This window comes from Canis lupus, chromosome 12 (assembly GCF_003254725.2).
Source record: "Canis lupus dingo isolate Sandy chromosome 12, ASM325472v2, whole genome shotgun sequence".
Lineage (NCBI taxonomy): Eukaryota > Metazoa > Chordata > Mammalia > Carnivora > Canidae > Canis > Canis lupus.
Genome location: NC_064254.1, coordinates 39,583,926 through 39,656,014, shown reverse-complemented (window position 1 = coordinate 39,656,014; position 72,089 = coordinate 39,583,926). Strand labels below are relative to the sequence as shown.

At 35.0% G+C, this 72,089-nt stretch overlaps 1 long non-coding RNA gene and 1 pseudogene across 1 annotated transcript; one reads left to right on the top strand and one right to left on the bottom strand.

Moving 5' to 3' along the window:
* Nucleotides 1-20,625: 20,625 nt before the first annotated feature.
* LOC112658576 (40S ribosomal protein S20-like) lies at nucleotides 20,626-21,012 on the bottom strand (annotated as a pseudogene).
* Nucleotides 21,013-26,393: 5,381 nt separating this feature from the next.
* On the top strand, nucleotides 26,394-50,451 carry LOC125752236 (uncharacterized). Its single transcript, XR_007401232.1, has 3 exons — nucleotides 26,394-26,484; nucleotides 27,803-27,844; nucleotides 49,973-50,451. It is a non-coding gene; the product is annotated as an uncharacterized LOC125752236 (long non-coding RNA).
* Nucleotides 50,452-72,089: the final 21,638 nt, after the last annotated feature.

Below are 72,089 nucleotides of genomic sequence, written 5' to 3'. Positions count from 1 at the left end.
GAGGAAAATTTTGAAGGAGTCCCCATGCAGAGGTAATAATAAGCATCATCATGACAAATAGAATGAACTAGAAATTACTTTGAAAATAAAATTTTGACCATGAGAGACTGAATAGCTTTCATTATAAGTAAAACAATAAATAGAGCACAGACCTTGATTAACTGGAAGCTTGGGGGAATAGATTTGTTTGGCCAATTATTAAAAATATTTAAAAAATAAACTCATCTTTTAAAAAGAGATCATTTTATGCTTGGCTTTTTTCTGAATATAAGAATATGTGCTAGTGTTAGAAACTTGGAAAATAATTTTTTTAAGTTTTATAGAAGACAGTATCCAATGATTAATTTAAAGTAATTCAGCAACCAGGTACCAATTACATTTTAATATATTTCTTTCAAGTCCTTTAAGAATTTGAGCACATAATTAAATATATGAAAAAATTGACACAGTACTGTGTAAAAAATTTCAGATTTTTGTCAGTTATATTATGAAGATTCTCACATAACACTAAATATTTCTGAATTTTAAAATTTTTATTTCTGTATCTATTTTAACATAGATGTGCTGCACATTGTTTAACTATTGTTCTTATGCTAGATATCTTGGATATACCTTTTATTTTGCATTTATAAAAATGTTTAAGTAAATAGCCTTGCTCAAGGTTATGATTTTTTTCTTTTTGCATAGATTCTGTAACAGAAAGTTTAAAACGTATATTAATACTTATAAAGAGTATGAATGTTTAAAACGCATTTATATGTTTTACAAAAGTACAGGCTCACTATGTATCATTTGTGTTTTTTGTAACAATTTGTACAAAATGTACATTCATTTTTTTCATGACTAATAATACTGTGAAAGTGCACATCTCACTACATCTTATAAACCTTGAAAATTACTCATTAAATTATTGTATAGTGATAATGGTAGACTGAGCTGATATGTGTGCATCCCTCCTCACCTAAAATCCTTAAACTTGCAGAAAATTTATTTAAAAAATAACCTATAGCACTATGATGTAAAGGAGAGAAAGCTGTTAGCAGATAAGATCTTTGTAGGAATTGCTGAAAATAAGAAAGCAGATGGCATTGGGATCTCAGAGAAACAAGAGAAGAGAAAAACATAAACCAAAACAAATGGGAAAACTATTGCAAGAGAAGCAATTCCAGGGATGTTTCATGTTTAAAGTCAACACACGCAAAGACAAGTGTTGTCTGTGGTTGAGTTTTCAATTTGAAAGTTTGCTTGTGTGTTTGCACTCCCATCCCTTGGGAGTTCTCCCTAAATGAATTAGTGTCTGAAGAGAGCATGTAGGGTGAATGTTTTGGTTGAGAGAGAGATAGAAATGAGAACTTCTGTAGTGAGAATTTATGGAACATTATAGAGAAAAATTAAAGAAGATTTAAATAAATGAAGAGATGCACCATGTTCATGGATTAGAAGACTTAATATATGTTAATTCTTCCCAAATAGATTTATAAATCTGATGCATTCCCAATAAAATATTCCAGCAGGTGTTTTGTAGAAAGAAACAAGGTGATTTTTAGAATTTGTATGGAAACGCAAAATTCCTAGCCAATGAATGTTTTAAAAGAAGGATAAAATTGGAGCACTTACACTACATGATTTCAAGTCACAGATTTCAAGAGCATTTGGTATTAGTGAGTAAGTGGACATAAAGATCAATGGAACACAATAGAGTTGAAAAATAAGGTCAAATACTTTTAAACAAAGGTGACAAGGCAATTCAATGGTAAAGGAAAATGCTATTTTCCTCAAATATCTGCTAATCCTTGGTTGGTGGTGCATCCTTAATGAGTGAAGGGCCATGTTGATTGGCATCCATTTAAATGAACAAACAGCTGGGTTTGTTTCTGAGTATTTCATGATTTAGATGCTATTGCAAATGAAGCTGATTGCCATTTTTTTTAAGATTGTATTTATTTATCCATGAGAGACACAGAGAGAGAGGCAGAGACACAGGCAGAGGGAGAAGCAGGCTCCTCACAGGGAGCCCAGCGCAGGACTTAATCCCAGAACCGAGGGATCACACCCTGATCCAAAGATAGACGCTCAACAACTGAGCCACCCAGGCATCCCAAGGGTGAGGTTTTTGATGACAGTGTTTCTCAGCTTTTCCTATGAATTTCGATGGAGGTATTTTCTGAGTCATATGATGGATAGGAGTCACTCAGCTAGTTCCTGAATTTCTCTCAGAGAGAATTGTTCCATGTGTAGCATTATATCCAGTGCATCTATGTGAGGAGGGAAATTTAGGAGCTTTCTGTGTTGCCATTCTGGTCCAGAGTAGTACTTTTCTTGTAGGGCAGATCTCCTGGAAGCAATTTGTTTTTCTGAAAATGTCTTTATTTTGTATCCCTAATGGACAAATATGTCACTATTTCTTCCCCTTATTTAATTGCCTGCACTGTCCCTTCACCTTCAGGGAAAAGCCACAATGACAAGGAGGGAGGAGATTCAGGTTATTTCTTCAATTTGACTACCTTCCATAGTATATTTGATTTTGTTTATTCTTTGGAATTCTTAAGTAGTTGTTTTTTGTATTTTGCCCAGAGTTTACAATTGTTAGTGTGAACCAGAGGGTTGGTCTGGACAGAAGTCACATTATCATACCAGACATCAAATTCTATTCTTTAGTTTTTATATCTAGGCATAATAGCATAATAACTGTTGTATGCTTGCTATTTTTTAATATTTTAAAATGAAATTTATTATAAAAGGTGATTAATTGAATTGTATATTATGCAAAAGGGTGAAATAATTTTATGTTGAAATGTAATTGTCTCTAAGATTAAATATTGAACAACATATACAAGTATAATTTGTTTCAAAACAGAAACAAAAATAGAGAATGTACATTTGAGTGTTATCCATTTTTAAATTTTAGAAAAATTTTAATGCCATATAAGACAAATATCTTTTCATTGTCCTCTAATTTTTTTCTTGAATATGCTAGCATATTGTCACTATCTGGCTTAAGACTCTTAGATAATGTCCTTTAAAGTTCAATGAAATGATATTATTAGACCTTTTTAGAACTAGTTTTAAGTAGTAAACTACATGTCAGCGTTTTATTTCTTCTATTCATCTAAACCTAAGTCACAGAAATGTTAAATACATATTTTGAGGAAATTAAAGTCAGTATCTGAACTTTTAAGCTACTATACAGTAGAGTCTTGTCATTGCACATAGTGCAAAAATGTTAGAGACTCAGTCAATGCAGTGGTCAGACAAGCAACTACAAGTTCTTTTTTCATAAAATTCAATGTATATTTGGAGATTATTATATAAGTTTTCATCATTAAATAGTTGGGAGCTTTTGTGAGAGGAATATGATGACACTGAACACTTAGGAAGTGGTTAGAGAGATACCTGAAGGAGGGCATTGGGGGAAATACAACTTGCCTGCTAAGTTTTTAAAATCATTTCATTTTATTATTTTTATTTCATTTTATTTATTTTATTTTATTTTATTTTATTTTATTTTATTTTATTTTACTGGGAATGGCTCTGTGTGAATATGAAAGCAAGGACATTTTCTTTCTTTCTAACTGCCCTCAAGTTCTAGCATCTGGGACTCTCCCAAGTATATAAGTATTATAACCCTGATATTTTATGGGTAACTGCCTTTTTCAATCTGCTTTTTGACCCTAAGCAGTATTTCTCCTTCTTTTTCCTGAGCAATATTTCTAATAGGATTTTCACATTCTAAGATTTTACTTTAAACAAATTGGAAAGTTATACATTTGAGAGTTGAAGAAAGTCTCCACAGAACTAGTATCCAGCTGACTCATGGCATTTTTCTTTCTAGTGTATATAATTTGTTGAAGCTCTTTTTTCTTCATGAGTCCAATGTAAATTATTCTACATTCTAAATATTCTGGTGCAGTGGCATGACTCAGTTCTCCATAGTCTATAAAACTCTGCATACTTCCTCATATGTATAAATGAGGGAAAACAATTATTTTACTAACAACTACTTAGTATCTTTTCAACTATTAAAAGCATACTTATATGACTTTAAAATGCATTTGAAACTCAAACCATTAAATTCTACAGAGAATAATGTGATGCTTTCTATTAAATGGAAGATGTTACAACACATAAAGAAATTTGAAAGAATACTGTTTCACTGTTCAGGTAACAGAGCATGAATAAGTTTCTGTCTCCAAAGTCCTACAATGTTATGGTTCTTTGAACTCTGGTTATTAAAATGATATTATTGTTAGCATGCAACAATAATAGCCCAATGCCAGTCATAAACTTCATGATAAGCATTCATAGAATCTACAACTCTGACTAAAACATATATGCCCTCATATTGAAGAGGACAGTTAATGCCAAAGAAAAGTGACAGATGTCCCTCAAAACTCGTGTTCAAATAATGGTAGATTCAAAGCCAGCTCAGCATTTCCCAGAGCCTGATATTTCATCACAGTTCTGTCAACACAGCTTGATCAATGTCTCCAAAGGAAAAGTAGAGGTAAACACATGATTAACTTTAAGCATTTGTCTTTGAGACCAAGCTGGGAACAGTTCTAGGCAGCGTGATGGATGTCATGGAGAAACCTCTTTGTATCTGCCAGTCAAATGGAGTAACCGTGAAAGTATTTAATGAGGTAGGAGAATCCTCATTTCTCACCTTCGACTTCCTTGAGCTTTCCTGGGCAGTGTTAATATTCTGCAGTGCCAAAATGATATAGCCAGAAAAGGGGAGTTAGGGACACAGAATGAGAAAGGAAAGACCTCTATGTTTGGATTTTCCGAAGACCATTTTCTCTTCCTTTTTCATTTTACAAAATAAAATACCTACATGTATATGATTGGATAACATATATGGTGGAAAAACAGGATTTGATTTGGAAGACATGGGTTTTGTGCCCTATTTGGCCACTTATTAGATGTGCGAACTTCAGCAAGTTATCTACATGTTCCAAGTTTCATCATAAAATAGAAATAATAAAGCCTAATGCGAAGGATTTCATGAGGATTAGTGTACATGCAAGTACCTGGTTCATAGTAGGAAAGTCAGACCTTAAAAAGATTTAAAATAAAAAACACATGTATGTATATTTGTATATTTTAGATTTACATGAAAGGAAAGACAGGAGATTCTTGTATATCTTTTTTTTTTTTAATGTAAGTGAAGCTGAAAAGAGGCTATTCTCAGTACTGTTTTTATTAACAAAATTCAAATAGTTAACCATAACAATTTTACATCTAAAAAATATATATAATATATGCATACATACATACATATATGTATTTTTTTGGTAGTGTTTCTTCACTGTTACACAAATGCTGCATTAATTAGTACTCTAGCCGAAAGATTGTCAAAACTAATGGTCTTTGTTTCATTTAAAAAAACATATTGCTAAAAAAAGAAAGAAAGCAAGAAAGCATGTTGCTGTACTGCCTAGACTTTGTCATCCTTTTGGAGTAATTAGTTGACTTTTAAAAATACTACAGTATAATAATGACATTCATAAACCATAATTCTTTTAATAAATAATCTTCAATTCCATTAGTGACTAAAAGTATTGCTTGATATATACTTGGCAAGATGACTAGTTTCTTTTTTGATAATTTAATGGATGTTTGAGAATAATTTTACTTCTAGGATTCTAATTTGCTTCTAAATGATTAAATAAATACTTTTCCATAAGACTGCCTCAGGTGGAGAGGATGATTCCTTTTAGCCTAGATGCTGGGATATGTAAGAGTCATTTGATTTGGGAACACTGGGTTTCCTATCTCATTCCTAGGAAGTGGTGTGCTACTAGATGACAGGAAGCACAGTCTTTGCCTGTGGGTATGGAACATTAATCCTTAACCTCAGAATTATCTGATTACAATGCTTAGTGGGTCATGGTAGAAGAGAAAGGGAAAAGAAGAATGAAAATAGGGAAAGAACAGGAATGTTCATATAGGCATACAGCCGTGCACCCACTGTGAAAGGCAGAAAGAAGATGAACACAATGGTACAAATACTGGGTATAAGAACAAGCACTGATGTTTGAAATATACTGTTAGAATATCAAGTTTTCTTAGCATACCACCTACTCTTCTCACAGCTCTTCTTTTCTTTTGAGAAACACATTGTATTTAAAGGAAAATTATGCCTTGGAAATGTTCAAGATCCCACTTCTCAGATGGGACTTGAGCACTGGGCATCCTAGGGAAGTTAGTTGGATGTATAGTGTATCACTTCCTTAAAGGCTTCAGTGTGGGGAATCATGGAAGTGATGAGGCCATGCAGAGTCTCCATCAGATACTTCTTGTGATGTAGCTATGCAGATGAGATGATTCCATATGTGAGGGCACAGGACAGAAAGAGGAGAAATTCTATGAAAGTAGAAATGCAAAGCTAAGTATGGAGTGTAGAGCCTGAAGGAATGCCCTATTCCTAAAGAACGTAGTCTAAGTGGCTGTTCTGGTTGGGACAATGGCCAAAAGGGGCCACAAATGTGCCTGTACAAACTTGAAAGTTGTCCTTTCTGTTCCTGTGTTACTCGGTCTTTCCTGGGAATAAAACAGGGAGGAACTGACTTTTCTTTTCAGGCTTATTGTGCAGGATTGATAATTTCATTTAGCTCTCTTTCCCCATGGCTTGTAGGCTGTGCCTCTGCTGGAGGGAGTTTTATCCTGGGGCACACATTTGACCTAAAGCTGAGTGAATAACAAAGATCAGTGTTACTTGACTGTATTTGTGGATAAGAGAATTCCTTGTATTTTAAATAACCATATTTTGTAGCTCAAAATCCCATTTGTTGATTTATTCTTGAAGTCAATTATCTTAAATAGTTTAGTCCATTTTAGGGTTTAGTATAAAACTGCAATATGTTTTCTAAAAATTCTCTTTCTTCATTTCATACATATGCTTAGATTTCTGATTTTCTGGCAAAGCTAGCTTGAATATTTTGTGACATGTAGAGTTAAGAAAGCTCACATCTGAAATTAGTAGTTTGAAGAGTCAGCTTTCAGCTCTTGACTCAATTTCACACAAAATTTCTAAGAGACAGTGTTGGGGGCATCACCGAAACCTGCTGCATTCAATGACACTTTGTTGTACTTTATAACCTTCCTAGAATAGTTTGAATATATGAAAACTTATAACTAAAATGCTTGAAAAATTTTTATTATAAAGGTTAGGTTACATTGCTCCAAACCATATATATTTTTATAGAAAAAAATATGTGTTTAATAAACTACTCAAGCCTGTAATTTTTTCCTTTATAACACTATTCCCACTTTAAAAGCAATTAGAAACCACTTTGAATGTATTATAGTATATAAATACATATGTATGTATGTATGTATGTATAAAGTTATCTCTTACTTAATGTGTGTGTTTGTGTGTGTAAAAGATATTAAAACAGGGCTTTTCTTTTCCCATGAGCTGAAGCCTCAATGCAAAATACTGATATTCAAGCACAAACTTTGTATGGACAACTGTCAGTTGCCTCAGCAGATTTGTACTGGCAGAAAGATAAGCACACTTGTTGGGTCAATAAAATAAGATTTCCTTTTCTAAATTATATAAAGGGAAGTTGTTGCAGTCAGCAACAGTCCTCAGGACATTTATGGAGGTGTTAGCTTCCAGACAATAGCAGGGTAGATGTTTGTGGATGTCAATGTCTGAGTCAGCAAGAGCCCATCAGAACCTCAGAAAGCACAACTGCCAAAAAGCACCCACTCCCCAAGTTAGCATTATACAGAGAGGTATGAGTCTGGGGCATGTCTACAGACTATACCTAAAGTAGTCTGAATGTGTGTTGAGAGGACCATTTCTTCTGAGCTAGATGTATTTATCTCATGTATTTATCTCAGGATTATACAAGGTGACTGCTGACTAAACCAGAGCAGAACATTCATGCATGAACACATCTCTCATTTATCAGCCTTGTCCTCCTCAAGTTGACTAATCCTTGTCCAGGTAAGCTCCTAAACCTAACGCTGCAGAATAGGCATTGATGAACAGGATTGATGAATAGGATTCAAAGTTGGTTATCCAGAGTTCTCTGAGAGTTGTGTTAAGAGTCTTAGACCAGTCACAGAGCTTATTCTTCAACTATACTGAGTTCTTTTATTCTTTTATTCTTTCTCTTACATGATGCTCAAATTTCACTATTTTCTTCAAGTGTCTGGACATTTTTGTGGGAACAATTCAGAGTCCTGTGCCCTGGTAGGACTGAACAATATCTAACACCTTCCTATTGTTTCTCCATCCCTTCACTACTCAAGGAAATTTAGCCAGCTAAGACAGGCCAGTGTGGGCTGGCAGTGAGCTGACTGACCCAGTCCTGTCAGTCCTCCCAGAATTAAAGTGAAACGAAGAAGTGCACTGCAGACTATTTTTTAAAATAAAATAGGTGACAACCATCTCAGTAGTCATCAAATTTTTATCTAAATTCATCGTTTGGTTGGTGTTGGCTGTTAAGTCATCAATTACTTAAATACTGAATGTAGAAATACCTTGGTATCATAGATGTATAACTTATTGAGCAAATATTTGGGAATTAAAAGGACTTTTAGATAAATTTCAGACCTAAACTTTTAACAAAAATTCATAATGGTATAGAATCAAAACTGTGAAAGTGGTCTTACTATTATAGTCTAGATATTTTAATGGTTTTAGCTGAAACTGTGGTCTGTGTTTTTTAGTGCAGCATCTCACAGGACAATAATAGCATTTATTTCCAGGTCAGTTTTCAGGCACGAGTTTTGGCTTGCATTCTCCATATTACTCCTATCTCTATGCAGTCTCACAGTTTGCTGATGTGGCCCTTGGACTCATCTCCCTTCCAAAGTAATTTCCTTGTACTTTTCAACCTCTGAATATCTCACATGGGTTTATTGTTAATTATCCATACCAAACAGTTTGATTAATTATTTGTACTATTCCACTGAAGTGAATCAAGCTACAAGACAAGTAGAGAAAGGAAAGGGGAAGGGAAATGAGACAAGTTGGCATGCACAGCTCTTCCTTTGTATGAATTTCATTTTAGATACTCAACATAAATATCAAATGGGTCAAAAGCTATTAATATTTGAAAAAATTTCCAGCTCTTTCAATATCTTCTGATATTTTTATATTAAACGAACATCAGAAGGGCAATTATTCACATGATTTTTTTTTCTTCCCTTTAACAATGATGGTTTTGCAGAGCTGGCCAAAGGCAAAATTGAAAAGGGAGGAAACTTCCTTTTTTAGGCTTCTGGGGGTTGCCAGTGCATAATGTGTGGTTTTGAGCAGTTGCATAAATTACCAGAGTCTTAGGTTTTCTCAAATATAAAGTGAATGTGACATTGCCTATTCCTCAAGACAGTTAGTGACCTTCTTATCTATGCTGTATTCTGGAGATGGAGCAATGAATAAGAGGTAAAGATCCTGGCCTCCAGATGCTTACATTCCAGTGAGAAGAAATAAAATATAAATAAAGAAGCTAAATGTGTAGTTCATCAGATGGTGATAAGCCCTTGAGAGAAAAATTAAGAAGGGGTTAGTGAGGGCAGCCCCGGTGGCTCAGCGGTTTAGCACCTCCTTCAGCCCGGGGCGTGATCCTGGAGACCCAGGATCGAGTCCCACGTTGGGCTCCCTGCATGGAGCCTGCTTCTCCCTCTGCCTGTCTCTGCCTCTCTCTCTCTCTCTCTTCTCATGAATAAATAAATAAAATCTTAAAAAAAAGAAGGGGTTAGTGAGGTGGGGCACCGTTGTGCAATGTCAAATGCCATTATTAGAGATGCCTTCTCTGATAATGTGATCAAGAGATATTTGAGCAGACATTGAGGATGTAAGGAAGCAAGCCATGGAGGAGGTCCTTAGAAGAGTCTTCTTCCTGGATCCTTCAGTATAAGGTGCTGGATACCACAGCTCTGATAAAGACACTTTTGACCATGGATGAATGCCAAATTGTTGTTGAGTGGGATTTAAGTTTGGGATGTGTGTTTTAGCCACCTTGCTGTCTCTCCTTTGCACCCTATCTCTAAAATTCAGTCATTTTGTGGTGTCATCATAGAGACTGAGAAATCCTACAATCCTGTGCCTATAAGCTGGAGACCTAGAAAAGCCCGTGGTATAATTCAATTCAAGTCTGAAGTCCTGAGAACCACAGGGACTAATGGTATATATGTCAGTCTACAGGCAAGAGAAGTTGAGATGAGTTGTCTCTAATCAAAAGCAGGAAAAAAGAGCTTATCCATTTTAGTATCAGAGAAGGCAGAGTATGAATATGGATACAAGTGTGGATAAGTGATTGGATTTGGTGATGGAGATGTGAAGTAATAGTTTTTTGATTTTCTTTTATTTTTGAATTTACTTACACTAAAATTCACTCTTGTGGTATGCAGTTCTAAGGTTTTAACAAATGAGTGAGTTTTGTATCTGTTATTACCACCCTGATACACTAAAAAATACTGTCGTATTGCCCCCTTTTTAGTTACCTCTTCACCCCCCCCCCCCGTAATCCCTGGAAACCACTGATTAGTTCTCCATTCCTATGGTATTATCTTTCCAAGATGTCATAAAAATGAAATCATATGGTTTGTAGCCTTTTGGTTCCAATTCTTTTTTTTTTTAAGATTTCTTTCTTTCTTTCTTTCTTTCTTTCTTTCTTCTTTCTTTCTTTCTTTCTTTCTTTCTTTCTTACACATACACACAGAGAGAGAGAGAGAGGCAGAGACACAGGAGGTAGAAGCAGGCTCCATGCCGGGAGCCCGACGTGGGACTCGATCCCGGGACTCCAGGATCACGCCCTGGGCCAAAGGCAGGCCCTAAACCGCTGAGCCGCCCAGGGATCCCCCAATTCTTTTTTTTTTTTTAAGATTTTATTTACTTATTCATGAGAGACACAGAGAGGCAGAGACATAGGCAAAGGGAGAAGCAGGCTCCCTACAGGGAGCCTGATGTGGGACTGATTACAGGACCCCGGGATCACAATCTGAGCTACCCAGGTGTCCCTGGTCCAATTCTTTACACTTAAAAAAATGCATGGGAAATTTATTCATGTTGTAGCATATATTGACATATTTTTCCTTTTGATTGTTGAGTAGTAGTTTATTATGAGTGTACCACAATTTGTTTATCCTTCCACTGGCCAAAGGACATCTAGGTTGTTCCACTTTTTATCAAGTACAAACATTTATTTAATTTTTTATTTATTTAAATTAAATAGAAAAAATAAACATTAATTACAAATAAAGTTGTTATAAATAGCTGTATGCAGATTTTTCTGTGTTTACAAGTTTTCATTTCTTTTGGATAAATACCTAGGCGTGGGATTGCTGGGCCTTCTGGTAGGTGTATATTTAACTTATTAGGAAACTGCCAGATTGTTTGCAAAGTAAAACCAAAATGTAAGAGCAATTCAGCTACTCCATATCCTCACAGCAGTTGATATTATCGATTTCTTCGTCATTATAATAGGTATGTAGGTATTTCTCATCCTGTTTTGATTTGTATTTCACTAATGTTTAATGATGGTAAGCATCTTTTAAAATGCTTATTTGCCATCTGTGTATCTTCTCTGGTTAAGTGTCTGTTTAGGTTTCTTGCTCACTTAAAAAATGTGTTCTTATTGTTGAGTTTTTAAAATGTTGTTTATATGTTTTAATACAAATCCTTTGTTAGAAAATGATTTGAAAATATTTTCTCTAGTCTGTGGCTTCTCTTTTCATTCTTCTAACAGAATCTTCACAAAACGAAAGTTTTTAATTTTGATAAAGTCCAATTTATTAATTCATTTTTCTTTTTTTTTCCTTTTTTCTTTTTATTTTTTTGTATATTTTTTTTATTGGAGTTCGGTTTGCCAACATATAACATAACACCCAGTGCTCATCCCGTCAAGTTTTCCCCTCAATGCCCATCACCCAGCCACCCCAACCCTGCCCAATTCCCCCTCCATTACCCCTTGTTCATTTCCCAGAGTTAGGGGTCTCTCATGTTCTGTCACCCTCACTGATATTTCCCACTCATTTTCTCTCCTTTCCCCTTTATTCCCTTTCACTATTTTTTATATTCCCCAAATGAATGAGACCATATAATGTTTGTCCTTTTCTGATTGACTTATTTCACTCAGCATAATACCCTCCAGTTCCATCCACATCAAAAAATGGTGGGTATTCGTCGTTTCTAATGGCTGAGTAATATTCCATTGTATACATAGACCACATCTTCTTTATCCATTCATCTTTCAATGGACACTGAGGATCCTTCCACAGTTTGGCTATTGTGGACATTGCTGCTATAAACATTGGGAGGGGTAGGTGTCTGGGTCTTTCACTGCATCTGTATCTTTGGTGTAAATCTCCAGCAGTGCAATTGCTGGGTCATAGCGTAGCTCTATTTTTAACTCTGAGAAACCTCCACACTATTTTTCAGAGTGGCTGTACCAGTTCACATTCCCACCAACAGTGCAAGGGGGTTCCCCTTTCTCCACAACCTCTCCAACACTTGTTGTTTCCTGTCTTGTTAATTTTCACCATTCTCACTCGTGTGAGGTGGTATCTCATTGCGGTTTTGATTTGTATTTTCCTGATGGCAAGTGACGCGGAGCATTTTTTCGTGTGCTTGTTGGCCGTGTGTATGTCTTCTTTGGTGAAATTTCTGTTCATGTCTTTTTCCCATTTCATGATTGGATTGTTTGTTTCTTTGATGTTGAGTTTCATAAGTTCTTTATAGATCTTGGATACTAACCCTTTATCTGATAGGTCATTTGCAAATACCTTCTCCCATTCTGTAGATTGTCTTTTAGTTTTGTTGACTGTTTCTTTTGCTGTGCAGAAGCTTTTGATCTTGATTAAGTCCCAATAGTTCATTTTTGCTTTTGTTTCTCTTGCCTTCATGGATGTATCTTTCAAGGAGTTGCTGTGGCCAAGTTCAAAAAGGGTGTTGCCTGTGTTCTCCTCTAGGATTTTGATGGATTCTTGTCTCACATTTACATCTCTCATCCATTTTGAGTTTATCTTTGTGTATGGTGTAAGAGAATGGTCTAGTTTCATTCTTCTGCACGTGGCTGTCCAATTTTCCCAGCACCATTTATTGAAGAGACTGTCCTTTTTCCAGTGGATAGTCTTTCCTGCTTTTCAAATATTAGTTGACCATAGATTTGAGGGCCCATTTCTGGGTTCTCTATTCTGTTCCATTGATCTATGTGTCTGTTTTTGTGCCAGTACCACACTGTCTTGATGATCACAGCTTTGTAGTACAACCTGAAATCTGGCATTGGGATGTCCCTGGCTCTGGTTTTCTTTTTCAATATTTCCCTGGTTATTTGGGGTCTTTTTTGATTCCACACAAATCTTAAGATTCTTTGTTCCAACTCTGTGAGAAAGTCCATGGAATTTTGATAGAGGTTGCATTAAATGTGTAAATTGCCCTGGTATCATTGACATTTTCACACTATTGATTCTTCCAATCCATGAGCATGGAATATTTTTCCATCTCTTTTTGTCTGCCTCAATTTCTTTCAGAAGTGTTCTGTAGTTTTTAGGGTATAGATCCTTTACCTCTTTGGTTAGGTTTATTCCTAGGTATCTTATGTTTTTGGGCAATTGTAAATGGGATTGACTCCTTAATTTCTTTTTCTTCAGTTTCATTGTTAGTGTATATAAAAGCCATTGATTTCTGGGCATTGATTTTGTATCCTGCCACATTGCCGAATTGCTGTATGAGTTCTAGCAATCTTGGGGTGGATTCTTTTGGGTTTTCTATTTACAGTATCATGCCATCTGCAAAGAGGGAGAGTTTGACTTCTTTGCCAATTTGAATGCCTTTTATTTCTTTTTGTTATCTGATTGTATTAATTCATTTTTCTATATGATTTTGGTTTTGGTGCTACACCTAAGAAATCTTTGCTGAACCTAATATCAAAATACTTTTCTCCTATATCTGCTTCTAGAATTTTTTTTGTTTTCATTAGATCTATTATTTATTTTGTATTATTTTCTTTACATGTGAGGTCCTTCTTTCTTTCCTTCTTGCCTTCCTTCCTTCTTGCCTTCCTTCCTTTCTTCCTTCCTCTCTCTCTTTCTTTCCATATACATGTCCAATTTTTCTAGCACCATATGTTTAAAAGACTCTCCAGGGCACAGTCAGTTAAGCATCTTGACTCCTGGTTTCCCCTTGAGTTGTGATCTCAGGGTGATGGGATTGAGCCCTGAGTCAGCTTCACATTCAGTATGGAGGCTGCTTGGGATTCTCTCTCTGTCTCCCTCTGCTTCTCCCACTCTTACACACACACACTCTCTCTCTCTCTCTCTCTAAAATAAATAAAGGACTTCATTTTTCCCATTAAATTGTCTGTGCACCTTTGTAAAAAATAATATAATTATATTTGTGTGGGCCTTCTTTTCTGACTGCTTTTATTTTCTTGGTAAAATAAGCAAAATCACCACCTAAAAATTAAAATGGTAGAACTGTTGGAGTCTGAGAGTATAGAAAAAAGATATAAAATCAATTTATTAATTCTATAAGTGTTCCTACTATGTACCATGCACTATTTTATTTCTGTGCTTACATCAGTAAACAAAACACAAATTTCTGCCTTCATAGGATTCTCATTTTAGTGTGTTGAAATATACACGTAGGAAAATGAGTGATTAAAGTAAAAGAAAATGTAAGTAGAATTGCAGCCAACTCTAAAGGCTCAGTTGGGGATAGTAGGTATAAATTTAATTGAGAGCAATCAGCAAAATATCTATTCTCCTCATTTATTCATCTGCTCATCTGCCAGTACAGACTGGTCAGATATTAATTTAACTGGGTTAAGAATTTTACCAACAGGATATAATAGGGAATGTGTATGGGAGACTAATTATGATGAATGATCTTGAAATCTCAGCCAGATAAGGAGGAGTGAAGAACACGAGACAAGTAAAAGCAGTGAAAAAAAGATAAAATTAATGGGTTAGAATTTATGGCAGATCAAAGGATTGTTAAGGAGGGAGCAAGAAATGGGTTGGAACAACAGAATGTGGTGGTCCGTGATTAAGATCCTAGAAATTGAGATTATAGATAAGAGGTCCAGTTACTGGACTGACGGGAATGATGACTTATTTGCTGAGATAGTGTAGGAGGCAAGAGTAGGAGGTTAAGCTAGGTACTATAATCTTCTAGGAATGAAGTGAGATTGAATGACCTGAACATTTGTAGCTGGCTATGGGGTATATTAGTTTCATATTGCATTTGTAAAGAATTACTACTCACAGTTCTGGAAGTCAGAATTCCAAAATCACTTTTACTACACTAATGTTAAGGTGTCAACAAAGTTGGTTCCTTTTGGAGGCTTTGAACAAAAAGATCTATTTCCTGGTCTTTTAAAGCTTTTGGTGGTTTCCTTCATTCCTTGGCTTGTATCCCCTTCTGTCTTTAAAGCACATCACTCAACTCTCTGCTTATGCTGTCCTACCACCGTCTCCTCATCTTTTGTAACAATTCTCTCTGCCTTCCTCTTATAAGGACATTTATTATATTTAGGGTGTACTTGACCTAGATAATCCAGGATACTCTCCCCATATCAAGATCCTTGACTTAATCACATCTTTGCCCTATAAGGTAACATTCACAGGCTCTGGAAATTAAGACTGGGACATTTTGGGGGGCCAGTATTGAGCCCACTCCATGATGGAATAGGATGATGGGAATGACCTTCAAAGGAGCCTGGAGGTTTAGTAGGAAAGAAATTTAATTGTCTGTAAGCAGCGATGAGGAGTATGGAGGATAACCATTTCTTTCTCATTAAGGGCAAGGAGAGAAAAGAGGCTCCACTTATGAGGGATTGATGAGAAGCAGCTGTATAAGGGAATAATCAAATTTTCACTGTAGAAATTTTTACTTTCCACTGAAAGTAGAGGGAATTTCAGAAAGTTAGATTCAAGATAGAGAAGATTTTGCTGATAACCTGCCTTGATTTCTGGACATGAGGAGAGGGAAAGTGTAAGATTGAGTCCGATTTGAGATATGCTCCACTTTCTGAGGTTATAAAACATTGAAAAATCTGAGACCAGGGCAGCCCTGATGGCTCAATGGTTTAGCACCGCCTTCAGCCCAGGGCGTGATCCTGGAGATCCAGGATGGAGTCCCACATCAGGTTCCCTGCATGGAGCCTGCTTCTCCCTCTGCTTGTGTCTCTGCCTCTCTCTCTCTCTCTCTGTCCTGAATAAATAAATAAATAAATAAATCTTTAAAAAAAATCTGAAACCAAACTAACATATTTTTCCCTCATTAGTCATTTAGTGTTTTTGTCTGAATGGGTTTTTTTCTCTGTATCCTTAAAGTACAATAGTAACTTTACTACATATGAGTTGATGTTGACTCTGCTGGGTTATACTTCACAAGTGCTCAGTGTGCTATGCATTGTTGTATTTTTTCCAGAAGAAAAAATTTTTTACCTTGCACTTTAAATTTTTAATTTTTTCAATTGTTATGTTTTCCTTCTTTAAGTATTTCAATTATACCTAACCTTTCTTTGTATGTCTTCTGTATCTTTCATTTTAAAAACCTTTGTATCTTTATTTCTATTTCATTACAGTCACTTTTTTCTTCTTTCCTCTATTTCTCCTATTTTTCTTTATATATCCTTATATTTCTTTATATATTCTTGTATTTCTTAAAATTTAGTCATTTCTATTTTTTTTCATTTTATTTTTGTTTATTCATGAATTCTGTTAGCCTTTTTAAAAAATGTATACCCTCCTTGGGGTACATGAGTGGCTCAGTCAGTTAAGCGTAGGCCTTCAGCTCAGGTCATGATCTCAGGGTCCTGGTATCAAGCCCCCTGTGGGACTTCCTGCTCAGCAGGGAGTCTACTTCTTCCTCTGCCTCTCTCCTTCCTCCTGCTTGTGAGTGCACTTGCTCTCTCTCTCCCTCTCAAATAAATAAATACAATCTTTAAAAAAAAATGTATAACCTACTGTTGTCTGGTCATTTTATCTGAGATGTTCTAATTTTGACAATGCTGTTCTTCCAGAGCTTTGATCATTTTCTTAATTTCTTGTATCCCTTTCTTAAATAATATGCTAATTTCATTTTCTTTGTAGTCATATTTTTCTTAGTATTTTTCAATTGTCTGCTGCTGGAACATCATTTGGATTATTTTCATCTTGAGTTTTACAATCTTTATATATTATATCTCTCATTTGATTGTGATTTTGTTTCACATGCTTATTTTATTTTTATTTTTTATTTTTTTGTTTCACATGTTTAAATGAGATAGCACTTCCTGGATTATTAGGAGGTTGTTTCTATATGGGAGGTATGACTTGGCCATGGTAGATAATGTCCCTTGTGGTTCAAGAGCTTTCCTGTCTATCCAATCTATATTTATCTCTATCTCTCTCTCTCCATTTCTCTATCTCTCTATCAGTATCAATCATCTATCTACATGTTTTAGTCACTTATACACCTTGTGAGGCTTAGCCTGATATGATTCATGTAGGTTTCTTGTCTCTATTACTGTACTGTCTAGAGCTTTACCAGCCTTGCTTTTCATGGTAATCTCACTGTTAAACATTCTTGTTTGCTATTCCAGTACAGTATGCTCTGTTGATCTCTTCTGCCACACAGTATCTGAGCTTTATCTCTCCCTAGTATCCCCAGTGTTTCTTCCCTTTCCTAATGTGATTTCTGTTTCTGTAGTTTCACTTAAGAGTAGATCATCCTTCTACAAGGATGGATATTCTACAAAATTGGATATTTTTGCATTCCACTAGCGGTTTGGTCTCTTCTGCATTGTTTGAATTTCTTGTTTTTCCATTAGTGGTGTCCCAGAAGCCTTTGCACACTAACTTCTTATTTGAAGGGCTTCTTCAAAGTTTATTAGCTGTTCTCAAATTTATTCACATGAAGTTTCATTCAGTCTGTGGTCCTCTCATTATAGGGTTAGGTATTTATTGGTGGTTACTGTGTCCTGTGGCTTTATAACATCCTTTCACTTTTTATCTCTTTCCCAATAACATTGTATAGCTGTTGAAGCTAGAAGACCTGTGTTGTTTTTGGTATTTTGGCTTCATCTGAATACTCAGGAGAATTCCTTATTACCTGGTTTTATTGAAGATATCATTTCTTCAAGTGCTTTAATTGTTCTTTTACTGCTTTTTTTTGTATGAGGGGGTTTGAGAAGATTATAAAACATTTACTACACTCTTCACTGCCTCAATATTGCCTCTAGAAAGCCTGTCTTTCCTTTCTTATTTTTTTTTTTAAATCTTGAAGAATACCTTTGTTTCCAGTGTTATGAAATTTCATGATGGCAAGCCTCTGAACCTCCGAATGAGTCTATTTTTTATATTTTTACTGGGTGCTTTCTGGACTCTCTCAAACTGGGCACTCATATCTTTCTGTGCTTTGAAAATCTCTTGAGTAATTTAACTGACTTCTCTATTTTTCTCAGTTCTTTCTTTCTGGAACATCTATTAATTGGATATTGAGTCTAATGAAGACCTTCTACTATTTTTTACTTTATTCTCCTGTTTTTCATCTTCTTGCCTTTATGGCATACTTTCTAGGAAATTTTTTCAATTCCTTCTTCCAAATTTCCTACTGATTTTTTCATGTCTACTCTTCTTTTTGTAAACCTAAGAGCGTTTACTTTTTGTTTTCTGAGTGTTTTTTAAATATAGCATATTTTACGGCTCTTGGATGCAGTAACATTTCTCTCAGGGTATTAATAGTAGTGAAGATTTATTATCATTTTTTTTAAGCTTTCTTCTCCTTGCATTGTTATTTTTTTCTTTTAATCCAAATTGCTTCTTTCCTGTTTTGCTTGGTTTGTCTTTGACTTTATAGGTTTTCTTAAAATGTCTGGTAATACTTGGTTGAAAGCACATATTTAAAATTAGAGCAAGTTAAAAGTTGATGGGAAGTTCTGACTGTATGATTGGGGCTTATCAATTTTTAACTTTATTGTGGGATATTTATTTTGGAAATGTTTGGTGTCTGTGTCTTATATTCTTTATCCAAAGCTATTCAGACACCTGAAGATTTTGCCCATTTACCAGCTTGGTGATATATATATATATATATGTATGTATATATATGTATATATATATATATATATATATATATATATATATATACAGCTGCCAGAGTTTTAGAGACAGAGTAAAAAAATAGAATAGAGCTTTCGATGTTAGTATATACATTTTCACTTAATTCTGCTGTATGTGTGAAACTTCCTGGGACAAGAGACTTTGGTACTATCTCAAAAAATACACACCCTCTAAAATGCACATAAAAACACAATGGCATCATTTTATACCCACGAGGATGGCTAAATGAAAAAGATAATAAGTTTTTGTAAGGATATGAAGTTGGAAATCTTATGCATTGCTGGTGGAGATATAAGTAGTGCAGCTACTTTTGAAAACAGTCTGTCAGTTCCTTAAAAGAGTAAACATACAATTACCATATGTCACAGAAATTCCACTCCTAGGTATATACTCAAGGGAAATAAAAACATGTCTGCACAAAAACTTATACACAAATGATAGTAGTTTTGTTCATAATATATAAAAAAGTGAAAACAACTCAAATGTCCATCAGTGATAAAACAAGTAAATAAGATGTGATATATATGTACAATGGAGTACTATTTGACAATACAAAGGACAATACTGCCACATGCTCCAACATAGATGACCTTAAAACATACCAAGTGAAAGAAGTTTATAAAAGGACACAGTGAATTAATCAATTTATACTAAATGTCCATATTAGATAAATCCAGAGATAAATTTTTGATTAATCTTAATTAATTAATTAGATGTTAATTACCTTAAAATTTAATGTATTCTAATTAATTTGATTAGTGATTTCTTAGAGCTGGAAGGAAGGGGGATTGGAGGGTGATGGCTAATGGGTATTGAGTTTCTTTTTGGGGTAATAAGAGTGATCTAAAGTTATGATGACAGTTGCACAACTATGAATATATTATGAATATATTATAAACCACTGAATTATACTTTAAATGGGTACATTTTATGATATATGAATTTATCTCAGTAAAGCTGTCAAAAATATATTTGTAGTTTTCTGCTAGTTTAAGAGAGAAATGGTAACCTATAGACTTTGGAATGGAGAAGGAGAGCTAAGTCTTAATGCTGTTTAAGTTTTCAACAAATCTTATGCTTTTAGTGCTCATTTAATCCATTTCTAAAAAATATTACTCTACCAATTCCTTAGGTATTTAGGTCTCTATGTTTAAATGAGATTGCTTCTTGACTTTTTATACTATGGGTTTAAGATTCACCTTTCTCAATGTGCTAAGTTAACTGTCCATTCGCCTTCCAGCTTTTAAATTAGTTGCTGTTTTCCTCTCTCAATATGTTTTAGTGGGTTTATTTATTTTTTAATTTTTATTTATTTATGATAGTCACAGAGAGAGAGAGAGAGAGAGGCAGAGACACAGGCAGAGGGAGAAGCAGGCTCCATGCACCGGGAGCCTGATGTGGGACTCGATCCCAGGTCTCCAGGATCGCGCCCTGGGCCAAAGGCAGGCGCCAAACTGCTGCACCACCCAGGGATCCCTTAGTGGGTTTATATCTTAAGAGACTTTCATTGAAATACTTTTCTTTTTTAACAAGTGATAACTAATTTAAAAGGTTGATTTAAGCATCTGCAATGGTGACTTCAACCTCGACTCCTGGCTCAAATACTGATGGACGTAATCTGTTTAACAATCTCAGAAGGACTGTGCAAATCAGTGAGTCGATTATGGATACTTATCTGAAAACAATCCTAAGTCTTAGAACCTTCACCACAAGGATCTTTTTCTTGCAATGATTCTCAGAATCTTAGTAGGCATCCAAACTGGTCCTTTCACTTTGAAATTCTTCTCCTTTGCTCCTCTGATCAAGTCAGCATGTAACTTCAAAGATTTTAGGCTGCGACTGGCTAGAGTAATTCTGATTTGGTGAAACACCACCTCTGGTTCCACGAGTGTTTTCCCGATGTCTTTGAAAGCCATGGCTGCTGCACAGTTTCCTGACCCATTTGTTCCTAAGGGAGAGTGAACAGTGGTGAGTTAGGAGTAGGAGGCTGGTGCCCAGAGCTCCCCTGGACCTGCAACTGCATCTTCCTCAAAGAGCTCCAAAGACTTCCACTGAAGTTTTAATCAAGTTTTAGGAGGAAGTAAAAATAATGCATGTTTTTATTCAGGAACCTTTATCTGGAAGTCAGAGGCTAGTTTGATTACTTTGTAAAATTCATCTTAGAAGGTGATTTAAATTCTTAAGATTCATCTGCTTTCAAATCTGGAGATATTCTGATATATGTGCAGTTTTCATGAGTGGCACTGGTAGTTTACAAGTAATTGTTTAGGCATTATTGCTTAGGGATTTTTTAAGTCACTTTTTCCTTTCTAATCAGTAATGACAACAATTATACCAGAACTAAGTTACAATTGGATATATTCCAACAACATGTTGTTTGCGGGTTAACATGAAAATAGATAAATTATTAGCTAATTTTCTGAATTGTTTAATTCATTAAAATTATTAGCTAATTTAAGCGAAAACACTTAAACGTGTTTTTTAAATTAACTTGAAAAATCCTAGCAAGCTATATTCCTGCTCATAAACTTAGATACTGAGTAATTAGCTTTTGATTTTAAGATGTTTTCTTTGCCTCTGGTTATCACTTTTTACTGTCTGTGTCATAATTTCTATTTTGAAATGCACTGTGTCTGCGCAACTTCTTCCACTTTTATTTTAAAAGATTGTGAATGCAACTTTTAGGACTTTCTTTTTACATTCTCAGGTTTAGGAGCTTTCCTGCCCTAAACTTGTGAGATATACGGGAATGAAGAACTAAGATAAGTATCCAAATCATGTTTCTATTTTTCTATGTCTCTGTTTTGTGGCTATTTCACGTCAGAATATTTTTTCCTCAGCTCACGTATAGTCTTCTCCATTTTTCTCTGTATTACTCTCTGTGCATTTTCTATCAGTTTATAATTCATATGTTTCATTTAAGGAATTGCCTCATTTTAGAATCAGATACAAAAAAAACAAACAAACAAAAAAAAAAGAATCAGATACAAGAGTTTTGTAATAGCTAAAATTCTAAATGTACTACACAATGAAAAAAATTCAAATAGTTAAAAACTGAATTTGAGACAAACATGTTGAGTGGAAACACTCATGCAAGCTTTTGTAGTTATTTTTTAGAAAGGATCACAGAGTAGTTTTATTAAGTTTAGAGAAAATTATTATTGACATATCTAAGATTAATGGTAAAGTTAAGGATAAGGATTATTTGTATGTAAGAGACAGAGATGAAATTTTTTCTTATTTTATTATAATACAGAATACAAAATATAGGAACAAAGCTCTCTGTAGAATGGCTTTTATGTACTAAGAAGAAATAATGAAAGTCACTTTGACATATTAAAAAATTGATATTTAAGATTCACTGCCATTTGGCTGTTATTGAGACAGATTTTTCATTTGCATTTTTAAAAAGCTGAATAATGATTTTTCAAAAATCATCTTTTGCAGTTATTTATTCTTTTTCTTTAGGGCTGTATATGTACATGATCTGTATATCCATACATGTCTGTATCATGGAGAAATAATTATCCTGAACAAATGAAGCCCATGCCCAGAATAGCCTAAAGTTTAGTTTTTATGCATATTAGGATTTAAAAAAATGAAATTTCTTGGTTCAGTATATAACCTAATCTCTGAATAGTCTAGAATGAAAACTGCTTTTATAAGAGCAATATCAAGTATTTAATCAGGTTCTTTGTGGAAGAAATTTTCCTGAACAATATAGACAAGGGTGCCAGGTGGAGTTGTTTTCTCATCCTTGTAATAAACTTACTTTCATAAACCAGATTTTTTTAGTCCTAAATTTTTAAAAAAATATTTATGGTAGTTATAGTTATAGCTACTATGTGAAAATATGGATATTAACAGCAGCATTATCTAAAATGCCTCTTTATTTAACTCTTTAATTAAAATCAAAACTCTAAAAAACATTTATTATTCTCATTATTTTTATTATTTATAGCCATATACATATGATCTTACCTTATTATTATGGACATTTGGCTAAATTCACCACAACAATGTAATGATCTGGAATTTTATAATTTTCTGTATTTCTCCAATTAACCTCATGAGCAACTTGAATCTATCAATGAATGACGCAATATTTGCTAAGTGTCCCTCTTATGTGTACAACATTCTACTTGTTTCTATAGAAAGAAACATACAACTGAGATATATATAATTATATGAATATATATAATCACATCTGGTAAGAAATGTTAAACTATGTGCTTATGATTCCAGAAATTTAGAGAAGGGAGAAATTAGACCAGCATATGAGGGAAAGGGTAGAGAGGGATTCAATGAAGCTTTGGGAATTTAGATGGCTAGCACAGGAATAGGTAGAAGATTGAAAAGAAAGATATTTTAGGTGGAGAGAAGAAATGCAGGAAGGACAGTGTGAGAAATTGGCCATTGTGGGACACCAGGACAAAGAAAAATGAAGTGAAAATAAAGTTGTTAATCCTGTGTTTACCAGGACAGCCAGATCATACAGAATGATCACGATATGGATGGATAGACACATTGCTAATGCCGCTGCCACTGCCACTGTCTCCTCCTTCCCCTTTAGTGCCTAATGATGCCCTACTATGCCAACATTATTTGGAAAAGTGCCTCCTTGTCTGTGCTGTTACTGCCATCGACACTGAAGATATTTCCTGATGGTTAGCATGGTGTGCTTGGCGCCAGTTAGCTTGGGGTAGGCTGAATAGTTGCCCCTAAAAATATCCACATCTTAATCCTTACCTTAAGGGTTGTGATGTGAATGTTACCTTATATGGCAAGGTAACTTTGTAGATGTGATTATGTTAAGCACTCTGAGAAAGGGAGATTATATTGAATTATCTGGGTGGGCCATACCTGTAATCACAGGGTCTTTATAAATTGGAGGCAAATGTAGATTTGATTATAGAAGAGGAGAAGGCAATGTGATGACAATGTTGTACAGCCCTAGCTAAGTAGTGATAGCTTCCACAAGAAGCCAGAAGAGGCAAGGAACAGATTCTTTCCGTAGCTTCTAGAAAAAATCAAGATACCTTGATTTTAGACCCAGGAAGCCATTTTACACTTATGGCCTTCAGAACTGCAGAGAATATGTGTCAGTTGTTTAAGCTATCAAGTTTGTGGTCATTTGGCACAGTAGCAACAGAAAACAAATGTACAGCTGAAGCTTCCTAATTTGCCCAAAATATATTAAAATATGGGAATAGCACAGGAACTGCCTACTTAAGTAGGTGTCTGTCATATCTAGGAGATATCTGATGTCTGAAGACAGTTAAAGAGTCTGGGGAATTATTGATATGGCCACTGAAATCACTGTGATGATGACAAAGTACTCTGAAGAGATGCCCATCAGCTGAGAAGCTGGAAATGGACCTGCAGGGCAGTAGATATATAAAATGATGACCAGGAGTTTAGAAGAGTAGCAGACAATGGATTGATTAAATGATCTAAAGTGGTTATTAGCCTACTGAATGGAGGACAATGGAAGAAAGTAATCATCAGAGAAGAGGACAGTGAGGTGATACATCATTAGATTTTAGTTCAAGTGCACTTAAATAAAGGTAAGTAAAAACTTTAGAAAAAAGAGGCATTTATTAAAAGAGGTGAAGGAGACACAGACTCTGAGGATGAAGGCTACTAGTAAGGACAAAAGGAGGAAAATGGTGGAGAAAACCAGGCAAGAGTGTAATGAGTGAGAAAATTTGGACTGAGTTATGAGTGGCAAGATATTGGTATTCATAGGAGAAAAATGAAAGGATAGGAGCAGGGCAAGGAAAAGTGATGATAAGATTATGAGATGATTATTTATGGACTGAGAGCAAAAACATCAATGTCCTGAGACAGAATATGCAGTCTAGGTGTAGGTGAGTAAGACTTCCGTGGATACATGGCCACATACTTACAGATTCAAACAGGGTCCTGGCTTTGGCAGCTATGTGGAGGTGTGGGTCTGTGTTCAGACAGCTGTGGAATTTCATGATGTGCAAAGGGTAATTGTGCTATTGAAATGGAAATATCTTCTAATAAACTTCTTTAAGAAAACTTTCTTTTCACTTATATTTATGAAATTATACTTAAGAATTCAATTTGCAACATCATTTGTTGTTTTCTCTATGCATAAGCCTTCTTATAATGATTTTATTTATTATTGAAAAATATGGTGTAAACTGTCTTTTGATAATATATGCCTTATTGATTCATTCATAATAGTAATTTGTTGCTGAAACTCAAATGTCCTAGTCAGTAGAAAAATTTTAGCTCTAGCTTTCCCTCTACAGAAACTGTGACTCTGGACCCCAATTGTAAGTTGGGCCCTCAGGATGAAAACACTTAACTACTTTTTATTTTTATTATTTTATTTTATTTTATTTTTTATAATAAGGATTTCCTATGTGTGCTCATAACAGCAGCAGTTCTGCTGTGATGCAGTTCCATACTCATGTTAAACCCAGGTATCCCCTAAAGTATTATAAGGCTTTCCTAGTCATCCATGTCAAAAGAGTAAGCACATATATTTATGGTGCAATTAACATCCCATCAAAGTGTAGGTGTAAATACCTATACCTCCTCTGCCTTGCATTGGTTACCTCTGTTTGGATCCATAATTTTAATAGCCCATAATCATTAGCAAATTGTATGTAATCTCCAAATTGTATGTAATCTCCAAAAATATAAAACCACATAATAAAATAAACCAATACTTTCAAATTTATTTCCATTCCTCCTCTGAGGTAACCAAGTCTATAGATCTAAAGGCAAGAAGAGGAAAATATTATATGATTAATATAACAAATATAGCATCAATATAAGTATGTTAATACAATTCAATGTTTAATAAATGTCTTTAGTAAAGACAAAAGTCTTTACTAAGTGGGAAAAACGTCCAGAAGAGCATGTTTTATGAGTTAATTAGAAAATATGGTAGTGGCTTACCTAATGAATCTATGAGAAATTATTCAATCGCTAAGGTGAATAGTTCCATATATATGTTCATTTTTTCCACATTTTTTGGCAATTCTTCTAGAAAGTGGTACTCATTTTATTTGTTTTATGAGATGTTTCTACTATAAATTACTGTGTCATCTTTATGTTTGTTAAAATAACCAAGTGTCTGTTTTAAGCCCACAGATTTATTGCTAAATTATAACTCTATCCCTGTGTTTCTTATACTTAAAGTACATTAAGTTTCTACATAATATTTCTCTGTCAATCCACATTAGAAGGCTCACTATTGTGTGAAACTTTAGGATGATTATCATACCTGATAAAGTAATCCACAGAAGTGGAGTGTGAACTTTGATTTGTTTCTATCATTTTACTAGATGCTGTAGACACAAAGTCCCATCACTCAACATCTAGATACCCATCTTACCCTATGTCAATAATTTGTCATACAAGATCAACTACTTGGTAGGTTTTTACTATGAATTGCATATAGTATTTTACTTGAATTTAGCCAAGTTAATAAAATAGTTCCCACAAAATATCTGTGGATTCCAAAGTAGTTGGAATGATAGGATAGAGTCTATTGACCTGCTGTGGACTGAATTTTGTACTTCCCCATCCCCAACTGAATTCAAGTGTTAAAGCCCTAATCTCTAGTTGTCTGCCTTTGAAGATAAAGCCTTTAGGAGATAATTAAGGTTCAATGAAGTCATAAAGGTGAGGCCCTAATTTGGTAAGATTGATGGCATTATAAGAGTAAAAGAGAGATCTCTCTCCATATCCACATGCTCAGAGCAAAGGCTGTGTGAGTATTGTAGGAAGAAGGCAGATGTCTGTAAGTCAGAAAGAGTTCTCACCAAAACTAACCCCCGCCAGACCATGATCTGGAACTTTTAACCTCCAGAATTGTGAGAAATAAATTTCTGTTTTTTTTTTTCTATGCCACCCAGCCCATGATACTTTGTTATGGTGGTCTTAGCAGACTAATACATGATTTATACCCAATAGTGCAGGGTTCTGTAGGGTAAAGTTGGTGATTTGTATTATCTAGTTGACACAGATTGAAATAAAATAGAATGAAAATAGTCTTTCAATTTTGAAATCTTTCAGCAATTTGGATTATTGATCTTATCATAGATTTTTATGTCTGAGTTATATTTAAGTGATGCATTTCAATAAATTGCTACTTTAGTCACTGCAAACAATGTACATTATTTACAATAGTACAGAATGTACAGAGATAATATTTGAAATATTTATCAACCTGTATGGCGTGTGCATTAGTCAGTTAAAATGGATGTCCAACCAATGACAAAAGAAAATAGCTGCTTTGTTAAGCTTAGGTGTTGAGTGGCAGATCTGCCTACCCATACATCAGTATGATCTTTAAATGAGTGATAGTACCAATAATAGTTGAGGTAGTGGATATACTGAGATATTTCTTTGAAATAATTTTATAATTCTTTAGCTTCTGTTGTAAATAGTTTCTGTGAAAACCTGACTTGTTTGTAGAACATATTGTGGCATAGGAGTTACAACTAAGATAAGTTTGAAATTAGGTGCCTCTTGAAGAAATCTGTTTCATTATCATTAAGTTAAATGCTAAAATCCCTCTCATATTATTGGCCACATGTGTTATCTCTTAATTTTAGAGTTTTCTTTTTTGTATTACTTCCCTGCCTCTGGAGTAGAGACTAATTGCTTTTGTAGGATTGACTTTTGACTTTGTAAATTGTAGTTATACTTAGCAACTTTTACATAATCATATGACTTTTTTTGTTAGGTGAAGTTTAAATCAGATGGTCCCACAACCTACAACATTCAGGTATGTTAGAGTCCTGCAGCTTATGGGAAAGTGAGAATTGGAAAAGCCCATGGAAACCATCCTGTGCAAATCCCGCCTCTCCCTGTGCACTTATTTTAATGATAATAATTTTCTCCCTTTCCACATAATATCTTTAAGAAAGGTGGTAGCTGCTCTAGACAATTTTATTCTGGTTAATTTCTAGTGGGTATAAATGAAACTAAATTTAAAAAATTCAAAACATTAGAAAAGATAGCAAACTCAGAATTTTAATCGCCTCAGTGAAGGAATGAAAATGAATAAATGAAATACGAGCCTTTAAAAAAACTTACAGTTTAGGTCTGAGCTATTCACATGTTGCTTTCCTCTAGTAGGAATTAGAATTTGGTAGGAACTGAGACTAAACTACTTTGGCGTGATTGCAAAACCACATTGTAAGTGGGATCAACAACATTTGGCTCAGATCCACTTAATCAGATGCATTATGAGTAACTCAATTTAATTGAAAATCACCACCAGACATTGTTATTAGATAAAGTTATGAAATGATTTGCTGTAGCAGCAGGGACTTATAGGTCTTGTGTGCAACATAAAATTTTAATGAAATGGGCATTTAAAGATTACCATTACAGTATATCATGTAGTCTATGATTAAAACATTAAATTATTTTTACATAATAAACCAAGATAAATGCAAGGTCTGGGATTTTAAAATGACAACCAAAGAAAGCAAATGAGCTTAAATTTTATTAACAACATATTGTCACATAAAACAAACTAATATGTTTGGTAATGACTATGTAGTACACACCATTGAAGAACTATTTTTTTTTTTTTGTCTGAGAAGCAGAAAATAAGGCATATATTTAGAAAAAGTTCCATAGACTGTGGGGTGCTTGAAGATTTGATGTCTACAAGAGATCCCAAGGTTATGTTTCAAGATATATTGAGCCAATGTGGTAGACTCTCCAACATCTATTCCACTCTAACTGGTTAGTCTCTAGTCATTGTCATCTCATTCTTCTGGCCAGTGGTTTGTTTAGTTATGGGAACAACTTGATTCTACTAGAATATTAGCTATATAAGGAAAATATTTTTGACAGTTGTGTGCACTGATGTATCCCCATAACTTAGAACAGTGACAGGCCTATGGTAGATACCTAGTAATAATTGTTGAAAAAAGAATGAAAGAAAGAGGAAAAAAGAGAAAAGAGGAAGGAAGGAAGGAAGGAAGGAAGGAAGGAAGGAAGGAAGGAAGGAAGGAAGAAAGGAAGGAAGGAAGGAAAAAAGGGAGGAGAGAAAGGAGAGAGGGAATAAGAAGGGTGGACAGAATAGATAGAAAAAAGAAAGAAAAGGAGGAAAGGAAATAAGAGCAGAGAGTGACACAAAGGGAGAGTATTTCTTGGGTTCCTGGAATCAATAAATTGATCTCTCTCTGTTTCTTTCCCTACTTGAGTAAGATCATTTTGCCCTATTGTTTCTGGCAGCCATTCTAAAACCATAAAAATAAGCAGCCATAGGATGGAATTTATCCCATGTATGGTAGAGAGATAGAAAGAATATGAGTTCTTTCTTTTCTCCCAGTTTTACTGGGATATAACTGACACCTCTTACTGTATAAGTGTAAGGTGTACAGCATAATGGTTTGAGTTACATATATTGTGAAATAATTACTGCAATTACATTTAGTTAACATAATAGATACAAAAAAAAGCAAAAAAAGAAAAAAAATTTCTTATGTTGAGAACTCTTAAGAAACATTCTCTTACAACTTTCCTATATATCACACAGCAGTGTTAGCTATACGCATCATATTGTACATTACATCCCTAATACTTATTAATCTTATAACTGAAAGTTTGTACCTTTTGACCACCTTCTTCTAGTTACCCCTCCTCCACTGCCAATTACCCCTCCTTCACCTCTGGTAACCACAAATCTGACCTCTCTCTCTCTCTTTTTTATTAGTCTGGTTTCTGCTGTTATTTCCCCTTCAATTCCACCCATAAGTGAGATCATACCAGTATTTGTCTTTCTTTCTTTGACTTACTTCATTTAGCATGATACCTCTGCTCTCATAACCAGTGGTTCATTTCCTGTGGCTATGAGCCAGTTTCTGTTTTGTTTTGTAAGTTCATTTGTTTTTTTGATCCTGCATATTAGTGAAATCATATGATATTTGCCTTATTTCACTTAGCATAATATCCTCTAGGTATATCCATGTTGTTTCAAATGGCAAGATTTCATTCTTTTTCATGGCTGATAAATATACCATTATATATATGTATATATAATATAAAGATGTTCATCTATTGATGGATAAATCTTTAATCTATTTTGAGTCAATTTTTGTAAGTGGTGGAAGATAAATGTTTAGTTTCATTCTTTTACATGTGAATATCCACTTTTTCCAATATCATTTATTGAAGGGATTGACTTTTCTCCACTGAGTAGTCTTGGCTCCCTTGTCAAATATTAGTTGGCAGTATATGCATGGGTTTATTTCTGGGCTCTCAATTATTCTCCATTGATGTATTTGTTGTGTTTGTGCATGTACAATACTGTTTTAAATACTATAGATTTATAGTATAGCTTGAAGTCAGGAAGCATGACGCTTCCCGCTTTTTTTTCTTTCAGGATTGCTTTGGCTGTTCAGGATATTTTGTGGTTCCATATACATTTTGGGTTTTTTTTCCTACTTCTGTTAAAAAAGGATTGCATTGAATTTTAGATAGCTTTTGATAGTATTAACATTTTAACAATATTAATTCTTCCAATCCATAAACATGAGCCTGGGTGGCTCTGCAGTTTAGCGCCTGCCTTTGCCCCAGGGTGTGATCCTGGAGTCCTGGGATCAAGTCCCACATCAGGCTCCCTGCATGGAGCCTGCTTCTCCTCTGCCTATGTCTTTGCCTCCTCTGTCTCTCTCTCTCTCAAATAAATAAATAATATCTTTAAAAGAAAAGTAAGTGACACACCTGGTGACAAGACAAATATCAGCAAATTCAGTTACTTCCCTATGTCTAAACACTAAACCAGGGAGTTACCTCTCCATTTTTTGTGTCTTTCTTTCATAGTTTTGTAGTTTTCCAAGTAGAGATCTTCATCTCCTTGGTTAAGTTTATTCCTAAGTGTTTAATGTGTTTGATACTATTGTAAATGGAATTTTTTCTTTTTTTCTTTCTCAGATAATTCATTATTAATACATAAAAATTCTACTGCTTTTTGTATGTTAATTTTGTATCCTGCAGCTTTACTGAATTTGTTGATTAGATCTAAATGATTTGTTTTTGTGTGTGTGTGAAGTGTTATGGATTTTCTGTAATTCTAGAGACAATTTTACTTCTTTCTTTCCAATTCTGATGCCTTTTATTTATTTTTCTTATCTGATTGCTCTGGGACAGACTTCTAGTACTATGTGGAATAGATGTGGTAAGAATGAACACCCTTGTCTTGGGTGGTTGAAAAGATTTCAACCTTTCACCTTTGGTATGATGTTAGCCATGGGCTTATCATAAGTGGCCTTTATTATGTTTGAGGTACATCCATTCTATGCCTAATTTGTTGAGAGCTTTCATCGTGAATGTATACTGAATTTTGTCAAATGTATTTTCTGAATATGTTTTTTAGAAACATACAATGTACTAAGATTTAATCAGGAAGAAATAGAAAGTCTGAATAGACCAATTACCAGTAAGGAGATTGAATCAGTAGTGAAAAATCTCTTAATGAAGAAAATTCCAGAACCACATGGTGAATTTTAATAAACATTTAAAGAAGAATTAATGCCATCCTTCTCAAACCCTTTCAAAAATAGAAGAGGAGAAAACATTTCGAGTCAGCATCACCCTGATGTCAGAAAGGACATTACCAGAAAAACAAAAACTATAGGCCAATATCCCTGATGAATACACTTGCAAAAATTCTCAATCAAATACCAGCCAACCAAATTCAGGAGGACGTTAAAAGAATCATTCACCATGATCTGGGATTTATACCAAGTGGGATGGTGCAACATATTCAAATAAATCAATATGATATATTAATAGAATGACAGAAAAAATTAAATGATCATCTCAGTAAAACCTGAATTCTCGATGACAAAGTTGAGCTTCTTAATTAATCAAACCTGAAGGCAGTTCTACCTCTGAACTTAATTATGATGCAGCAGAATGTTTTATTTTATCTGAGTTGAGTCAGAAACCCCATTTTTGTAGCTGAGCACTTCCTAACAGATTAAGTCTGGATTCCAGAATCTGGAAACAGGAGACTGAGGTTTAGAACCAGTCATTTTACCAATCAGAACCTTGTAAGTCACCTGTAACGATGCTTTCTGTAATCAGTTATAACAATAGCAACAACAGTATTATTCCCTGACACTGTGTTCAGTCCCTGTGGTTTTAAATATACTAGATCCCCTAGCCTTACTAGGTCGGTGTTATTGTTGCCAGCTTGCAAATGTAAAAGTTAAGGATATTTCACAGGATACATAGTAATCAAGGGGGTTGGTATAGAATGTTAATCCATGTTTGTTAGACTCTAGATTTCAAGCTTTGTATCCCTAGACTGCATTTTCACAGAACTCATTTTGGTCTGATTTGAGAGAACACCCTTTTAAAATTCACATATTGTATCTAGAACAAAATACAAAATAAGTCTTTAGTTTCTCTCCATGTAATCCTCAATTTCCAACCTTTCCTGGATGTAAATATATGCTTAATAACTCAAAATGTCTAGTTTTGTCATTGCCTACAGGTATTTGAATTAGAGAACAAAATGATGCTTAAATGTATATGTACAACATTATTGATTCGGAAAATATGATATAAAGGAAATGTCCAGAATGATTGCGGAAGCATAGATGAAAGAAACCTCAAAACCAAACACGGTGATATAGTGGTCACCTAGAAAATACATCTTTTAAGCTATCCAATTTCTATCTGCTACTTAGAAACTAAAAAGACTGCAGAGGTTAAAAATTGGCTTCCAGAGCAAAATATGTCTGCTTAGTTTTTCTTAAAATTTAAATTTTGTTTGAATGGGTAATAACAGTAAACTAAGAATCAGAGTTTGTTTAGGTTAATTGCTTTTAGCACTCAATATTTTTTATTTGCTTATCATTCCTTTGAATCTTGTTTCCTGAAATCCATGGATGAAAAATCTATTACTATGTGCTAATATTAATGAAGAGTCTCTTCTAAGTAAACATTCATACAAAAGTTTCCAGGAAACAATTTCTTATTCCAAAACAGATATCATTTATAACCCCTTGGGAAATCTGTGGAAAAAAAGCCAAACTAATTCTGATGATAACCTCTGGATTCTTTACATTTTCACTATTGTCAGTTGTCCTTTTAATACTATTTCTTAATTCTTCCAGGATATGAAACTCACTGAATTTTTAGTAGGTCTAATATTTTATTAAAAATTTAGGTGGATAGTGCTAAAACTCTATTTATTGATTTATTCAAGTAACATTTATTGGTAACCCATCAGGCAATATGAAAGACATGGTAAGAAATAGAGAGCTAGGGGAGATCCCTGGGTGGCTCAGCGGTTTAGCGCCTACCTTCCGCTCAGGGTGTGATCCTGGAGTCTCGGGATCGAATCCCACGTCGGGCTCCCTGCATGGGGCCTGCTTCTCCCTCTGCCTGTGTCTCTGCCTCTCTCTCTCCCTGTGTCTCTCAGGAATAAATAAATAAAATTTAAAAAATAGATAAAGAAGGCACATTTCCTGTGATAGGAACATGACAGGTATTGAAAGTGCAACTAAGTTGTATAAGAGCAGTAGATAAGAGTGTTAAACCCAAAGAACACCTAAGCCTACCTAGAGAAGTTGGAAAAAATTGGAAAACCCTTACTTGAATAGATAATTTCTCAGTTGAGCCTTAAAAAATGAACAGAAGGGGATCCCTGGGTGGCTCAGTGGTTTGGCGCCTGCCTTTGGCCCAGGGCACGATCCTGGAGTCCCGGGATCGAGTCCCACGAGAGGCTCCCTGCGTGCAGCCTGCTTTTCGCTCTTCCTGTGTCTCTGCCTCTCTCTCCCTCTCTGTGTCTATCATGAATAAATAAATATAAATCTTTTTAAAAAATGAACAGAAGTTTGGTATGTAGCAAATAAAAGATAATAAAGGATCAGCATCTGAGACAGATGAAACAGATTGTGGAGAAGCATGAGAGACAAGGACAAATGAGAGTTTTCTAAAATGATGCATTATAATAAACTAAATCCTCATATCAGTCCTGTGAGTTTTTGTATTTATCCTCATATTGTTGATGAAAGATCTAAGACTTGGAAATTTTAAGTCATTACCAGTTGTTCAATTCTGTTTCTTACCTTTCTTTTAGTTCTTTTTTTCCTTATGAACTATATAAAACCCATCAGGGATCCAACTCTACCATCATTACTCAGTAAATGTTTGTTGAATAAATGCATTGGTCAAGGAAACAAAGGGGTTTTCCTTTATTTGTAATTTAAACGAAAATTTATGTAATTTAATATTGGCCCCAGCATGATTAGAATTCATGCCCAAACTTATGAGAATTTTTGAAAACAAAATTTCTCTCAGGATTTCAGATAGGGGATTGGTTACAGAAGAGTTAAAGGGTGTAAGAGAGAAAAAAGAAAAAGAGGGTGACCTGGAGGAGAAGGTGAGGAGAAGGAGGTAAAGGAGATAGAGGAGGAAAGAGGGAGGAGGAGGAATGAATTGGAGAAGGGATAGAAGAGAGAAGATAAGGAGAAGAAAGGGGAAAGAGAAGAAGGCAGGAGAAAAAAACAAAAGGAAAGAGAAAGGGAGGAGGAGCAGAGGAGGAGGAAGAGAAATCCTCAGAGATTAGAAGCTGCCAATGAGTATCTTTTCATAATTTCATTTATCATTTGGATTTCCTTTATGTAAATGTAAAATGCCATTCAAATAATTTGCCCATTTTTCTGATGGGTTCCTGGTCTTTTTGTATTGACTTACAGAAGGATAGAAGTTCTTCATATATTCTTCATGCTAGCTTTTTCTTACTTAGGAGTTTCAAATCCCTTACTCTCATTTAGCTCCTTTCAGTGTCTTCTGATAAAAGTTTTGATTTAATTGAAGTAGAGTTTATCATTTTTTTGTTTATGTTTAATGGTCTTTTTGTCTTGTTTGGAAAATTCCCCCCTCCTTGAGGTACTAAAAACATTATTCTATATTTTACTCTAAAAGTTTTATTGGTTTGCCTTTCACATTTTTGAAATTAATCCACCTATAATTTTCATTTTATTTGCAAAATGCTGTGTCAGTGTCCATTCTGGAAAGTAGAAATCACTCCAGGTGTTTCATTAGAGCATTTATTTAGAAAATTTATTAGAAAAATGTTGAAACAACTGAAGAAGTACAAGGAAGAAGGAGGGGTGTCTCAGAGAAGCAAAATGAGGACAATAATGAATCTCTATATCTGTTTAAGTTTATCTCTATATCTGTTTAAGTTATTAAGTTTATCTATTAAGTTATCTATTTCTCAGTAAAATTTTGTAATTTTTCCTGTAGCTTACTTTTATGTACTTTAAAATTTTGATGCAATTTTATTTTATTTTTTGATGAAATTTTAAGTATCTATTTTTTTGATTTGTAACTGATATACAGAGATAGATTATTGAACTTTTAAGTTCTTCAAATGAAAACTTAAAGGAACATCAAAAGCTCTTCAATTAATTCAGATTGTTTACCTAACTGTTCAGTTCTTTAATACTACTGATGCTATTTAAAAAGTAAGAACAGCTTATCTTTTGCTATTGTTTTTATTGGTAGAGTTAATTTGAATGACCTAGTTTGCCTTAACTGGAAATTAAGTTTCTGATATTTTAATTACGCACATTCTTTTTTTTGAATTGTAAATGCTTGATGACTTAATTTTATCCAGAAATTCCAGTTCTATTCTAGTTGGGGGTGGCATAAAGTATCATCACTCTATTAACCTGCTCAAGTTCTATTTTTTTTTATTCAGTAAAATATGTGTTTTTAATAGAATATTATGCTCTCCTATTTTACTAGACTTTAACTTATTTTCTTTCCATCTGTCTCTTCCTAATCTCTTAATCTTCATGGTATCAATTAACTCTCTTGAATTCAGTAATACCATTATATCTACTAAATACCAACAATTGAGACTATTGTAAATATATTTTGAACTACCATGGAGCATAATAATGTCACAGATGTGTCCATGTCTATTAGTAGAAAAAGCCCAATAGAATTTTTAAAAAATATTTTATTTAAATTCAATTTACTAATATACAGTATAACACCTAGTGATCATCCCATCAAGTGCCCTCTTTAATGCCTGTCAGTCACCCTATCCCCCCACACACCTCTCCTTCTGCAACACTTTCTTTGTTTCCCAGAGTTAGAAGTCTCTCATGGTTTGTCATCCTCTCTAATTATTCCCCACTTAGTTTCCCTCCTTTCCCTTATAGTCCCTTTCACTATGTCTTATATTCCACATATGAATGATACCATATGATGATTGTCTTTCTCTGACTGACTTATTTCACTCATCATAATACCCTCCAGTTCATCCATCCATGTCGAAGCAAATGGTAGGTATTCATCCTTTCTGATGGCTAAGTAATATTCCATTGTGTGTGTGTGTGTGTGTGTGTGTGTGTGTGTGTGTGTGTATCACATCTTATTTATGCATTCATCTAAGGATATTTTGGCTCCTTCCACAGTCTGGCTATTGTGGACCTTGCTGCTATAAACATTGGTGTACAGGTGTCCTGCCTGCACCTTTGGGGTAATTACTTGGTAGTGCAATTGCTGGGTCATAGGGTAGCTCTATTTTTAACTTCTTGAGGGACTTCCACATTGTCTTCCAGAGTGATTGTATCAGCTTGCATTCCCACCAACAGTGCAAGAGAGTTCCCCTTTTTCCTCATCCTCTCCAACATTTGTTGTTTCCTGTCTTGTTAACTTTCACCATTCTCACTAGTGTGAGGTGGTATCTCATTGTGGTTTTGATATGTCTTGCAAGAAGTTGCTGTGGCCAAGTTCAGAAAGGGTGTTGTCTATGTTCTCCTCCAGCATTTTGATGGATTCTTGTCTCATATTTAGATATTTCAACCATTTTGAGTTTATCTTTGCATGTGGTGTAAGACAATGGTCCAGTTTCATTTTTCTGCATGTGGCTGTCCAGTTTTCCTAACACCATTTATTGTAGAGATAGTCTTTTTTTCCAGTGGATATTCTTTTCTGCTTTGTTGAATATTAGTTGACCATAGAGTTGAGGATCCATTTCTGGGTTCTCTATTTTCTTCTATTGATCTATGTGTCTGTTTTTGTGCCAGTACCATATTGTCTTGATGATCACAGCTTTGTAATACATAGCTCAATAGGATTTCATATTGCTTCTATATCAACCCTTTATTCCCTATGTTTCACTTACATTTAATATTGATACTTTTTAATTATGACATATTTTTGACCTTTAGTTTATTTCCTGAAATATATCAGCAATCCCACAAATGTCATTTCATCATACTTCTGACACCTTTGAATTATCTTAAGAAATTGGATTTTTAGAGAGAGTAATGCATTATCAAGAAATACATAAGAAAATTTAATTTTGATTAGTATCTATTAAAGAATATGGTGTGTTTCTTCATGAAGTACTAAAAAAAATGCAAATCCAGTTAACTTACTATTACCTTTCAGGTCTCCACAGCTAGCATTAAAAACACTTGTCAAAGCTATCCATTAGTTCTCATGTTGTGATAAATCCAGGAAGTAATTCTTAAGTTAGCAATGACCTCTGACATGTCCTTTCTTTGACTTGTTATTGATCCATTCTCAAATCAGACTACTCATTGACATTATGAAAGATGATGGACTAGCTGTGATCCTTTACTGAAGCTTCTGAATTAAAAGTAATAACATCCTCTCTGTAGAGAAAGAGAACTTTTCATCTAAAGATTAATATGTATTACAAAAAAAAAAACCTTCAGAGAAGAGTTTTTCTTGTTTGAAAGATTGTTTGATTGAATTATCTCCTAGAAGAAATAGTTTTGTATATAATATCACAAGCATGCAGTATTGGATACCACTACCCACTACCATCGATTATTTATTATGCTTCTTTTAGTCCCTCAGTTCTATTGTCTAATGTAATTAACTTAATTTTTAATTGTCTAACAAAAGATATCCCTTCTTGGAATTTTTTGGAAAATTCCAGTACTTAAATTTCTGTTTTACTACCTCTAATGACAGTAAAATAATTTTATTATTTTATTTAGTACTTACTAAGATACCAAATTATAGCACAATTTGCCTATTTATGATTGAAATTCCACCAGCTTTAGCTGAATTTTCAACATAAATGAACTAAAGCTGATTTGTTGTCATTGACATTTGCATCCAAATGAATTTCTGTGCCCAACACGTGGAAAAAGTTACCTGAAATCATGAATGAATTGAAATTCCTAAATTTCCTCAAGGTACATACTGATTATAGGTAAGTATCTTTTCTGAATCCTCAATGGATCCTTTATAATTTCCATCTACAGGAATTGTGACAAAATGGGGGTAGCAATTTCCTGTAATGGTGATAATAGTATCCAAGAAGTTAGGTTATTCAAAGAAGCATCAAAATATCTCCTCCCAATTCCAAGATTTGAATTAATTTCAATAAATTTCAATAGATGAACATGTGAAATTAAAAATTTTGGTTAATTTATTAAGCTATTTTATCTGGGTACTCTATGATTATTTTAGAAGAGATCAACTTATGGTGGCTATTTATTATACTTCCTTAAATTCAGTGTGTTTCTGCATCCTATATTAAAGATGTATGGAATTATAATGGGGCATGTCTTCTTTGAGACTTATTGTGTATATAAACTGTGTATATATATATATATTTTTTTCCTATGGTGACTCTACTTTTTTTTTTTATTGGAGTTCAATTTGCTAACATATAGCATATCACCTAGTGCTCATCCTGTCAAGTGCCCCCTCAGTGCCCGTCACCCAGTCTCCCCAACCCCCACCCACCTCCCCTTCCATTACCCCTTATTCGTTTCCCAGTTAGAAGTCTCTCATGTTCTGTCACCCTCACTGATATTTTCACTCATTTTCTCTCCTTTCCCCTTTATTCTCTTTGACTATTTTTTATATTCCCCAAATGGATGAGAACATATAATGTTTGTCCTTCTCCGATTGACTTATTTCACTCAGCATAATACCCTCCAGTTCCATCCACGTCAAAGCAAATGGTGAGTATTTGTCGTTTCTAATGGCTGAGTAATATTCCATTGTATACATAGACCACATCTTCTTTATCCATTCATCTTTCGATGGACACTGAGGCTCCTTCCATAGTTTGGCTACTGTTTTTTGTTTTTTGTTTTTTTTTTGGACAACACAGTTCAAATACACACACACACACACACACACACACACACACTATAAATATCAGTATAAAATGTCCACTTCACAAGAGCATAATATCTTAATTCTTCTCCATTAATGGAGGAAAACTGAATAGCTATTTCTGTTAACTATGTCAGTGGTTCAACCATAGGCAATTTTGTACCACCTAGGGCACAATTTACAATGTCAGAAGACATTTTGGTGTCACAGCAAAGTGATTTGCTACTTAGAAACCAGAGTAGAAACAAAGGATGCTGCTAAACATTCTGTAAGGTACAGGACAATTGGTGACTACATACAATTAGTGTTGAGGTTGAAAAATTCTGCTTCAGGTTCTTCAGCATTATGTTGAGTGGATTGAAGACCATTGAACTACATAAGGCTCTTTATAAGCTCAGTTGCTTTAAGTAGAGCTTACTATATTGAACTAAGAAGCCAACCAATAGAAATATACTTTAATGAGTTCTCAATGTAGTATAGGGAGGAGGGGCAGGAAGTATGTTTTCATCATTAGTGCCATAGCAGATGGTTCCCTCTCACTAACCAAATATTTACAGGAGATTGCTACTTATAAACATTCAAAGTGGCAGAATTATATTGAAATCTAGGTCTGTCTGGACCTAAGGCTATGTACTTTGCAACTTCTTGTTGCTATAATCTGTTCTTTGAGTGTTTCCATTTAAGACTGTTCCTTATGGTGACTGAACAATTTTCCTTGTCCTTCTTGTTTCACATAAAATAAAAGTACAATTCAAGTTTAGTAGTGTTCTGTTAAACAAAAAGATAAAAATGTTAAAAATAGTTTCAAACAAGGAAATGAGGAAAGATCATATTATTATTTCTGCTAATTTTTCTAGAAATAATTGTGCCATAAATGGGGAAACTACAAGAAGCTTCCAATTACTAACTCAAAATCAAGTCTATTTTTATGCTTTGAGCTGTGCTGACTTACACTCTGTATTTTTTTTTTTTTTTTATGATAGGCACACAGTGAGAGAGAGAGAGAGAGAGGCAGAGACACAGGCAGAGGGAGAAGCAACCTCCACGCACCGGGAGCCCGATGTGGGATTCGATCCCGGGTCTCCAGGATCGCGCCCTGGGCCAAAGGCAGGCGCTAAACCGCTGCGCCACCCAGCGATCCCCTACACTCTGTATTTTGTCAGAGGTTTTTCCTGTCCCTGAAATCTAATTTTCCCATTGGGAGAATCCTTAATCCCTAAGCCCAGTCTGTCCAATGCTGGAACACTGTTGTTTGTGTTTAATAATTATAGGTTTCTTTCCTGATGGATATATATGTTAAAATCTTAGATGGTCCTTTGATCTCTGCTTATTTTTTCTTATCTTCTTCTATTCTTTTAAGCTAACCTGGCACAAACTCAATTTTTATATTTATACCTTTAGTGGCCTTTCTTTGGAACAGCAGTCTTTAACACTTATTTTTTTGCAGTATGTACATTAGTTATGTGCACAAACACATATTCTCCTATCCATATTCTACATTGGATCTTTTGCCAATGGAGTATTTACTAAGATTAATCGGATATTATGTCACAAAAAGCATCATGATAAATTCCTGAAAATAGTGCTTTCGAAAGCCATGGTCTCTGCTCACAATAATTCAGTTAATACAAAGGATGTACAAGTTAGAAAACATTAACCCCTTTAAAATTAAATTCCTGGATCAAAAATGGACTGAAAATTGAATTTCATATTATATAGAAATTAATGAAAATATGAATAACTTGGTGACTACCAATATAACATAGCTAATGCTTGTATTTAGGCTAAAACAAATTAGGCTAATAAAAACTTAGGCTAATTTAGACTTTAAAATCTTTAATTAAAAACCAAAATTTAAAACAAACCAGTGATCACCTTAAGGAACTAGAAACATATTAAATGTAATACAACTAAAATAAATTTGGAGAACAAAATCAGTAAAGGTAAATGCTGAAATTAATGGACAATAGAATAAAAGAATGAAAATTATTGGCTGAAAAATAAAAATAATAATTCTCCCAAGAAAGACAAAGAATGTGAAGAGGCAGTTCATAAGAGAATATATTATAAATGTAAATATAAAGTTCACCACTACTTAGGGAAATATGAACACAAACAATGAAGTATTGTTTTTCAAACATTAGTTCAGCAAAATATTAGTAAGAAATTTATCATATTTTTATAAGATTGAAAGGAAAAACTCTTATACATTTCAGCAGAATATAAATAGCTAGCAATGCTTAGTGTATCAAATAGGATTTTTTTTCCAAATAAAAAATGATCATATCTTTTAACCATCCACTTTGAGGGATATACATGACAGGAATGAATGCATGACTATGCAATCAGTACTATCCTTAGATCTGGATGACAGCAGGCTCTTCTCCTGGCCCTCTTCTTCAGAGCTCTGTCTGATTACCTTTTCCTATGAGCTAGAATCAAGCAGTCATGTCATCCTGAAACCTGTGATCTCTCACCTCCGTCCTGGGTCACATTCCGTATATTCAGGATTCTGAATTCTCTGCCAAATTACCCAATTCATTTTTCAGGTTCTGAATGTGCTTTTTCCCCAGTTGTTTTCTCTCCGTGCCTCTAGGCACAAGGAGAGGCCAACTGAAGGCTGTAAGAAGAGGGAAGATGGAATGAATGTTATGACTAGAGTGTCCACATGTAAGAATACAAGGCCACTCCTGGAAGCAGTGCAGCCCAGTAGTATTTGAGCCAAGAAGTAGTCAGACAGAGTTGATAGTTTGTAGACTGCAGGCAGTCACCCTGTTTAGTCATGGAACTTGGGTTGTGGGTTGGCTTAAGACAGTAACCAAAGAGCTTTACCATCTTTAGAACTTCTTTTCCCACTGCACCTAGGTAAGGAATCTACTTCATAGCTCTGCTCATCACTGAGTACAACCTTCAGCCTGTCCAACCAGGGAATATAACCAGAACATTTGAGAAGCTGCACGGCCCTATGTATAGTGATACTTGAACAGAGAGACCAGCCCAACCCCCACCCCCCACACACACACTCAAGCATACGGTCTCTCTAAAAAAAAATGTAAAAGAAATCCTATGGGAATTATGGGGCATAATGAAAAGAATAATATTCACATTATAAGAATTCCAGAAGGCAAAGAGAGAGAAAGAGACAGAAATTATATTTAAGGCAATAATGACTGCAAACTTCTTAAACCTGAGAAGAGAAATAGACATACAGATCCATGAGGCCCAAAGCAATCAAAATAGGTTGAATTTAAATAGAACTACACCAAGACATATTATAATTAAGTTGTTATAAGTAAAAGACAAAGAAAGAATTTTAAGAGCACGTAGAGAAAAGAGAAGTTACATATAAGGGAGCCCACACAAGATTGTTAAAAGGTTCTAAAAATTTTTCAATCCAGGAGACAATAGGATGACATATTCAATATTGGAAGTCTTGGAAGAGTATAACTTTCAACCAAACATTTCATACCCAATGTAGCTGACCTTCAGAAGTGAATAAGGGACAAAGACTTCACAAACAAACAAAAGCTGAAGGAATTCATTATTACCATACCTGCCTTACAAGAAATTCTAAAGGGAGTTCTTTGAGTAGAAGTAAAAGAATCTCAATTAACATCATATAAACATAAAAAGGTAGTGTAAATCTCACTGGTGATGGTAAATATATAGTCAAAGTTAGATTCTGCATTAGGGTAACAGTGGTACATAATTTACGTAAGACTCTAGTTTAACACCCCACTCTTAATATGAATAGATCATTCAGAGAATCATGAGGAAACAGATTTGAGCAATGCTATAGACCAAATGAACCTAACAGACATATACAGAACATTCTATTCACTAATAGCAGAATACACATTCTTCTTAAGCACATATAGGATGTTTTCTAGAGTGGACCATATGTCAAGCCATAAAACAAGTCTTAACAAAAAGATTGAAATCATACCAAGTATCTTCTCTCACCATAGTGGCATGAAACTAGAAATTATTAAGAGAAAAACTGGAAAAAAATTACAAACACATGGAAATTAGACAACACTCTCTTGGACAACCAGTGGATCAAAGAGGTTAAAAGGGAAATAAGTTTTTGAAGACAAACAACAATAGAAGCCAACATACTAGATTTTATGGGATGCAGTGCAAGCAGTTCTAAAATGGAAGTTTATAGCAGTAAATGCCTGTATTAAGAAGCAATAAAGATCCTAAATAAATGAACTAACTTTTTACTTAAGGGACTAGAAAACAAAACTGAGCCCAAAGTTAGCAGAAGAAATAAAATAATAAAGATTAGAGCAAAAATAAACTTTAAAAAAAAGATTAGAGCAAAAATAAGTGAAATAAAGACCAGAAAAACAAGAGATAAGATTAATCAAACTAAGAGTTGGTTCTGTAAAAAGATAAAAAATATTACAAACCCTTAGCTAGACTAACAAAGAATAAAAGAAAAAGAATCCAAATCCATAAAATTAAAATGAAAAAGAAAACATTACAATGGATACCACAGAAATTCAAAGGATCATAAGAGGCTGCTAGGCACAACCCTACACCAGTAAACTGGACACTCTAGATGGAAAAATTCCTAGAAACATACAATTTACCAAGACTGAATCAAGAAGAGAAAGAAACTGAATACATCAATTCCTAATAGGAGATTGAATCATAGTCAAAGATCTCCCAAAAAAAGAAAAGCCCAGGATGAGATTGCTTCCCTAATGAATTTTACTAAGCATTTGAAGAAGAATTAATGGGAATATTTCTCAAACTCTTCCAAAACATCAAAGAGGAAGGAGTAATTGCAAACTCATATTTAGGGGTTAGCATTATCCTGATACCAAAAACAAAAAAGATGCCACTGACTACAGATCAATATCCCTGATGACTATAGATGTAAGAATTCTCAGTGAAATACTAGCCAGCTTAATTCTTTTTTTTTTTTTTTTTTTTTTTTTTTAGCCAGCTTAATTCTGCAGCACATTAAAAGCACATTCATTTGATCAAGTGGGATTTATCCATGGGATGCATGGATTATATAACAATGCAAATCAATCAGTATGATACATCACATAAATAGAAAGACAAAAAAGATCATATGATCGTCTCAATAGATAAATAACTACATTTGAAAAAATTCAGCAAATGTTCATGATAAAAACTGTTAACAAATTAGGCATAGAATGAAGATACTTCAACAAAATAAAGGCCATAGATGACAAGCCCACATCTAACATCATACCCAATGGTGAAAGGTTGAAATCTTTCCCCCTAAAATCAGGAATAAGACATGGCTGCCCATTCTCACTACTTGTATTCAACATAGAACTAGAAGTCCTAGCTAGAGCAATCAGGCAAGAAAAATAAATAAAAAGCATCAAAATTGGAAAAGAAGAAGTAATTGTCTACATCTACAAATGAGTGACTTTATATATAGAAAATCCTACACAGCACACAAAAAAGCCTATTAGAAATAATCAGTGGATCTAGTAAAGTTGTAAGATGCAAAATTAATGTGCAAAATAAGTAGCATTTCTATACACAAACAATGAATTTTCTGAAAAGGAAATAAATAAGATAATCCCATTTTCAATAACATCGAAAACAATAAAATACTTAGTAAAAAATTTAAGAAGATGTAAGAGCTCTACTTGAAAAACTATAAGGGGATCCCTGGGTGGCGCAGCGGTTTAGCGCCTGCCTTTGGCCCAGGGTGCAATCCTGGAGACCCGGGATCGAGTCCCACGTCAGGTTCCCGGTGCATGGAGCCTGCTTCTCCCTCTGCCTGTGTCTCTGCCTCTCTCTCTCTCTCTCTCTGTGACTATCATAAATAAATAAAAATTAAAAAAAAAAGAAAAACTATAAAACATTGATGAAAGCAATTGAAGAACACAAATAAATGGAAAGTTATCTCATGTTTTTGGATTGGAAGAACTAACATTGTTAAAATGTTAACACTACCAAAAGCCATCTACAGATTCAATGCAATTCCTCTCAAGATTCCAATGATCTATTTTTACAGAAGTAGGAAAAAGTCCTAAAATTTATGTGGAACCCCAAAAGATCAAAAAGCCAAAGAAATCATGAGAAAAAAGAATAAAGCAGGAGGCATCACACTTCCTGATTTTAAGCCATACTATAAAGCTTTTGTCATCACAACAGTGTGTTACTGGCATAAAACAGACAGACCAATGAAACAGAATTGAGAGATCAGAAATAAACCCAAGTATATAGTGTCAACTAATATTTGATGAGGGAGTCAAGAATGTTTAATGGAGAAGACAGTCTTTAATAAGTGGTGTTGGGGTATTCAGATATTCATGTGTAAAAGAATGAAACTGGGGTACTTGGGGGGCTCAGTTGGTTAGGCATCTGCCTTCAACTTGGGCCATGATCTCTAGGTCCTGGGATCAAGTCCTACATCGGGCTCCCTACTTAGTGGGGAGTCCGTTTCTTTCTCTGCCCTTTCCCCCTGCACATGTTCTCTCTCACTCTCTCAAATAAATAAAAACCTTAAAAAAAAAGAAAGAAAGAACAGAACTGGACCCATATCTTATACCACTCACAAAAAATAACTCAGAATGCATTAAAGATTTAGGTGTGAGACCTGAAATCATAAAACTCCTGGGAGAAAACATAGTAATAAAGTTTTTTGACATGGGTCTTGGTCATGAATTTTAGGATATGACACCTAAAGCACAGCAACAAAATAAAAAATAAACCAGTGGGATTACATCAATCTAAAAAGCTTCTGCACAGGAACAAAAAAAGGAAAAAAGAACATATGGAATGGGAAAAATATTTACAAACCATATATCTGATAAGGGGTAATATCCAAAGTATATAAAAATGTAACAGCAGAAACCTAGATAATTAATTAAAAAATGGGCAAAGGGCCTGAATAGCCATTTCTCTAAAGAAGATATATGAAAGGTCGACATATACATGAAACGATACTCAATATCACTAGTCATTAGGGAAATACAAATTAAAACCACAATGAGTTATCACCTCATATCTGTTAGAATGGCCAGCATCAAAAAGAAGAGAGAATAAATGTTGGTATGGATGTGAAGAAAAGGGAAACTTTGTGAAATATTGGTGAGATTGTAAATTGATACAGCCCTGTGGAAAACAGTATGTAGGATCCTCAAATAAGACCTATTATATGATATAGCAAAAGGAAATGAAAACACTAATTCAAAAAGAGGTCTGCACCTCCATGTTATTGCAGTATTATTTATAATAGCCAGGACATCCAAATAGTGTAAGTCTCTAGTGATAAATGAATGGATAAAAAAGTTGTGGTTTATGTATAATGGAATATTACTTGGCCATAAAAAATGAAGTCCTACCACTTGGAACAACAAGGTTGGGATTGACCTTGAAGGCATTATGCTAAGTAGAAGAAATCAGAAAAAGACAATACTGTTTTCTCACTTGTATGTGGATCTTTAAAAGCAAAACAAAACACCAAACTCATAGAAAACAAGATCAGACTTTGTGGTTACCAGAAGTGGAGGGTGAAGGGATGGGGAATTAGAGGAAAAGTAGTCAAAATGTACGAACTTTCAGTTTTAAGATAAATAAATACTAAGGATGTAATGTACAACATTATAAGTATAGCTAACACTGCTGTACTATATGTACGAAAGTTAAGAGAGTAAATCCCAAGAATTCTCAATATAAGGAAAAATGTTATTCTTTTTATTGTTTTTTTTCTTTCTTTTTATTGTATATATGTGATAAGATGGATGTTATTGGAGCCTATTGTAGTTATCATGTCACAAATATGTAAATCACAGAATCATGCTGTATGCTTTAAACTAATATAGTAGAAAGAAAAAGTGAGAGGAAGTCAGGGACATAGGTACCCAAAATGAATTCTTAAGGTAAGAAGCATATAAAGTGTCCTACACTTATTGTGGTGATCATTTTGTAATGTAGGCACATGTTGAATTATATTATACACCTGAAACTAATATAATGTTATATAACTCAACAAAAATTGTACTGCAATTAAAAAAAAAAAAGAAAAAAGGAAAGACTGTTGAAAGGGAGTGTCATTACATTTTCTTTTCAGATGAGCAAGACAGGGCAGCAATACACTTCCATTCTCATTATGTTATTTATTTATTTATTTATTTATTTATTTATTTATTTATTTATTTATTTTTAGATTTTAAAAAAATTATTTATTCATGAGAGACACAGAGAGAGGCAGAGACATAGGCAGAGGGAGAAGCAGGCTTCCCTCGGGGAGCCTGATGCGGAACTCCACCCCAGGACCCTACAATTATACCCTGAGCTAAAGGCAGACGTTCAACCACTGAGTCACCCAGGTGCCCCCTCACTATGATCCTTTAATGTAAATACTTACTCTGGACCAAAGGAGTAAAGATTATGGATATCCTGGTTCTTATACTGTAGACTTACAGAAGTACTCCCTTTACCCCTTAATTGATTTTGAACAAACATGATTTACTTCATTCTGGATTTTCCATGGGTACTATTCAAAGCTATTTTTTTCTCAAACAACAACAATGAAGGGAAAAAAATAGTTTATATAATTATTGTTTTCTTTTTTTGTTGAAATACTAATCTTCATTGGCTATCATGGTGATTTTCTATTTTTTCTTTACTCCTCATACTCCCTCTCACTTTTACCAATCTCAGCAGGTGACTTTGTTATTACTGTTATTTTATTTTATTATTACTGTTAAGAAAGTAGAAACCATTCTATAGGAGCTCCTAAAGATGCTCTATCAGTAAACTCACAAATGTAATGGTGCTATCAGTTCCTTTATGTTCCCCTAAAATTATAGGGAAGTCCTTTCTCCTACCCAAGACACACTCTTCCATTTGTGTCCTGGGTCAATCTGATCTTTTCTTGCCCTCAGAAAGACTTCTCTTTCATATACTTCCTCTTGCTTTTTTATTATCGTCTTTTCTCTACTGGATTTTTATTATACACGTACGACCAAAAGCTATCATCTTAATCTCAGCCCCTTCAACCCCCTCCAGCTCTTTTCTCCGTTTCTCCACTTCTCCTCTCCATTTTTCCAGTAAGTTTCACAGTCATGCTTCTTAAAAGTGTTGTGTACTCATCTGTTTCTACTTCCCCAACCTTCATTCACCTCTCAATTCACTTCCTTCCAATCTCTGTTACCGTCATTCTTTGAAAGAGCTTTTGCCATGGTTACAAACTAATCCCCTGTTGCCAAATCCAGAGAACGTATTTTTGTCCTTATCTTTCTTGATGATTTAATAGCCTTTGACACAGTTCACTACTCTGTTCTTGAAGCAAGTGCTTTTTTTTTTTCTGTTGGCTCTTTTTTTCCTCTCTGAAAATTTCTTATCTATTCCTTTCCTAGCTTATCTTCCTGTATCTGATATCTAAGTGTTAAAGTTCTTTGTTGCTTAGTTCCCCAGTGTTCTGGTTTTTGAGCTGCTATTCACTCTCTATATACAGTCCCTGGTCAAATCTTATCCATTTCCACTTCTTTTAGGTAATATTAATATGCTAATGTGTTCTAAATTTCTATCTTCAGTCCAGACCTCTATTTAAGAGATCAACAAACATTTGACAGCTTTACTTATTGTCAAAAGACACTTAGCACTTAAATACCTAAGATTAAAATTGCATTTATGGTGACATGGAATATGAGGAGGCTCTACCTCCCATGTATCTTTAATAATGCAATAATACCATGTGGTTTATCCTGCAAAATTGTTTTTCTACATGTGAGCTTTATTTTAGAAGAAAAACTTAAAAACAAAACCATTTTGATAGAATTTGAAATGCCTTTTCTTTAGGACTGTTATAATCGAGTTTAAGATTTAGTTGAATGTCAAAAGAAAAGTGAAAAACAGTCTACTGATATTATAGAATCAGTAGCAATGGCAGGAAGCTTCAATCACAAGAACACAGTTCCTCCTATTATTGCAGCTTTAGGAATTATTACTGACATATCCATTTCTCTATATTACTACAACATCTGGCTTACAGGAAACATTATGATTTGTCTGTCTTGCCAGTAGACACAGCCCATCAGTAATTTAAAGCTAGTGAAGGAGAAATTTTGAAATATCACAAGTCGTCCACTTTCAATAATGCCTCTCATAACTTCTAAAATCAAATTTCCATTTATGTTTTATTATATGAAACATAATGGATTTATGTGGGATATTGTTATCCTGTTATAAAAATGTATTTTTATAATGTATCACCTATGGTTGAATTCATCTGTCAAAGATCTGTGTTTCAGGTGACTTGGATTACATTCTTGGAAGTTATTACATTTTTCTAACTTGAGCCTTAACCTTTGAGTGTGCTTCCTCCTTACAAGTTTTTGAAGACTAAACTACCAAGGATGTTTTAATGCCTAAGATTCTATCAAATTGTAAGTGAAGTCATGTCTGGCTTCCTTGACAAGGATAGTGGGTTACTCTCTGCAGTCTCTTCCCTGCCTCGGTTTTTCTTTCTGAAAGAATTGGTGTGGTCTTAGATTCATTTAGTGCTAAAGTAACCATTCACTCCCAGTTTGTCCTAGAAGTTTCTGTTTATACACTCTATCTGGCATCCTGTTTAGTTAGTGCTTCATTTTACTCACAACAGTGTCCCGGCTTGGGTGATAAAATAAATGGTCACCCCCCTATTGGTATGAAAACCCTTGCTGAATTCACTTCTTTCCAAATGCACATGTCCCTCACGTTCCCTTCTCAAAAAGTAATGTTTTAAAATTTCTTATCTCCTTGTCAGGAGCTTGAGGCCAGATTCACTAAAGTTGGGATTTCTCACGCCTGAGAGTTGAATTGGAAAGTTTTCAGCCAAAGCAACCAGTGAAGTGAAAATGAAGAAACTATAGCTATCATTCTACAGGAAAGCTAAGATAAAGAAAGCCAACAGGGGAGTGTTTAAGACATAAAAAACAAAACAAAACAAAACAAAACAAAAAAAACCCACTCTAAATGAAGCTAAAGTCAACAGGCCAGGATTTGGTACCAGATATGAAAACAAATGCAAAACAGATGGAGTTTTCCAGGGTTTTTGGCAAGAAGCAATGCTGTGTAAGACATCTTTTAAAATAACGCTCACTGAGACGCCTGGGTGGCTCAGCAGTTGAGCGTCTGCCTTCAGCTCAGGGCGTGATCCTGGGGTCCTGGGATCGAGTCCCACATCAGGCTCCTCTCAGGGAGCCTGCTTCTTCCTCTGCCTGTGTCTCTGCCTCTCTGTGTGTCTCTCGTGAATAAATAAATAAAACCTTTAAAATAACGCTGACTATGTGTCACTAAAGGCATCATTTTTACTTAAAAGACAAGAAGTGTTAGTGTGCCGTTCGTCTTAAATGCATCATCTCTCTGATAACTATTATTTTTCAAAAGCCTACATACCTTTTCTTCCTGTAAAATGTTTTTTGTGGTCACATTTTCCAACATCTTTTGCTGTATGTTTGTTCAATTATAATTTAGTTTATCAATTTGTTATTAAACATTGTTTAGTTTCTTTTGGGCAAAGAAAAGTTGTTGAAGCTAGGAGTAAAAGGATTCTACCTTATATCACTCGCTTCCATTTTGGTATTCTAATTGGGGCTGATGGAGATGATTGTTTATCTAAGTTTAGTGACCTATTACTGCCTTCAACCCTCTACATGGTCCTCATTATTTGCATGCTTTACCTGAGGCACTCATTCCCGCTTACTTCATTTTGGTCTCTTTACAATCACCCAGTACAAAGAGAACAGTTTTTGAAGCACTAAATATGACATATTCAGTGGGTACAGATTTTAGATGACCAGTTTTATTTTTAACTCCTCTCATAAATAATGTAAATGCTAGAGCTCTGAAATTCAGCTTTCTCAAGCCCTACCCAACCAACAAATAAATCCTCCTCTCCAGACAATAAGAATTCTTATCTGAATGAGATAATGGCAACTACAACTAAATTTCTGAGATTTAAAAGCATGGTTTTACCTAAAATATAAGTGCAAAATTATGTGTAGAATATGAAAACTGAACAACTGGAATGAGAAAAATATTTACATAAATACACCCCGTGGGCTCAAGATAAAAACTTTCCAACTCAAATTCTAAGCCTTCATCCTACCAATTTCAATTGATGATATGGCTCAATAGAGCATGGTGAGCTCACTAAACTATTTCCAAGATGTATTACAAGTAGTCTTTATGAAATTTAGAATTGCTATTTATTTCCATATATTTCTGTAACCAACTTTTAACATAATTTGTACAAAGATTAATTGAACAATAAATATAATTTCTCAATTAAAGGAAGTAAATACAAGAAAATCTAAACGTAGAATAGTTGATATCCTTGTTAACTAAAGGTTGGTTAAATTGTAGCAGAAAATTCTGGAGTATTTTGGTGTTATGTACACTTGCTATATTTTTAAACTGGTTGGAAGATCAACAAGAGTAGAAAATAGATTTTTGTTGCTGTGGAAACTGGATATGGAGGCTTGATAGCTTGAAAAGTTAATGGGCCTCTTTAATGGAAATGATTTAACCCTACCCTGAAGACAAAGGCCTTATTTACTATTTATTAAACAAATAACTTAATCCTTTGTTATTTATCTTCAAATGCTGCATATTTAGTAGTTAATATAGCAAGAACATATTTACTAATTAATACAACAAATAAGAAATGAAGAAAAGATTAGATTTCTGTCTGTCTACCGTGTTTTGGCAAATGGCAATTTGGTTGACCTGGCAAAAGAAGCAAATTTATTTGATGTCCTAGCTAAAGGATCTGGTCAAGCATCAAGGGAAAATGAACTTTAAATGAATTAAACACTTAAACATGAGACGTGAAACCATAAAATTTCTGGAAGACATAAGGGTAATCTTTGACAAAGGAGGCAAGCACATGTGATGGGAAAAAGACAGTAACTTCAATAAATGGTGTTAGGAAAACTGGACTGCTACATGCAAAAGAATGAAACTGGACCACTTTCTTACACTATACACAAAAATAAACTCAAAATGTATTAAGGACTTAAATGAGAGTCCATTCACTCAAGCCATAAAAATACTAGAAGAAAGTCCAGGCAGTAATTTCTCTGGCATTGGCCATAGAAACATCTTTCTAGGTATATTTCCTGAGGCCAGGAAAACAAAAGCAAAAATAAACTATTGGGACTACATCAAAATAAAAAGCTTATGCACCACAAAAGAAACATAAAACAGAACTAAAAGACAACTTATGGAATGGGAGAAGATATTTGCAAGGCATATACCCAATAAAGAGTCTCCAAAATATGTAAAGAACTCATACAACTCAACACCAAACCCTCTTTCCCAAATAATCCAATTTAAAATGGGCAGAAGGCATGGACAGACATTTCTCCATAGAAGACATACAGATGGCTAACAGAAATAGAAAAGATGCTCAACATCACTCATGATGAGGGCAATGCAAAACAATACCACAATGAGATATCACCACACAACTGTTAGGTTGATTATTGTCAAAGAGCAAAAGAAAGTATTGATGATGTTGTGTAGAAACTAGAACCCCTGTGCAGGGTTCCAATGTAAAATGTAAAATGCTGCAGCCATTATGGAAAACAGTATGGCAGTTTGTCAAAAAAATTAAAAATAGAACTACCGTATAATCCAGCAGTCCCATTTCTGGGTAAATCCCTAAAATAATTGAAATTGGGATCTTAGAGAGGTATCTGCATTCTGTTTTCATTACATCATTATCCACAAGAGCCAAGTTATGAAAACAACTCAAATTTTATCAATCGACAAGACACATGAATAAAGAAAATGTGGTATATACATACACTGGAATTCATTTAGCCTTTAAAAAGAAGGAAACCCTACCATTTAAAATAACATTGACGGACCTGGAAGACATTATGCCAAAAGAATTAAATCAGTCACAGAAGGGCAAATGTTGCATGCTTCTCCTTAAATGAGGTAATTACAATGGTCAAGCATATAGAAGTAAACAATACAATGGTAGTTTATAGAGGATGGGGGGAGAGGTATTGAGGAATTGTTGTTCAATGTGTATAAAATTATGGTTATATAAGATGGGTAAGTTCCAGAGATCTACTGTATAATAAGGTGCCAATAGTTAACAATAAGGTATCGTACACTTAAAATTTTAAAAGATTAGCTATCATACTAAGTGTCCCTTCCAAAAGAAAACAAAAGGACACAAGGAAACTTAGAGTTAATGGATATATTTATTACTTTTACTATGGTGATGGTAATATAAGTGTAATATAATAATGTAACGTAATATATGCTCAAACCCACCAAATTGTATACACTAATTATGTGCAATTTTTTGTTTGCAAGGTATTCCTCAAAAAGCTGGGGAATAAAAGGGTGAGAGGTCATATACTTGGAGGGGAAGTGTTATTTGCCTAAGTATGTGGTTTACTATAATTCATTGTTTTGAAAGTTGGTATACTTCCTGTCTATGTAAGCCTAAGTACTCAAATTTTAGTTTCAATATAGCTATTAAATGATATAACATTCTCTGTCTTTTATATGTGACTATAAGTAAAAATTATTGGATATTATTACAAAGTTGAAAAAAATCTTCAGAAGTTATCTAGAAGCTTTTAAAATTTCACTCTTCAGTTAAATAGAACATGCACTGTCTTAAACTGTCTCCTGAAGAGGAGATTCTCTCTCTTCCAGTAACTCCTGGCATTAATGCAAAGCATTCCTATCTAAACTTCTGCTATATATTTTGCAGGGTTATGATACAGACTATGCTGACAAATCTTCTGAATAGTGTCCCTGTTGCTAATTATATACAGAAAAGAGTATTTAAGACAAATCTTCCAGGAAGAATTTGATGAAAGGAAGTTGTAAATTAAGATTTCAGTTGCACCTGTTTACTAAATACAACTAGAGAAGTAATTTTAACTGGTTATTAGTTTGGGTTGCTCAGTCTACTCTTCAGTGAAATATAAATCGTTAAAATTAATTCTTTCTCTTCTTCACCCACTACCCTGCGCTCATAAAGTCCTTTTTAATAGAAGCTGGATAGGGAAGTTAAGTTATAAATACTAATTACCATGTTAAGTTGCTAAATTTTCACTTCATGTAAAGAGACTTTGCTATCATTGTTAAAATGTGCTTAGTTAGAATTAAAATTAAAGGCAATTTTCTCATCCTTTGCTAAAACCAGATGATTAAGTTGGAGGTCATTGACTAACTCCATAAGATTTTAAAAATACCATTATAAAATAGTATTAACTTTTAAGAAAATAATTAGATCTAAAAGTCTTGCAGAAAAAAAGAAGAGATCTTAGTATTTACAAACAGAAAATACTACTTACTATAATATAGTCATTACAGCATATCAGAAGTCAGGCTCTTTACATTGTGTTGAATAATAATTTGCTTCACTTAAATTTGATGATTATTAAATGTGGAACACAATCATCAAAAAGTTTTAGATGCAAGACCTTCATACCTCTTTGATGAATGTTTGCAACATGAAAATTGTTATCAGTTAAGTGAGGCTTTTACATATATTAATTTTGTGCTATACATATATGCTAGAAAAATGGAGGATATATAAGCTTGAATTTATACATCTTGCTTCTGAAAATTTATTGCATGAATTGTTAGCAAGATGAAGCTGATATCTGAATTTTATAAGCCAATGATTTTGTAGCAGAATTACAGGATGCTAATTAGAATTTGCACTCTGGATTTTAGAGTATTACTTCAAATTATGTATTGTTAATACAAATTTTCCATCTCTATTAGATTATTAGCCTCGGTAACTTTATTTTAATAACATATAAATTGCACTGGTAATGCATACATATGTTTAATGCTCTTGTGTTAATGCATGCTCATATTTTTTTATTAATTAAATAATTTTAGCTTTTAAAAGTCATGTAAGGAAATGCTTGGTCAACTATAGAGAACAGATTTAAAGACAGGAAGCAAACAGTAAGGATAAGAAGAATTAAAAAGTGTTTGCAGTGAGATACTTCAGGGATAGGAATGACGTTTTATAATACCTCATTATAAAAAGATCCAAAAAAGAAAGCATATAAAAATTGAATTAACAAATAACAATTCTCTTAAGATGATTGGGGCATATTTCAGGCTGCATTTAGGATAAGCACTTGATGGACAAAATTTTATACCTGCAAGTGAAAATTCCTATGTTCAGAGAAAAATCCATCCCTAATTTATAATGAATTCACTAATGCTTGTCCTTGCCACCTGTATTTCACAATGCTGCCAAAACAAAGAAACACAAACTAGGTGATCTACAAGAACAGAAATTAATTTTCTCCCAATTCTGAAAGCTAGAAATCCAAAATCAAGGTGCCAGCAGAGTTGGTTTCTTCTGAGGACTTTGAGGAAGAATCCATTACATGCCTCTCTCAGCGTCTAGTGAGGGCTGGCAACCTTTGGCATTCTTTGGCTTGTAAGTGAATCATTACAATCTCTGCCTCTGTCACCACCTGGCATTCACATTCTGGCAAACAGAGAATGTTTGCCTTCACACAAACTCACCTGGCTGGGAAAAAAATTCATAAAATTCATGACTAATTATAAAGAGGTTCTTCGTGCTGCCGAGCAATCCTACCATTTTCCCCTAATCCACTCACTTTTTCCACTTTTGTAGACAATTAGTTTGCACCTTCTCCTCTTTCATCAAATGTCCAACCCCACCTCCACCTCCTCACTGTTAGTTAATAACTTTGTTATTTTACTGAGAAAAAAAAATCAGGAAAATAAAGAAAGAAATCTCATCTCCTATCACTGAAACTACATGCATGTACATACATTTGTGCTCCCAAATTCTGCCTTCAGTCTTTTCAATATGAAGAAGCTTTGTTCTATCTAAGGCTCATCCCTTCTCTGAGCACTGGTGCCCATCTGCTACAACCTACTACCTTGCTCCTTTTGTCTTTCATTTCCCTTACCCTTACAGATCATCCCCTGTGAAATATTTACAAAACATACTAAAAGTAATTTAGAAATCCACAAATCCTCTTTGATCTCATGTCTTACCCCAAGTACATATCTCATTTCTCAGGTTCCTTTAAATTGAAACCACTCTTGTTGTCCATACTTGTTGCCTCTACTTCCTCCCCTCTTTTGAACCTATTCTCCCCAGAATATCATCTCAACCATTCCATGGAAGCTGCTCTTGTTGAGTTTCAGTGGCCTCCAAGTCTGCTCATCCTTTCTCAGGGTGTATCCTAGATTACCTATCAGCAATCACAACTTCTTGAAACTCTTTCTTCACTTGAATTCCACAGCATACACTTTCTTACCTCCCTGGCTACTTTCTTATCTTCCTGACCTCTTAATGTCACAGTGCTTTAAACACCAATAACATGTTGATGACTCCCTTGTATTTATCTTTAATCTTGATCACTTCTTTGAATATCAGTCGGGCTCATGAAATGCCTATTTGTCATTTCTATGTGAACATTTAAAAGTGTCCCCTTACACTTAAACTGAAAAATTATACTTGATTCCATCCCTTTCCTCCTTTAAAACATACAGCAGCTCTTCCTATAGCCTACCAGTGTCACCACCTGGCACTTTATATTTACCAGAGGCCTTTACTAGAAACCTTGGTATAGTCTTTAACTCCCCTCTTTTTCTGGCATTCTTGCAAATCCTTTCTGCTTTATCACCATTAACATTTGCCTGGATTATTGCAGTAGTTTCCAATGGTGTCCTTGTCATCACTCTTGCAAAGGAAGGGAATTTTTCAAAATTCATGTCAGGTGAAATTTTCCATCTGCTTCTTATTAACTTAGATTAAAATCTGAAGTCCTTACTATGATCTCAAAAATGCACATGATGCAGCCTGCTAAAATCTTTTCTAACTCATTCCCATTCCCTGTGAAAAGGTCATCATGCCTCATCCCAGAGTCTATGGACTTTTTTCATTTTCTGTCTTACTTTGGATGTCTGTGTGGCTCACTCCATCATAAACTTTAGAACTCTACTCCCATGTTTCCTTATCAAGAAGTATTCCCTCTGACCCCCTCAATCCCTTTACCCTGATTTAATTCTCTTTATAGGATTTATTATTGACATATTCTCTATCAAGTTTTTTGTTCTTGTGTTGTTTATTGTATACCTTCCCCTTTTAGAAGGTAAACTCCATGAGAGTATTATTTTGGTCTTTTTGTTCACTGCTGTGTCCCTCATAGCCTGGAATTGTGCCTGGTATATAACAAATGCTCAATAAGTATATGTTGAATTAATTAAAATTGGTGCCTGGTTTGTCCTTTAAGACTGACAGAGTACCTCAGGGATCTACATTGTTAACAAGGCCTTTTAGTATGACAATTACTGCTCTGGATTTTAAAATAGTTATTACGTGTAGCAGAATTAAAATGATATAATAGGTATCAGAACTTTAAAAAAGAACTTGGAACTAACTATATGCAGCAGTAGAATGTGTACTGTATGGATAGTTGAGGTTAAGTTGCATTCTTAATTATTATCAGGCTTATAATTTTTAGTTTGTAGGAAATATTTTCTACCCTTGTATTCCATTCAAAATGTCAAAGAAATTTGAGATGTATCTTGTATAAATATATGAGTATTTATTGTCTTTAGACTAAGTATCTTGATCTTCTATAAATTTTCTGTTACTGTAGGAAAAACCACTGAGTAAATTCACTGGTAAAATATTTTAAAAGAAAATATCAAACTTTAGTGTTTAAAAATTATTTGAAATGATTTTAAAGTATTGCATATGTTAGAAAATCATCTCATCTGTATATTCTGACCTATCTTTTAAGATTTATTTATTTTATTTACTTACTTATTTATGTATTTATTTGAGAGAAACTGAGAGAGAGAGAGAGAGAGAGAGAGAGCATGGACAGTAGAGGCAGAGGGAGATGGAGAGAGAATCCTAGCAGATTCTCCTCGGAGTGTGAAGAGGGCTGGATCCCAGACCCTGAGATTACAACCTAAACTGAAACCAAGTGTCAGATGCTTAACCAATAGCATCACTCAGGTGCCACCTGACATATCTTAATTTTTTTATGATTTCACTATGATTTTGACCATGTGGTGATGTTGCTACATTTAAATATCTCTAAATTGTTAGAGACATTTGAAATAAGATAATTTATCCTTATTTTGCTCCAAAAGATAACATATGGAAAGAAAATAGAATCATTGTCTGGAATTAGGTAAAGTGAAACAAAAAGCTTATATCAAGAGATCACTCTGAATCTAATGATCTGTTGCAGCAAGTACTATGTTTTTCAGATTTTTCTGTTCCAAATGGGTCATCAGGCAGTCTTTTGAAAAATGAATTTGAGTTGTAGTATATAAACAATAGAGCTTCCTGTCAGTCATGAAGACACTTCTCAGAGAGAAATGAGGTGTAGTTCTATCTTTTCTTAGCAGTAACAGATGGCAGATACATTTTGGTTCATATTTTCCGGCCATAATTTCCAAAGCAAGAAGCCTTTATTAAGAATATGTGAATAATATAATTTTAAAATAACCTTGGCCTCCTATCTGAAAATAACTGAAGCCATTACTTTTCTTGGAACTGTGCTTATAAGAAACATTTGAAAAATAGACCAGTAATTATCGTAATGTTAGTAATTGGCAAGTCTAAGCAAGAGAGTACTAAGTCACGGAGGAGAGCTAGAGAAATCTCAAACATTGGGATACCTGGGTGGTTCAGTGGTTGAGCATTCGCCTTTGGCTCAGATCGTGATCCTGGAGTCCTGGGATCAAGTCCCGCATCAGGCTCCCTGCAGGGATCCTGCTTCTCCCTCTGCCTATGTCTCTGCCTCTATGTCTCTCATGAATAAATAAATAAAATCTTAAAAAAAATCTCAAACGTTTCCTTCCTTTCCATCCTTGATATACTTTGAATCATTATTTTTTAAAACAAATATCATAATCATGTCTTTCCCTCTAATACATCCCTGTATATGATGATGGTAGTTCATAGTGGTTTGAGAGCCTAAGCTTAGGAATTAGACACCTAGGTTTAATCTCTGCTCTACTATTTAGCCCATTAGGCCAAGTGGCCCGCAGAAAGTGTCCCATCTCCTCACAGTTTACACGTTGAAAGGGAAGAATAATAACGGTATATATTGGGTAACAATGTCAGCAGGATGCTGCAGTTTCTCCTTCCTCCCATGGAAACCAGTATCCAGCAACAATACGTAGACAAATTCCCTTTGTGAGAAATACAGATACCAGTAAAGAGGCTCTTACACCCCATGTAAACACAAAACTAGTTACATCAAAGCCAGTAGGAAAACCCTGGCAATCAGTAGCCACAATCATTGTCCTCAGTTCAGCGGGGTGTTACCGTGGGACCCGTCTCAGCTTCTGGCATCTCCTTCAAGACTGAAACGTGTACCAAACTTACGGAGTTTTCAGGGGGCTGCTCAAGGGACTAATTTTTATTCTGCCTAAATCTAAGTGCTGACAGGAAAGGGCAAAGTGAGGGTCATTGAAAACAAAAGCTAAGGTTTGTACCAGCACATACTCAGTTATGGTAGTCCTCCCCAACTCAGTATGGAACAAGTGGGAGAAAGCCTCCAACTCATGGCTTCTCCCTGGGGAGGGAAAGAGTTGGGTCATGTGTCCAACATTCCAGCTTTTGGGGGCTGACTGGGGTACTGATTTCTGCCTCACCTATCTTGGAATGCTTTTGGAAACTAAATGCTAGATGCCTAGTAACCCATGAGAACAAAAGATAGCTGGGCATTTTGCTGTGATTCCAGAGAACCCATGTGATAGACAAAAGATGATATAGTTTGGTGCCCTCTTTCTCAGGGGAAAGGGAACAGTGATGCATGCATCAAACATTCCAGCTTTGTGGGGACTTCTAAGGGACTGGTTTTTGTCTTGCCTGATTTGGAGTACTGATGGAATATGACATACTCTAGAAATCTTTAGCCTACAGAGAACAGAAGAGAGCAAGACAGCTTGAGGCAGCTACAGGGAACCTGAAGTACCATAGACAGACACAGGAGGAAGCAAGAGATTATAAACTCCAAGAGAAGAAAGAAAAAAAAAAAAGGGAGAGAAAGGAGAGGGGAGGGGATGGGTAGGGAAGTGAGGAAAGGAAGGAAGGAAAGAAGGAAGGAGAAAAAGAAAGGAAGGAAAAAGATAAAAAAGAAGAGGATGGCCTCGGGTGGCTCAGCAGTTGAGCGCCGCCTTCAACCCAGGGTGTGATCCTGGAGACCCGGGATCGAGTCCCACGTCAGGCTCCCTGCATGGGACCTGCTTTTCCCTCTGCCTGTGTCTCTGCCTCTCTCTCTCTCTCTTTCTCTCTCTCTCTCTCTCTCTGTCTGTCTCTCATGAATAAATAAATAAATCTTTAAAAAAAGATAAAAAAGAAGGAAGGAAAAAGGAAAAGAAAGACAAAGGAAAGAAGAAAGAAAGAAAGAAAAAAAGAAGAAAGAAAGAAAGAAAGAAAGAAAGAAAGAAAGAAAGAAGAAAGAAAGAAAGAAAGAAAGAAAGAAAGAAAGAAAGAAAGAAAGAAAGAAAGAAAGAAGAAAAGAAAGAAAGGAGGGAGGGAAGAAGGAAGTGACCAACTCCTTCTTCATAGGGATTTGAACTCTCTTTTTTTCTTAACATAGGCAGTTATGGCTATGAACAGCACTCTTAGAACTGTTTTTGCTACATCCCATAAATTTTGGTGTATTGTTTTCCTATTTTCATTTGGATTTTGCTCTTGATATCTTCTTTAATCCATTGGTTGTTCAGTAGCATGTCTAATCTCCACATATTTGCTTTTTTTTTTTTTTCAGTTTTCTCCTTGTAGTGATTTGTAGTTTTATATACCATTGTGATCAGAAAAGATACTTGATATGATTTCAATTTTCTTAAATTATTAAGACTTGTTTTGTGACCAAAGATGTGATTTATCCTGGAGAATATTCTATGTATGCTTGAGAAGAATGTATATTCTATTACTTTTGGATGGAATGTTTTGTGTACATCTGCCAGGCCTATATGGTTTATAGTGCTATTCCAGCTTGCTGGAGTTTTTTTGTTTTTGTTTTTTATTTGTGTGTGTGTGTGTGTGTGTGTGTGTGTGTGTGTTTCTGTCTGGATGATCTATCCATTGATACAGGTGGGTATGAAAGCCCCCTTATTTTATTGCTGTTTTCCCCTTTAGTTCTGATAGTATTTGCTTATTATATTTACATGTTCCATTGTTGGGTGTATGTATATTTACAACTGTTACAGCATCTTGATGAATTAATCCCTTTATAAGTATATAGTGATTTTCTTTTTCCCTCTTTTGTTCAATTTTGACTGAAAGTCTATTTTGTCTGATTTAAGTATCCCTCCACCCCATTCTATTTTGGTTACCATTTGTATGGAATCTCTTTCTCCATCCTCACACTTTCAGCCTATGAATGTTCTTAAAGTTAGTCTCTTGTAGATATCATGTTGTATTCTTTTTTATTCTTTTTAATTCATGTATTCACGAGAGACACAGAATGAGAGGCAGAGACACAGGCAGAGGGAGAAGCAGGCTCCTCATGGGTAGCCCAAAGTGGGACTCAATCCTAGGACTCCAGGACCAAAGGCAGATGCTCAACCACTGAGCCACCCAGGTGTCTCTGTATTCTGTTTTTTAATCCATTTAGCCACTCTTTACCTTGACTGGAGAATTCAATCCATTTATGTTTAAAGACATTATTTATAGGTAAAGAGTACTACTGCCATTTTGTTAATTGTCTTCTGTTTGTAATTTTTTTTCTCTCTTGCTATCTTCCTTTGTGATTTCTTTCTTGATTTTTTTTTGATAGTGGTATGCTTTAATTCCTTTCTTGTTATTGTTGTGTATCTATTCAAGGTACTTATCATAAGGCTTACATAAAATATCTTATAAGGGATCCCTGGGTGGCTCAGTGGTTCCCTGCCTGCCTTCGGCCCAGGGCACAATCCTGGAGACCCGGGATCGAGTCCCATGTCGGGGTCCCTGCATGGAGCCTGCTTCTCCCTCTGCCTGTGTCTCTGTCTCTGTCTCTCTCTCTCTCTGTGTCTCTCATGAATAAATAAATAAAATCTTTAAAAAAATCTTATAGTTGTAACAGTCTATTTTAAATCTATCGTTAGCAATTTAACTTCAATTGCATACAAAAACTTTATACTTTCACTTTTCTCCAACATTTAAACTAGTGGTGTCACACCATACATCTTTTCATATTGTGTATACATTAGCAATTATTGTAGTTACAGCTGTCTCTAATATCTTTATCTTTGAATTTTTATACTAGAGTTAAAAGTGATTTATACTCACAGAGTTTTAGAGTACTCTGAATTTGACTACATAAGTATCTTTAGTAGTATTCTTTATATTTTTATATGTTTTAATGTTATTTAGCCTTCTTTTATTTCAATTTAAAGTACTCCCTTTAGGGGCGGGGAAAGATGGCAGAGGAGTAGGGTCCCCAAGTCACCTTTCCCCACCAACTGACCTAGATCCAAATAACTTTCAATCATCCTGAACACCTATGAATCCAACATGGGATTTAAAGAGAGAACAGCCAGAACACTACAGAGAGAAGAGTTTGCGCTTCTAACAAGGTAGGAAGGGGGAAAAAAATTAAAAAGAATCCAGTGGGGGATGGGCCCCACAAGGAGCCGGGCTAAGGCCGGGCAGCAAAAGCCTCCAGGACAGGAAAACCCAGCCCCAAAGATGTGGGAACTTTAAAAATCCACACCAGATTCTTCCTGGACAGAGAGGTTCTTAGCAGGGAAACTGGGCAGAACCACAGGAGGGGCAAGTTTTTTCTCTTTTCCCACCTTAACTACAATATTTTACCACTTCTTCATTTTTAAGATTCTTCCTTTTTGATTTTCATATTTCTACAATTACAGGTCCTAGATATATTTTCCATTTCTGATTCCCTTCAATATACTCAACTTAATTTGTAGAAATATACAAGATATGTTTTTTTGTTTGTTTGTTTGTTTTGTGTTTCTTGTTTTCTCTGCCTCATTTTGTTATACAATGATGGAAGTTAATACCTTCTAAAAAATGACCAGCATGAACCCAGAACCAAGTGGTATACCATGCTGGTTCGTTCTGTGAGATTCCTCATTCCCATTCTGCCCCCCTCTTTTATCTCACTTATGTTTTGGTGGTCAATGTTGGGGCCCTCTACAGGTATTTCTGGTTTATATAAATTTGGGACTGAGCATCTTCTAACATACAGAACTTAATACACTCAGAAACAACAGGATCACCCTCTAGAACCCCTCAGGTAGACTACATTCTCCTTCCACTACAACTTTGTCACCACCACCATCCCCCAGGCCCCCTTCTTTTACTTCTCCTTTTTTTTTCTTTTTCTTTTCTTTTTTTTTTCTTCTTTATTTTCTCTTCTTCTTTAGGAATCCTGGCCTTTTATTTTTTACTACTTTGTTTTAAAATTGTTTTTTTCACATTAGTGGTCCTTTTGTTTTAATTCATTCAGATATTTGTTTTCAATTTCTGGTTTCAACCTTGGCAGAGTCATCTAGGGTGAAATTTACTTAGGTCGTGGTTGATATTCTTGACTCAGCCCACTCCTATAGCCACTTTGCACTGAACAAAATGACTAGAAAGAAGAACTCACCACAAAAGAAAGAATCAGAAACAGTACCTCTCCCACAGAGTTACAGAATTTGGATTAAAATTCAGTGTCAGAAAGCCAATTCAGAGGCACAATTATAAAGCTACTGGTGACTCGGGAAAAAAGCATAAAGGAATCAGGAGACTTCATGACTGCAGAATTTAGATCTAATCAAGCCGAAATTAAAAATCAACTAAATGAGATGCAATCCAAACTGGAGGTCCTAACAACAAGGGTTAATGAGGTAGAAAAAGAGTGAGTGACACAGAAGACAAGTTGATGGCAAGGAAGATAGCTGAGGATATAAGAGAAAAACAAAAAACCATAAGGAAAAGTTAAGGGAAATAAATGACAGCCTCAGAAGGAAAAATCTACATATAATTGGGGTTCCAGAGGGCACCTAGGGGGACAGAGGACCAAAAATCATATTTGAACAAATAATAGCTGAGAACTTCCCTAATTTGGGGAGGGAAACAGGCATTCAGATCCAGGAGATAGAGAGGCTCCCCCCTAAAATCAATAAAAACTGTCAACACCTTGACATTTAATAGTGAAACTTGCAAATTCCAAAGACAAAGAGAAGATCCTTAAAGCAGCAACAGACAAGGGATCCCTAACTTACAAGGAGAGAAATATTAGATTAACAGCAGACCTCTCCACAGAGACCTGGCAGGCCAGAAAGGACTAGCAGGATATATTCAGGGTCCTAAATGAGAAGAATATGCAGCCAAGAATACTTTATCCAGCAAGGCTCTCATTCGAAATAGAAGGAGAGATAAAGAGCTTCCAAGACAGGCAGGAACTGAAAGAACATGTGACCACCAAACCAGCTCTGCAAGAAATATTAAGAGGAACTCTGTAAAAGAAAGAGGAAGCTCAAAGTCCACAAAAACAGGGACTGAATAGGTATTATGATGACACTAAATTCATATCTTTCAATAGTAACTCTGAACATGAATGGGCTAAATGGTCTCATCCAAAAACTCAGGGTTTCAGACAGAATAAAAAAGCAAGACCCATCTATTTGTTGTCTACAAGAGACTCATTTTAGACCTAAGGACACCTTCTGCCTAAAAATGAAAGGTTGGAGAACCATTTACCATTCAAATGGTCCTCAAAAGAAAGCAGATCCTCATATCAGATAAGGTTTATCCCAAAGACTGTAGTAAGAGATGAAGAGGGACACTATATCATATTTAAAGAGTCTCTCCACAAGAAGACCTAAAAATTATGAATATTTATGCCCCTATGTGGGAGCTGGCAAGTATATCAATCAATTAATAACCAAAGTAAACATATACTTAGATAATAATACATTAAAACTGAGAGACTTCTGCACGGCACTTTCTGTAAATGGCAGATCATCTAACCACAACATCACCAAAGAAACAAGAGCTTTAAATGATAACAATGCACCAGATGGGTTTCACAGATATTTACAGAACTTTGCATCCGAACACAACTGAATACACATTCTTCTCAAGGGCACATGGAACTTTCTCCAGAATAGACCACATCCTGGGTCACAAATCAGGTCTTAACTGATACCAAAAGATTGGGATTGTCCCCTGCATATTTTCAGACCATAATGCTTTGAAACTTGAACTCAATCACAAAAAGATATTTGGAAGAAACTCAAACACATGGAGGTTAAAGAGCATCCTGCTAAAAGATGAATGGGCCAACAAGGAAATTAGACAAGAATTAAAAAGATTCAAGGAAACTAATGAAAATGAAGATACAACCATTCAAAATCTTTTGGATACCACAAAAGCAGCCTAAGAGGGAAATGCATCGCAATACAAGCATCCCTCAAAAAATTGTAGAACTCAAATACACAGGCTAAGCTGACACCGAAAGGAACTTGGAGAAAAAGCAGCCAATAAAACCTACACCAAACAGAAGAGGAGAGTTAATAAAGATTCAAGCAGAATTCAATGAAATAGAGACCAGTAGGACTGTAGAACAGATCAACAAAACCAGGAGTTGGCTCTTTTAAGAATTATAAGATAGATAAACCATTAGCCAGCCTTATTAACAAGAGAGGAGAAAAGATTCAAATTAATAAAATCATGAATGAAAAAGGGGAGATCACACCAATAACAAGGAAATAAAAACGATTTTAAAAATGTATTATGAGCAGCTATATGACAATAAATTAGACAATCTAGAGGAAATGGACACATTTCTAGAAAACTACAAATTACCAAAACTGGAACAGGAAGAAATAGAAAACCTGAACAGGCCAATAACAAGGGAGGAAATTGAAGCAGGCATCAAAAACCTCCCAAAGGCCAGATGGCTTCCCAGGGGAATTCTATCAAACATTTAAAGAAGAAACAATACCTATGCTACTAAAGGTGTTCTGAAAGATAGAAAGGGATGGAATACTTCCAAACTGTTTCACGAGGCCAGCATCCCCTTGATTCCAAAACCAGACAAAGACCCCACCAAAAAGGAGAATTATAGACCAATATCCCTGATGAACACAGATGCAAAAATTCTCAACAAGATACTAGCCAATAGGATCCAACCATACATTAAGGAGATTATTCACCATGACCAAGTGGGATTTATCCCTGGGATGCAAGGCTGGTTCAACACTCATAAAGCAATCAACGTGATGGATCATATCAACAAGACAAAAAACAAGAACCATATGATCCTCTCAATAAATGCAGAGAAAGCATTTGACAAAATAGAGCATCCATTCCTTATCGAAACTCTTCAGAGTGTAGGGATAGAGGGAACATTTCTCAGCATCTTAAAAGCCGTCTACGAAAAGCCCACAGCAAATATCATTCTCAATGGGGAAACACTGGGAGCCTTTCCCCTAAGATCAGGAACAGATAAGGATGTCCACTCTCACCACTGCTATTCAACATAGTACTAGAAGTCCTAGCTTCAGCAATCAGGCAACAAAAAGAAATAAAAGGCATTCAAATTGGCAAAGAAGAGGTCAAACTCACTCTCTTCACAGATGACATGATGCTGTATGTAGAAAACCCAAAAGACTCCACCCCAAGATTGCTAGAACTCAGATTGCAATTAGGCAGTGTGGCAGGATACAAAATCAATGCCGAGAAATCAGTAGCTTTTCTATACACTAACAATGAACCTGAAGAAAGAGAAATTAAGGAATCAATCCCATTTACAATTTCACCCCAAAGCATAAGATACCTAGGAATAAACGTAACCAAAGAGGTAAAGGATCTATACCATACAAACTACAGAACACTTCTGAGAGAATTTGAGGAAGATATAAAGAGATGGAAAAATATTCCAAGCTCATGGATTGGAAGAATTAATAGTGTGAAAATGTCAATGCTACCTAGGGCAATTTACACTTTTAATGCAACCCCTATCAAAATACCATGGACTTTCTTCACATAGTTGGACCAAATCATCTTACAATTTGTGTGGAATCAGAAAAGGCCCTGAATAGCTAGGGGAATATTGAAAAAGAAAACCAGAGCTGGGAGCATCCAATGCCAGATTTCAAGTTATACTATAAAGCTGTGGTCATCAAGACAGTGTGGTACTGACACAAAGACAGGCACATAGATCAATGGAACAGAATAGAGAACCCAGAAATGGGCCCTCAACTCTATGGTCAACTAATATTCCACAAAGCAGGAGAGACTATCCACTGGGAAAAGGACAGTCACTTCACTAAATGGTGCTGGGAAAATTGGACAGCCACATGCAGAAGAATGAAACCAGACCACTCTCTTACACCATACAAAAAGATAAACTCAAAATGGATGAAAGATCTAAATGTGAGACAAGGATCCATCAAAATCCTAGAGAGGAACACAGGCAACACCCTTTTTGAACTTGACCACAGCAACTCCTTGCAAGATACATCCATAAAGGCAAGAGAAACAAAAACAAAAATGAATTATTGGGACTTCATCAAGATCAAAAGCTGCTGCACAGCAAAAGAAACAATCAGCAAAATTAAAAGACAACCTACAGAATGGGAGAAGATATTTGCAAATGACCTATCAGATAAAGGGCTAGTATCCAAGATCTATAAAAGCTTATGAAACTCAACACCCAAGAAACAATCAATCCAATCATGAAATGGGCCAAAGACATGAACATGAACATGAAACTTCACCAAGGAAAACATACACATGGCCAACAAGCACATGAGAAAATGCTCTGCATCACTTGCCATCAGGGAAATACAAATCAAAACTGCAATGAGATACCACCTCACACTAGTGAGAATGGTGAAAATTAACAAGACAGGAAACAGCAAATATTGGAGAGGATGTGGTGAAAGGGGAACCCTATTGCACTGTTGGTGGGAATGTGAACTGGTACAGCCACTCTGGAAAACCACGTGGAGGTTCCTCAAAGAGTTAAAAATAGACTGCCCTACCACCCAGCAATTGCACTGCTGGGGACTTACCCCAAAGATACAGATTCAGTGAAACAGCAGGACTCCTGCACCCCAATGTTTATAGCAGCAATCCATCCACAATAGCCAAACTGGGGAAGGAGCCTCGGTGTGCATCAAAAGATGAATGGATAAAGAAACTGTGGTATATTTCTACAATGGAATATTCCTCAGCTATTAGAAATGACAAATACTCACCATTTGCTTCAACGTGGATGGAACTGGAGGGTATTATGCTGAGTGAAGTAAGTCAATCGGAGAAGGACAAATGTTATATGGTCTCATTCATTTGGGGAATATTAAAAATAATGAAAGGGATTAAAGAGGAAAGGAGAGTAAATGAGTGGGAATATCAGTGAGGGTGACAGAACATGAGAGACTCCTAACTCAGGAAACGGACAAGGGGTGGTAGAAAGGAAGGTGGGTGGTGGATGGGGTGACTTGGTGATGGGCACTGAGGGGGGCACTTGTCAGGATGAGCACTAGGTGTTATGGTATATGTTGGCAAATCGAACTCCAATAAAAAATATATATGAAAAAAAAAGAACTCCCTTTAGCATTCCTTTTAAGGCAAATCTAGTGGTGATGAACTCTCTTTGTATTTGTTTGAAATGTATCTTAGTATCTGAAGGACAGATTTGCCAGGTATAGTATTCTTGGTTGCAGTGTTTCATTTTGAATGTTTTGAATATATTATTCACTCCCTCTTGTTCTGCAACATTTCTGCTGAGTTCACTCATATCCATATACATTTCCTTACATATGATGAGTCTCTTTTCTTATGCCGCTTTTAAAATTCTCTTCTTTTCTTTGGGTTTGAGACTTTGATTATGATGTTTCTCTGGGTAATCTTTGGGTTTATCCTGCTTTGAGATTTTGAGCTTCTTGTACCTGAATGTCTATATCTTCCCCAAGATTTGGGAAATTTTTACTTCTACCCTTCTTGAAATCCATAGTAAATTATGTTACACAATAAATTATTGTTTAAATAATTTTAGATAGGTAAAAACTACATTTTAAAATCCTCATTCACATGTTTATCATTTTCAATATTTTTCACTTCTTTATGTAGTTTTGCATTTCTATCTGGCATCATTTTCTTTTTGTCTAAAGAACTTTATCTAATATTTTTACAGGTCTGTTGGTAAATTCTTTCAGCTTTAGATTGTCTAAAAGAGTATTTATTTTCCCATCTTTTAAAAAATTATATAAATCTTTTAAAATAATTTTAGGTTTACATAAATATTGCAAAGATAATAGAGTTCCTACATACTCCTCATCCAGGTTCCTCTATTATCAGTATCTGAATTACTACAGTGCCTTTGTCACAAAGAAACAATCATGCATAACTATTACCTAAACTTCACACTTTATTTAGATTTCATTAATTTTTACCTAATGTCATTTTTCTGTTTCAAGTGGCTATCTAGAACACCATATAACATTTAATTGTGATACTTCCCTAGAGTCCTCTGGTCACTGATATTTTCTCTAGCTTTCCTTGGGCTTGATGACCTTGACAATTTGAAAACTACTGACCAGGTATTTTGTAGATTGTGCTTTGATTTTGGCTTCATCTGATTGTCTCATGGTTAGACTGAGGTTATGTGATTTGGAAAGGAAGACCACAAAGGTGAAGTGCCATGCTCATTTCTTTATATATTAAGGGTACATGCTACCAACATGAATGATCACTGATTATGTTAACCTTGATAATATGGCTTAGGTAGTGTTTACCAGGTTTCTCCACCATAAAGTTATATTTTGGGCTCTTTTCCATGTACTACTCTTTGGAAGCAAGTCACTAAGCATAACCACATGCAAGAATGTGTGAAAGGAAATTAAACTCCATCTTCTTAAGCAGAATATCCATGTAAGTTATTTGGAATTCTTGTGCATGAGAGATTGGTCTATTTTCCCCCTCTCAGTGTTCAAAATGTTCTAGGTCAAACACTGTAGTGTCTATGTCCTTTCGATATACCACTATCATTTCCTTACTTCCTGGTACCTCTTAGGCAAATTCATATTTTATTTTCCCATTCCTCTTCAGCACTGATGTTCATGACTTAAAGGAGCTCTGCTTAATTTTTTAAACTGGAGAATAGTATTAGAAATAAGTATCTCAGGGATGCTTTGGTGGAGCAGTTGGTTACATGTCTGTCTCTTGGTTTTGGCTCAGGTCATGAGCTCAGGGTCATGAGAGCCAGCCTTATGCTGGGCTCCATGCTCTGCACAGAGTCTGCTTAAGACTTTCTTTCCTTCTCCTTCTGCCCCTTCCCCACTATTTCTCAAATAAATAAATAATAATCAACGTAGATAGAGCTAAAGAATATGCTAAGTGAAATAATTAGAGTAAGATCATTATCATATGATTTCACTCATATGTGGAATTTAAGAAACAAAACAAATGAACATAGGGGGAAAGAGAGATAGAGGAAGACAAAAAAATAGACTCTTAACTATAGAGAACAAACTGATGGTTACCAGAGGGAAGATGGGTGGGCAGATGGGTTAAATTGGTGATGGGGACGGAGGAAGGTACTTGTGGGGATGAGCACTGGCTGTTGTATGTAAGCGTTGAATCACTAAATTCTACACCTGAAACTAATATTACACTGTTTGTTAACTAACTAGAATTTACTTTTTATTTTTTTTAAAGATTTTTTTTTTTTTGACAGGAAGCGCAAGCGGAAGGGAGCAGCAGGCAGAGAGACAGAGGGAGAAGCAGGTTTCTCAATGAGTGGGGAGCCTGACACAAGGCCTGATCCCAAGATCCTGGGTCGTGACCTGAGTCAAAGGCAAATTCTTTGTCAACTGAGCTAACCAAGTGCCCCAACTAACTGGAATTTAAATAAAAACTTGAAAAAAATAAAAATAAAAAAAATTTAATTTTTTAATGTTAAGAATTGCAGAAGACTTCTCATGAGAAAATGTGTCTGATGGAACACAGTGTAACAACAGCTTTAATATTGAATGAAAAAATTGTCAACCCAAGTGAGTGGCTCAGTGGCTGAATGTCTCTGCCTTGGGGTCAGGGCATGATCTTGGAGTCCTGGGATCGAGTACCACATCAGACTCCCTGCGGGGAACCTGCCTCTCCCTCTGCTGTGTCTTTGCCTCTCTCTCTCTGTTTCTCTCATGAATAAATAAATAAAATATTTTTAAAAACCTGTCAACCAAAAAAAATAAAAAAATAAAAACCTGTCAACCTAGATTCTTATAATCTTTAAAAAATTCTTTCAAAAATGAGAACAAAATTTTTGACTGTTGGAGAAGGTTGAAAACAAGGAAAGGAAAAAAACTAGTATGAACAATGTGATATTAGTTTAGTCAGAGACATTGATATGAACCTTTGATTAGGTTAATATAGATACAGATAAAGAGAAGTAATATTAAATATGTGTATACTCATTGTTTGGTATATGTACATATAATTCCTAGTTCTGTCTGCTGAGAGGGCCTAAAACAAATGACACCTCATTAACAATATGTATACCCAGGGCCCAGATATTGATTTCTTTTTTTTCTTAAAGATTTTTTTATTTGCCTGGAAAACTCTTTGTCTCTCCTATTCTGAGTGATAGCCTCTCTGGATAGAGTATTCTTGGCTGCACATTTTTCCCATTCATTACTTTATATATATCATGCCACTCTCTTCTAACATGCCAAGTTTCCATTGAGAGATATGCAGCTAGCCTTATGGGTCTTCTCTTATAAGTTATGGACTTCTTTTGTCTTGTTGACTTTAAGGTTTTTTATTTATCACTACATTTTGCAAATTTAATTACAATATGTCTTGGTGTTGGCCTGCTTTTGCTGATTTTGATGGGAGTTCTCTGTGTCTCCTGGATCTGGATGTCTGTTTCCTT